Source organism: Oncorhynchus gorbuscha, linkage group LG06 (genome assembly GCF_021184085.1).
Source record: "Oncorhynchus gorbuscha isolate QuinsamMale2020 ecotype Even-year linkage group LG06, OgorEven_v1.0, whole genome shotgun sequence".
Classification (NCBI taxonomy): Eukaryota; Metazoa; Chordata; class Actinopteri; order Salmoniformes; family Salmonidae; genus Oncorhynchus; species Oncorhynchus gorbuscha.
Genome location: NC_060178.1, coordinates 96,876,558 through 96,948,646, shown reverse-complemented (window position 1 = coordinate 96,948,646; position 72,089 = coordinate 96,876,558). Strand labels below are relative to the sequence as shown.

Genomic DNA, 72,089 nt, shown 5'->3' with positions numbered 1-72,089 from the left:
GGTCAGGACAGACGGGAGTCTCTGGCAGCTCAGGACAGCCGGGAGTCTCTGGCAGCTCAGGACAGCCGGTAGTCTCTGGCAGCTCAGGACAGACGGGCGGCTCTGGCAGGTCAGGACAGACAGGAGTCTCTGGCAGCTCAGGACAGCCGGGAGTCTCTGGCAGCTCAGGACAGACGGGAGACTCTGGCAGCGCTGGGCAGGAGGAAGACTCTGGCAGCGCTGGACAGGCGGGAGAAGCTGTAGAGAGGAGATTGAGAGACAGCCTGGTGCGGGGGGCTGCCACCTAAGTATGATTCTCAATCAGACACAACTAACGACACCTGCCTCTGATTGAGAACCATACCAGGCCAAACGCAAACACAACATAGAAAAGGGAACATAGACAACTCACGCCCTGACCATACTAAAACAAAGACAAATCAAAGGAACTAAGGTCAGAACGTGACACAAATATGAAATATTTTATATGATGTATTCCCTATTCAACAAAACTGTATTAATTAAGCTTAAGCTTCCGGCGCCGACAGAGATGGCCGCCTCGCTTCGCGTTCCTAGGAAACTATGCAGTTTTTTGTTTTTTTTACATGTTATTTCTTACATTAGTACCCCAGGTCATCTTAGGTTTCATTACATACAGTCGAGAAGAACTACTGAATATAAGATCAGCGTCAACTCACCATCAGTACGACCAAGAATATGTTTTATCCTGTGTTCTGCCTTACAAACAGGACAACGGAATGGATCGCATGCAGCGACCCAAGAAAACGACTCCGAAAAAGAGGGAAACGAGGCGGTCTTCTGGTCAGACTCCGAACAAGGGCACATCGCGCACCACTCCCCAGCATTCTTCTTGCCAATGTCCAGTCTCTTGACAACAAGGTTGACGTAATCCAAGCAAGGGTGGCATTCCAGAGGGACATCAGAGACTGCAACGTTCTCTGCTTCACGGAAACATGGCTCACTGGGAAGACGCTATCCGATGCGGTGCAGCCAACGGGTTTCTCCACGCATCGCGCCGACAGAAACAAACATCTTTCTGGTAAGAAGAGTGGCGGGGAAATATGCCTCATGACTAACGAGACATGGTGTGATGAAGGAAACATACAGGAACTCAAATCCTTCTGTTCACCTGATTTAGAATTCCTCACAATCAAATGTAGACCGCATTATCTTCCAAGAGAATTCTCTTCGATTATAATCAGAGCCGTATATATCCACCCCCAAGCAGACACATCGATGGCTCTGAACGAACTTTATTTAACTCTTTGCAAACTGGAAACCATTTATCCGGAGGCTGCATTCATTGTAGCTGGGGATTTTAACAAAGCTAATCTGAAAACAAGACTTCCTAAATTTTATCAGCATATCGATTGCGCAACCAGGGGTGGTAAAACCTTGGATCATTGTTACTCTAACTTCCGCGACGCATATAAGGCCCTGCCCCGCCCCCCTTTCGGAAAAGCTGACCACGACTCAATTTTGCTGATCCCTGCCTACAGGCAGAAACTCAAACAAGAGGCTCCCACGCTGAGGTCTGTCCAACGCTGGTCAGACCAAGCTGACTCCACACTCCAAGACTGCTTCCATCACGTGGACTGGGACATGTTTCGTATTGCGTCAGATAAAAATATTGACGAATACGCTGATTTGGTGTGCGAGTTCATTAGAACGTGCGCCGAAGATGTCGTTCCCATAGCAATGATAAAAACATTCCCTAACCAGAAACCGTAGATTGATGGCAGCATTCGTGTGAAACTGAAAGCGCGAACCACTGCTTTTAATCAGGGCAAGGTGTCTGGCAACATGACCGAATACAAACAGTGCAGCTATTCCATCTGCAAGGCTATTAAACAAGCTAAGCGTCAGTACAGAGTCAAAGTGGAATCTCAATTCAATGGCTCAGACACAAGAGGCATGTGGCAGGGTCTACAGTCAATCACGGACTACAAGAAGAAACCCAGCCCAGTCACGGACCAGGATGTCTTGCTCCCAGGCAGACTAAATAACTTTTTTGCCCGCTTTGAAGACAATACAGTGCCACTGACACGGCCTGCAACGAAAACATGCGGTCTCTCCTTCACTGCAGCCGAGGTGAGTAAGACATTTAAACGTGTTAACCCTCGCAAGGCTGCAGGCCCAGCCGCTCCCTCAGAGCATGCGCAGACCAGCTGGCCGGTGTGTTTACGGACATATTCAATCAATCCCTATACCAGTCTGCTGTTCCCACATGCTTCAAGAGGGCCACCATTGTTCCTGTTCCCAAGAAAGCTAAGGTAACTGAGCTAAACGACTACCGCCCCGTAGCACTCACTTCCGTCATCATGACGTGCTTTGAGAGACTAGTCAAGGACCATATCACCTCCACCCTACCTGACACCCTAGACCCACTCCAATTTGCTTAACGCCCAAATAGGTCCACAGACGATGCAATCTCAACCACACTGCACACTGCCCTAACCCACCTGGACAAGAGGAATACCTATGTGAGAATGCTGTTCATCGACTACAGCTCGGCATTCAACACCATAGTACCCTCCAAGCTCGTCATCAAGCTCGAGACCCTGGGTCTCGACCCTGCCCTGTGCAACTGGGTACTGGACTTCCTGACGGGCCGCGCCCAGGTGGTGAGGGTAGGCAACAACATCTCCTCCCCGCTGATCCTCAACACGGGGGCCCCACAAGGGTGCGTTCTGAGCCCTCTCCTATACTCCCTGTTCACCCACGACTGCGTGGCCACGCACGCCTCCAACTCAATCATCAAGTTTGCGGACGACACAACAGTGGTAGGCTTGATTACCAACAACGACGAGACGGCCTACAGGGAGGAGGTGAGGGCCCTCGGAGTGTGGTGTCAGGAAAATAACCTCACACTCAACGTCAGCAAAACTAAGGAGATGTTTTTGGACTTCAGGAAACAGCAGAGGGAACACCCCCCTATCCACATCGATGGAACAGTAGTGGAGAGGGTAGCAAGTTTTAAGTTCCTCGGCATACACATCACAGACAAACTGAATTGGTCCACTCACACTGACAGCGTCGTGAAGAAGGCGCAGCAGTGCCTCTTCAACCTCAGGAGGCTGAAGAAATTCGGCTTGTCACCAAAAGCACTCACAAACTTCTACAGATACACAATCGAGAGCATCCTGGCGGGCTGTATCACCGCCTGGTACGGCAACTGCTCCGCCCTCAACCGTAAGGCTCTCCAGAGGGTAGTGAGGTCTGCACAACGCATCACCGGGGGCAAACTACCTGCCCTCCAGGACACCTACACCACCCGATGTTACAGGAAGGCCATAAAGATCATCAAGGACATCAACCACCCGAACCACTGCCTGTTCACCCCGCTATCATCCAGAAGGCGAGGTCAGTACAGGTGCATCAAAGCTGGGACCGAGAGACTGAAAAACAGCTTCTATCTCAAGGCCATCAGACTGTTAAACAGCCACCACTAACATTGAGTGGCTGCTGCCAACACACTGTCATTGACACTGACCCAACTCCAGCCACTTTAATAATGGGAATTGATGGGAAATGATGTAAATATATCACTAGCCACTTTAAACAATGCTACCTTATATAATGTTACTTACCCTACATTATTCATCTCATATGCATACGTATATACTGTACTCTACATCATCGACTGCATCCTTATGTAATACATGTATCACTAGCCACTTTAACTATGCCACTTTGTTTACTTTGTCTACATACTCATCTTATATGTATATACTGTACTCGATACCATCTACTGTATGCTGCTCTGTACCATCACTCATTCATATATCCTTATGTACATATTCTTTTTCCCATTACACTGTGTATAAGACAGTAGTTTTGGAATTGTTAGTTAGATTACTTGTTGGTTATCACTGCATTGTCGGAACTAGAAGCACAAGCATTTCGCTACACTCGCATTAACATCTGCTAACCATGTGTATGTGACAAATACAATTAGATTTGATTTGATTTTGCTTTCTAAGATATAGTATAATCAAATTAAAAAGTGACTAACAATAAGATTTCACCTTCATTAACTGTAAAATACGTATTTGTATGTTTAGTGTTAGAGAAAATGTATATGTATAAAATGTATATACGTATTTTCTAAAGGTCTCTCTTGATCAAAATGTCTGCCCCCATCGCTGTGAACGTCTTCGAGTTCTAGCTTACCTTCTTCAACTTGTTAGGAAAGCACCCGTCATCTCATATTCATCTTTTCAGACTATGACAAACAAAGTGTTTTAGATGAATGGCTATAAATCATTCTCTGAATGCAGGGGCACAACTTTCACAGGGGATAGGTGAGGACATGACCCCCCACATTTTGAAATTGCATCTTTTTCCCACTAGTTTTACCATTGCACTGTGATATAAAAGAGTGACACTAGTGTGCTTTAGGACCATGCAGATACCTCAAAGCGTTTCAGCTGGCTGGATTTAGGACCAGGCAGACAGACATGCGAACAGAGGCAACTGTTGTCTGTGTGTGTTGTGCTTTTTCTCTGAGTTTTATTAAAAGCAACCAGAGAATTGATGTAGCTGGCGAGGTAACTGCTGTTTGACTTGACAGAAAAAAATATTTATTCCCAGTGCTAAGCTAGTAGTGTAACTGACATATAACGTTAGCTAATGCTTCATCCCCTCTCGACTGAAGTTCTGTCTGAAGTGAATGAACTAGCTATCTAACGTTAGCTAGCTAGTAGTTACCACAGCCCGTTCAGCTCTAGCCTCTAGCTATCTGTCAGCTAGCAGTGTCTAACACCTGCTGTGTGTATAGAAATGTTTTGTAGCCTTTGTTTTGTCCCATTTCAACAGAAGTACATTTACTTGTTAGTTTTTGTAGCTACCATAAGAACTATCCAAAAGTTGGCTAACATTAGCTAGCTAGTTCACTAACTTTAGGTATAACATTTTTTTTGCTTCAATCAGACATTTTGTAACATGGCAATGTGAGTTTTTATAAGAGTCAGTATAGCAATGTAACATTTTCAATCTGTCAGTTTCCATAGGTAATTCCATGCTTTTCACACGGACATGGTATAATAGCTCTACAGGCTTCGCTGTCATGCTGCACGGTCAGTACAAAACACTAGTGGATGGTGACAGGTGTTCCAGCAGGGTCAGACAGCCAGGGAAGACCAGGCTATGGAGCACAGGTGAATTCTGCAGTACATTAAAACAATCAATGAATAGATACAGAGTTCCATCTTGAGTTGATGGGTAGGCTTCAGTCTGAGATCTGAGAATAATGGTCATTTCAATTATTGAACCATTGATTTTTTTCTTAGATAAGAATTTTCATTGGTAATTATTTGCCATGCCTCAGATGAGCAGGATCAGATGGTGACTGTTCTTAGCAGGATCAGATGGTGACTGTTTTCAGCAGGATCAGAAGGTGACTGTTCTCAGCAGGATCAGATGGTGACTGTTCTCAGCAGCATCAAAAATGTAATGCTCTGATCCAGTGAAAGCATCATAAAATATTGGATTACTTCTTGTCCCTTGCTCAAATAGCAGACAGTTGTGTCTGTCCCGAACTCACTGGCAGGGGAAACTCTGAGGGCCCAGAATATTTTATACAATGTTTCAAATTTGCAAGCACAAGTTTCTGGGCGACCCAGTTGATAGTTGATACAATGTTTCCAGTTTGTTGCAGACAAAACATGTGTAGCCAATGTAATTTATAGGATATGTATTTTGCTTAATTTATTTTCTTGAACACACACAACAATGGTGTATAGGTACTTTGTAGAAAAGACAAGAATGCAATTTTTATATAAACAGAAAAAAGCTGACAGAAACAGAAAATACCCAGATTTATAGATACAAAATAAATAATACAAAATAAGATATAAAGAACAAGGACAGGAAAACTGATATTACCTCCCACATCCATCCCTCATAGGATATGTGGGGATCAAATCAGCGGAAATTTCAAGAGCGCCACCTATAGTTTTTGATAAAACTCAAACTTTCATTAAAATACACATACAAGGTACTGAATTAAAGCTACACTCGTTGTGAATCTAGCTACCGAGTCAGATTTGTAAAATGCTTTTCGGCGAAAGCATGAGAAGCTATTATCTGATAGCATGCACCCCAGAGTACTGGAACTTCATCTAAAACGACAGATTTTGCGGTAGCCGGCGCTACTCAAAACGCAGAAATAAAATATAAAACATTCATTACCTTTGACCATCTTCTTTGTTGGCACTCCTAGATGTCCCATAAACATCACTATTGGGTCTTTTGTTCGATTAAATCGGTCCATATATAGCCTAGACTGTGTGATCAACGAAAAAAATAGCGTTTTATAACGAAACGTAATTTTTTAAATTAAAAAAGTTGACGATAAACTTTCACAAAACACTTCGAAATACTTTTATAATGCAACTTTAGGTATTAGTAAACGTTAATAAGCGATCAAATTGATCACGAGGCGATGTATATTCTATAGCTGTACGTCTGGAAATAATGTCCGGGTAAATCTCAACCAAAATATCCGGTCGGTGACCGGAAGAACTGCGCTGCCTTGTGTCTTTTTGACCAAGAAACAAATAGTAGGCAAATGACAAGACTGTTGACATCGTGTGGAAGCTGTAGGTATTGCAACCTCGGCCCCATTTAATGTGGTTCACGTTTAACAATTGGTTGAAGTGGCGCATGGATATATTTTCCCATTTTCAGTGATCAGATTTTCCTGCACTTTTCAATGAAACGCACGTTCTGTTATAGTCACAGCCGTGATTTAACCAGTTTTATAAACGTCTGAGTGTTTTCTAACCACAAATACTAATCATATGCATATACTATATTCCTGGCATGAGTAGCAGGGCGCTAAAATGTTGCGCGATTTTTAACAAAAAGCTGCGAAAATTCGCATGAGCCCTAACAGGTCAAACACCATGCTTAAAGCATCAGAAAAGGTCAGTACATATAGTTAATTTTAATAAAACACAGCAGGTGTTTCTATATATGGAAAAATAAATGTTTAAAAATGAGGGAGGACCCCCAGACTCCCTGCCAGGTTATGTCCCTCCCACTCCTAAAACCAAAGTTGCGCTCCTGTCTGAATGTGCTACCGTGATAAAACCACTCTCTCCTGCTGCTCTTCGATGTTTGCAGGCATGTCCTTTGTCAGTAGCTGTGACGTAGGGTTCAGTCAGGAATTGATGGACAGTTGGAACAGCAAATTAAATGGTAGGAGGTTGAAGTGATTTCAGATTTCACATCCGTCACACAGGCTCAGAATATATACTCTGTGTCCATTGGAACCAGGGCTATCCATTTTTATGTACGGTGTCCACAAATTGATTTCTATACGAAAATATTGATTGGAACTGGTACCAAAACCACGCAGGATGTGTGACAGTATGTAAGTACCTACCTTTTGACTGTATCATTACTTGTTGTAACAACAACACAACATCATAACAAACCTTCTGACATTAGACTACATGTGTCACGTTCTGACCATCGTTCGTGTGTGTTTTCCTTGTTTTAGTGTTGGTCAGGACGTGAGCTGGGTGGGCATTCTATGTTGTGTGTCTGGTTTGTCTATTTCTATGTTTGGCCTGATATGGTTCTCAATCAGAGGCAGGTGTTAGTCATTGTCTCTGATTGGGAACCATATTTAGGTAGCCTGTTTTGGGTTGGGTTTTGTGGGTGATTGTTCCTGTCTTTGTGGCACCAGATGGGACTGTTTTGGTGTTTTCCACATTTCTTGTTTTGTAGATTGTTGTACTCTCATCTTTATTAAAGATGTACAAAACTAACCACGCTGCATTTTGGTCTGCCTCTCTTTCCCCAGAAGAAAACCATTACAACATGGCCCAGTACCACTAAAACCACCCCCCCCCCAGAATGCTTTGTGATACTTCCATCCTCTCAATGGATACAGAATCCCCTGTTGTAAAATTGTCTGACAATGACTGCAGTGATGAACAGGGTACTCCATGGAGTATGCCCAGTCATAGTAGCCCACTGATTCAATGGATAAAGACAGAAAAGATCACTACATTCACTCGTCACCATGCATACTCTAATTTCTCTATGATGCCAACCAATTTGACCCCTATCACACCTCACAGTCATACCATACCATCATATCTCATTCCAGAGATGGGTTAGAGACCTATTGTACTGGAAATAGAATCAGGGTTGCACTTTTTGGAGACCCTTGTATCTGTCCTGTGGCCATGAAGGAACCTTCACGTGTAGCCATTCCTGCACTGTCTGCGTATCCAGAACCTGAACACTATGACCCTCTTGCAGTGGCTTGCGAAGGTATTTATCCCCCTAGGGAATTTTTCCTATTTTGTCGCCTTACAACCTGGAATTAACATGGATATTTGGGGGATTTTTGTATTTTGATTTACACAACATGACTACCAATTTGAAAATTAAAATATTATTTATTGTGAAACAAACAAAAAGTAAGACAAAAAAAATAACTTGAACGTGCATAACTATTCACCCCCCAACCCCCCTTTGCTTCATAGTGAATATATATGCACACGCCACTTTTCCATTTGAAAAAAAAAATAAAACATTGAAACGTGTTATTTTTTAAATTTCACTTCACCAATTTGGACTAGTATGTGTATGTCGATTACATGAAATCCAAATAAAAATCTATTTAAATTACAGGTTGTAATGCAACAAAATAGGAAAAACCCCAAAGGGGATGAATACTTTTGCAAAGCACTGTATCTCTGTCGCTACTGTGGCAGCCTGGAGAAAGGAACGTGAGGGGAGAGAAATTAGGTTTCTTCAGTGCACTCAATGTAAAATGTGCTACCTGACGCAAGGGGGCAGTAGATACTAAAACCAGCTCGTGATGGTGGATCAGCGTGATGACAGAGCAGAAGAGAGCTTACATCATGCAAGCCATTATTTATAGGGATTATATATGTGTGTCTCTTCATTGGCCTGGGCTATTGTTTACATTCAAGACCAGGTTGATTTTATTGCTCTCAGTTTGTCAGTGTCAGAGTAGCCACTCATTTCTGTCATGTGTGTGGTATAATGTCTGTTATAATGTAAATGACATAGAATTGCTAAAAGGCCAATTTTGTCTTTCCCAGACCCGGCTAAATAATGTTCCCCATGAGTGAAAATCCTAAAAATGTGTCTGGTCAACTGTATGCCAGTACACATATGCATTTATAGATGCATACAATACTATATTGTAAAGGGGATTTTTTTCACTCCCCTGGCAGCACCCCCAACAGGTGTCTGTGTCTGTCTAAACGCAGCCAAAGAGACTTTTGATATAACCCACGCATACACACGTTTAGTTGTCCTTCAAATAGTTTATCCTGATCCAATGCACAAACAACAATTGCAGACTACAAATACAGGGATACAGCAATTATAGAGCAAATAAGTAGCATTTTCCTATCTTCATCAGCCTAACTCACCTCATCTGGTTTGTGTCTTTCCAACCTCATAGCAATTGAGCTTTCCTGAGGTTTCAGTCCTTTCAGAAAGTATTCAGACCCCTCAAATTTTTCCACATTTTGTGTGGAAAGGCCTCCTCAGCCTTATTCTAAAATTGATTGAATAGTTTTTTTACTCATCAATTTACATGCAGGATATGTCATAATGACAAAGCAAAAAATAGTTTTGACAGTTTTGCTAATTTATATAAAAAGCATAAATAAACATTTAAATAAGTATTCAGACCCTTTACTAAGTACTTTTTTGAAGCACCTTTGACAGAAATTACAACCTCGAGTCTTCTTGGTTATGACGCTATAAGCTTGGCACACCTGTGTTTGGGTAGTTTCTCCCATTCTTCTCTGCAGATCCACTCAAGCTCTGTCATGTTGGATGGGGAGCGTTGCTACACAGCTACACTATTTTCAGGTCTTTCCAGAGATGTTCGAGTTCAAGTCCAGGCTCTGACTGGGCCCCTCAATGGCATTCGGAGACTTGTCCCGAAGTCACTACTGCGTTGTCCTGGCTGTGTGCTTAGGGTCGTTGTCCTGGCTGTGTGCATTGGTTCGTTGTCCTGGCTGTGTGCTTAGGGTCGTTGTCCTGGCTGTGTGCATTGGTTCGTTGTCTTGGCTGTGTGCTTAGGGTCGTTGTCCTGGCTGTGTGCTTAGGGTCGTTGTCCTGGCTGTGTGCTTAGGGTCGTTGACCTGGCTGTGTGCTTAGGGTCGTTGTCCTGGCTGTGTGCTTAGGGTCGTTGTCCTGGCTTTGTGCTTAGGGTCGTTGTCCTGTTGGAAGGTGAACCTTCGCCCCAGTCTGAGGTCCTGACTGCCCTGGAGTAGTTTTTCATCAAGGATTTCTGTACTTTGTCAATCTTTGCCCTCGATCCTAACTAGTCTCCCTGTCCCTGAAAAACATCCTCACAGGATGATGCTCCAACCACCATGCTTCAGCGTAGGTATGGTGGCAGGTTTCCTCCAGATGTGAAGCTTGGCATTCAGGCCAAATAATTTAATATTGGTTTCATCATGTGCCGTTTACTGAGGAGTGACTTCCGTCTGGCCACTCTACCATAAAGGCCTAATTGGTGGAGTGCTGCAGAAATGATAGTCCTTCTGGACGGTTCTCCCATCTTCACAGAGGAACTCTAGAGCTCTGTCAGAGTGACCATTGGTTTTCTTGGTCACATCTCTGACCAAGGCCCTTCTCTCCCCTTATTGCTCAGTTTGGCGTTTCCAAACTTCTTCCATTTAAGAATGATGGAGGTCACTGTGTTTTTGGGGACCTTCAATTCTGGCAAAAGGTTTTGGTACCCTTCCCCAGATCTGTGCCGCAACACAATCCTGTCTCGGAGCTCTATGGACAATTCACTCGACCTCATGGCTTGGTGAATGCCTTTCCAAATCATGTCCGATCAATTGAATTTACCACAGGTGGACTCCAATCAAGTTGTAGAAACATCTCAAGGATGATCAATGTAAACAGGATATATAGTTGAAGTTTACATACATTGTAGCCAAATACATTTAAACTCAGTTTTTCACAATTCCTAACATTTAATCCTAGTAAAACATTCCCTGTCTTAAGTCAGTTAGGATCACCACTGTAATGATCTTCCTCTTCATCGGATGAGGAGTAGGAAGGATCGGACCAAAATGCAGCGTGGTAAGTGTCCATGATTATTTATTATAACAGAACACGAAAATACAAAATAACAAAGTGAATGTAAGAAATGAAAATCGAAACAGTCCTGAAAGGTGAAAACACAAAACAACTACCCACAAACACCAGGTGGGAAAAGGCTACCTAAGTATGGGAAAAGACTACCTAAGTACAACGATAGTCAGCTGCCTCTGATTGGGAACTATACCAGGCCAAATGCATAGAAAATAAATCATAGAAAAACAACGTAGAATGCCCACCCCAACTCACGCCCCGACCAAACCAAAATAGAGACATAAAAAAGGAACTAAGGTCAGGGCGTGACAACCACTTTATTTTCAGAATGTGAAATGTCAGAGTAATACTAGAGAGAATGATTTATTTCAGCATTTATTTTGTTCATCACATTCCCAGTGGGTCAGAAGTTTACATACACTCAATTAGTATTTGGTAGCAATGCCTTTAAATTGTTTAACTTGGGTCAAACGGTAGCCTTCCACAAGCTTACCACAATAAGTTGGGTGAATTTTGGCCCTTTCCTCCTGACAGAGCTGGTGTAACTGAAATTTGTGACGTGTACCCGTCCCTACTGCAGCAAAGCACCCCACAACATGATGCTGCCACTACCGTGCTTCACGGTTGGGATAGTGTTCTTTGGCTTGCAAGTCTCCCCCTTTTCCCTCTAAACATAATGATGGTCATTATGGCCAAACAGTTCTATTTGAGTTTCATCAGACCAGAGGACATTTCTCCAAAAAGTACAATATTTTTCCCCATGTGCAGTTGCAAACCTTAGTATGTTTTTTTTATTGCAGTTTTGGAGCAGTGGCTTCTTGTTTACTGACAGATTAAACAGCATGATCATTACACAGGTGCACCTTGTGTTGGGGACAATAAAAGGCCACTCTATAATGTGCACACAACACAATGCCACAAATGTCTCAAGTTTTAAGTTAGCGTGCAATTGGCATGCTGATTGCAGGAATGTCCACCAGAGCTGTTGCCGGATAATTTCTTATTAATTTCTCTACCAAAAGCCATTGTCATTTTACAGATTTTGGCAGTACATCCAATCGGACTCAGATCCGCAGACCACGTGTATGGCGTTGTGTGGGCGAGCGGTTTGCTGATGTCATTATTGTAAACAGAATGCCCCGTGGTGGCGGTGGGGATATTGTATGGGCAGGCATAAGCTACGGACAACGAACACAATTGCATTTTGTTGATGGCAATATGAACGCACAAAAATACATGACGATAGATTAGGCCCTGATACATTTATTTTTAATTGTCTGATTTCTTCATATGGACTATAACTCAGTAAAATCTATGAAATTGTTTGTATGTGCATGTATATTTTTGCATGTGGCATATATATTTAAAATTAATGTTAAATCTTCCAGTACATTGTCATGATCCAAATGTAAAAGCATCTCAACACATGATTTCTTCAGCAGGCTGAATGTAGACCTATTGTCTCATTAATGGATGACATGTAGAACTATTGTGTAACTAATGGATGACCTGTAGACCTATCGTCTCATTAATTCACGGCATGTAGATCTATTGTCTCATTAATTTACAGCACATAGACCTATTGTCTCACTAATGGTGAGACAGGTGGTCGCCCCCAGGTGGTGAAGGTAGGAAACAACATCTCCACCCCGCTGATCCTCAACACTGTGGCTCCAGGGTGCGTTCTCAGCCCTCTCCTGTACTCCCTGTTCACCCATGACTGCGTTACCATGCACGCTTCCAACTCAATCATCAAGTTTGCAGACGATACTACAGTGGTAGGCCTGATTACCAACAACGACGAGACGGCATACAGGGAGGAGGTGATGACCCTTGGACTATGGTGTCAGGAAAATAACCTCTCACTCCTCGTCAACAAAACAAAGGAGATGATTGTGAACTACAGGAAACAGCAGAGGGAGCAGCCCCCATCCACATCGACGGGACAGTAATGGAGAAGGTGGAAAGTTTTAAGTTCCTCGGCGTACACATCACAGACAAACTGAAATTATCCACCAACACAGACAGCATGGTGAAGAAGGCGCAACAGCGCCTCTTCAACCTCAGGAGGCTGAAGAAATTTGTCTTGTCATCTAAATTTTTTACAGGTGCACAATCGAGAGCATCCTGTTGGGCTGTATCACCGCCTGGGGAGGGGGGGGGGTTCAATGTAAATAGTCCCGGTGGCCATTTGATTAGTTGTTCAGCAGTCTTATGGCTTGGGGGTAGAAACTGTTAAGGAGCCTTTTGGTCCTAGACTTGGCGAGAGAGAGTACAGGAGGGGACTAAGCAGGCACCCTGACAGGTCCCAGTGTTGAGGATCAGCATGGCAGATATGTTGTTGTCTACCCTTGGGGGCAGCCCGTCAGGAAGTCCAGGATCCAGTTGCAGAGGGAGTTGTTTAGTCCCAGGGTCCATAGCTTAGAGATAAGCTTTGTGAGCACAATGGTGTTGAACGCTGAGCTGTAGTCATTGAACAGCATTCTCACATAGGTGTTCCTTATGTCCAGGTGGGGAAGGGCATTGTGGAGTGGGATTGAGATTGCATCATCTCTGGATCTGTTGGGGCTGTATGTGAATTGGAGTGGGTCTAGGGTTTCTTGCATGATGGTGTTGATGTGAGTCATGCCCAGTCTTTCAAAGCACTTCATGGCTACCGATGTGAGTGCTACGGGGCTGTAATCATTTAGGCATGTTACCTTCTCTTTCTTGGCCACAGGGACTATGATGGTCATTTTGAAACATGTAGGTATTACAGACTCGGCAAAGGAGAGGTTGCTAATGTCAGTGAAGACTCTTGCCAGTTGGTCCGCGCATGCTTTGAGTACATGTCCTGGTAATCCATCTGGCCCCGCAGCTTTGTAAATGTTGACCTGTTTAATTGTCTTGCTCACATTGGCTAAGAAGAGCGTGATCACACAGTCGGCCGGAACAGCTGGTGCTCTCATGCATGCGTCAGTGTTTGTTGTCTCGTAGCGAGCATAAATGCATTTAGCTCATCTGGTAGGCTTATGTCACTAGGCAGCTCGCGGCTGGGTTTCCCTTTGTAGTCCGTGATAGTTTTCAAGCCCTGCCACATCCGACGAGCGTCAGGGACTGTGTAGTAGGATTCAATCTTAGTCCTGTATTGACGCTTTGCATGTTTGATGGTTTGTCTGGGGCATGGTGGGATTTCTAGTAAGCTTTTGAATTAGTGTCCCTCACCTTGAAAGCGGCAGCTCTAACCTTTATTTCGGTGCGGATGTTGCATGTAATCCATGTCTACTGGTTGTGAAATGTACCTACGGTCACTGTGCACTTATTGATGAAGCGGTGACTGAGGTGGTATACTCCTCAATGCCATTGGATGAATCCTGGATAAATCCCGGAACATATTTCAGTCTGTGCTAGTAAAACAGTCCTGCAGCATAGCATCCGTATCATCTGACCACTTCCGTATTGAGCAAGTCACTGGTACTTCCTAATTTAGTTTTTGCTTGTAAGCAGGAATCAGGAGGATAGAATAATGTTCAGATTTTCCAAATGGAGGGCGAGGAAAAGTTTTGTATACATCCCAGTGTGTTGAGTAAAGGTGGTCTAGAGTTGTTTTGTCCTCTGGTTAAACATGTGACTCGCTGGTAGAATTGTGGTGGTAAATAGAAGGCTATGAATAATATAGATGAGAACTCTCTTGGTAGATAATGTGGTTGACAGCTTATCATGAGGTATTCTACCTCAGGCGAACAATACCTCGAGACTTCTTCAATATTAGATATCGTGCACCAGCAGTTATTGACAAATATATACACACACACCCACCACTTGTCTCACCAGACGTAGCTGCTCTGTCCTGCCGAAACATGGAGAAGCGAACCAGCTCTATATTATTTGTGTCATCGTTCAGTCAAGTCTCGGTGAAACATAAGATATTACAGTTTTTACTGTCCCTTTGGTAGGATAGTCATAATCATAGGTCGTCCAGTTACAAGGCACCCCGCCCTCTGCCTCCTTTTTCTCTGTCTGTCTTTTCTTCATGCTGATGATGGGGATTTCGGCCTTGTGTCGACAAAGCAGTATGTCCTTTGCGTCGGACTCATTAAAGAAAAAATCTTTGTCCAGTTTGAGGTGAGTAAATCGCTGTTCTGATGTCCAGAAGCTCTTTTCGGCCATTAGAGACAGTAGCAGCAACATTATGTACAAATGAGTTGCAAACAATGTGAAAGAACAAACAAAATAGCAGTTGGTTAGGAGCCCGTAAAATGGCAGCTATCCCCTCCGGTACCATTATTACCTTAATGGACCTATTGTCTCATTAATGGACGACATGTTGGCCTAAATCAGAGTTGTTAAATATAAAAAGTCTGATGCTTCTAAACCATATATCCCAATCTGACTGTGTAGGTGCCTCATATTTATCCGTCTCAAAAAGAAAAAAAATAGGGCTTGACGATTTTCTGGGATTAACGATCTGTACTGTATCTGGCAGACAAAAAGCTAACACAATAGATTAGATTATACAATGCACTCCCTATCAATACAGCTATTCTAGCCTGTCTATGCTTAGAGAACATCCTTACCAATGATCTGTATAGCAGATATAATTTAAACTTGAGGTTTATTTGGTAAGAAACACAGATTGGCTGTATTTTTATGTCGAACTGTATGTGAAGTGTGTGGACTTGATGGAGAGGAGCATCTCTGGCAACACTGAGTGTGAATACCAGCGTCTTACACAAGTTCCACCTCAGCCCCTTATGCTGTTAACTGCATAAATAAAACGTGACCGGACTTGTTCAAGTGTTTTCTCTATGAAACAGGTTCCCATAGGGACAGATAGACAACATAACATAACACAGAATACAAAATGAGCCACAACACCGCTCCATATAAAGATGACCAACTTTCTTTTTATTGAAAAATATAGCTGGTATTTCAAAAGAGGAGGACGTGTGAGGGAGGTAAATACACTGAACGAAAACATAAACACAAAATGTAAAGTGTTGGTCCCATGTTTCATGAGCTGAAACAGAAGATCCCAGAAATGTTCCATACGCACAAAATTTCTCTCAATTTTGTGCAAAAATTTGTTAACATCCCTGTTAGTGAGCATTTCTCATTTGACAAGATAATCCATTCACCTGACAGGGGTGGCATATCAAGAAGCTGATTAAACAGCCTGAACAATACACAGATGCACCTTGTGCTGGGGAAAATTAAAGGCCACTGAAATGTGCACATAACACAATGCCACATATGTCTCAAGTTTTGAGGAAGCATGCAATTAGCATGCTGACTGCAGGAATGTTCACCAGAGCTGTTGCCAGATAATTTCATGTTAAACTGTTTACCATCAGACATCTCCAACATTGTTTTAGAGAATTGGGCAATATTTCCAACCGGCCTCACAACCGCATACCACGTGTATGGCGTTGTGTAGGCGAGCGGTTTGCTGATGTCAACGTTGTGAACATGAGTTCCCCATGGTGGTGGTGGGGTTATGGTATGGGCAGGCATAAGCTACAGTTGATTTAATTTCATTTTAAATCTATGGAAATTTTTAATGTACAGCGGTACTGAGGCCCGTTTTTTTAAGGTATCTTTGACCTCCGCAGTCATGAAATCAATAGATTAGGGCCTAATGAATTTATTTCAACTGACTGATTTCCTCATGAACTATAACTCAGTGAAATCTTTGAAATTGTTGCATGTTACATTTATATTTTTGTTCAGTATATATATGGTAGAATGAGAAAGAAAAAGAAAAGTAGCACATACCTGGCATAAAAATTAGCCACAGAGTAGAAAAAAAGGAAACACTCTCCAGCTGAACCTTTAAACCAGTTCTTTTTCACAATCCCTTTCTCTTGTATGACTCTTCCCCCCCCCATCATGGATGGCACCATTAGTATTTATCTACTTCACTTCAGTAGCAAAAAAATGGGGGTGGACAGGTATGAGTGCTTTGATAGAAAATTAAAAAGGTTCTTTATAAAGTGTCCCAGCATTGGTGAAGAACAGCTAAGTGATTGCAACAGTTTAACCCACTTTCCATAGACATATTCTACAACAATGGAACAAGCAACTGAGTTTAAAACAATAAGAACATAACAAAGAAATCCTAAATTTAGCCCGTAAATGTTTCCTTCAGACATCAAGACTCAATATGACATGTCAGAGGATGATTACATACATACTTGGCACATTTCCACCTGGTCATTTTAATCTCTGAACCGATCTCTCTTTAATACAGACATGTACACATGGAACTCTAACATACATAGCATGAACATATGGCTGAGTGATGTCACATCCTGCCTGGCAGTAGGTTCCTCCCCTGACCTAATACCATTGGATAATGTGTTCCCCCCTCCAAACAACCAACCAACACCATAACAGGGAACAAAAACAGTAATCCCCAGTGTCACATATGGCACAAATGTAATTTTCTCTCACTCAAGCATGAAGTCAATAGATTATGACAACTGGGAACTCTGAGGAAAAAACTAGGTCAAATCGCAACATCAATGATCTTCCGGTCGGAAAATAAAGTCAGTTTTAGAAAGATTCCCAAGTTTCCTACTTGGATGACTGTTCAAAATTATTTTCCCAATAAGACTTAGTTCAGAGATTCCCAGTTGTTTTGAACGCGACAATACTCAGGGATCCAGGAAGGCATGAGCAGGGACTTCCTTCTTTACTTTAACAGATTAGATTTTTATCTGACCAAATTAATGAGAGGGAGGGGGACCTATAGTCACACTTCATTCATCCTAAATGGCACCCTATTCCCAATATAGTTCACTACTTTTGTCCAGAGCCTTATGGGCCCTGGTCAAAAGTAGTGCGCTATATAGGGAATAGGGTGCCATTTGGGATGCAAATACTGTCAGAGGAATCTAAAGGGAAAGGGAACAGGCGCGCCTGTCTTTTCCTTTCCCAAACATATGACTCATGAATGGATGAGTCGTTGGTTTGGTTACCGACCGATCTGCCAACTAAGTTCATGAATGACAGGGTGGAGGGAAGCCAGAGGGTGTGCTGATTCAATCTGATCCTACAGTATGTTTATGAATGAGGGGGAAGTCAGAGGGTGTGCTGATTTAATCTACTCCTACAGTATGTTTATGAATGAGAGGGTGGGGGGAAGCCAGAGGGTGTGCTGATTTAATCTACTCCTACAGTATGTTTATGAATGAGAGGGTGGAGGGAAGCCAGAGGGTGTGCTGATTCAATCTGCTCCTACAGTATGTTTATGAATGAGAGGGAAGCCAGAGGGTGTGCTGATTCAATCTGCTCCTACAGTAGCCAGGTCTGCGTGTCACAATGGCGAGAGGAGGGTAATATTGTCACTTATAACTAGTGTTCTCCTATTACTGATACCCTCCCCCTTCAAACTCCTCTCTTTCTCCTGATCCTACAAGCCTGGGGTGTGTATGGGGGAAGAGATGACCACGTAGATATGACAGTCTACTTTACAGTCACTTCTCTTGTTCACAACCACCATCTCTGCTCCTGTGAGTTATGTATTTGTTTCCATCGGTTTCTAAACATTTGTACAATAAAAGCACTACTGGTCATGAAAGCTTCTACAGAAAGGCCATTTATTTTCAACATTTTCATTTTTTTGTATTTAATAATAAGTCAAGTTAATTTAAAACATTTACATGGTAACAAAACAAAGATTTGTTGTGTACAATAGTTAGTGTTTTAGGGAGTGAGCTGTTGCTACACCTTGGCAGTGCTTGCAGGGGATATATGACTGAGTCCATTGATCTAAGCTAAAGTGCCATGGACTCACAGCCAAAACCAAACCTAGCCTAATCAACTCCAAAGCTAAGGCTTAAGCTGGCTCACTGAGTAGGCTAGTACGTTAGGCTTTAGAACAACTAAAGATCACCAAAATCCAACCTTTAACTAAATTCCTCCAATCAACATGGTGACTTAAAACAGTGCACAATATGATCGACCCCTTATTAGAAGTAGTTATTAGATAACAAACGAAACAAGCTAACTGATCATTTAGGACTTCAGAGTGTGTTGGCTGTATAGAGTATGTCTAGTGAAGAGTACAATAAAGCAGACTAATGGTTGGAATAATGAACAACCAAGTTGTGCCATTGATTAAGAACCTGAAGACCAACTTATCAATTCTGTATGTAGTAAACATAGGAGAAGCGACCTTTATTTACCCCTTGTACATTAACAAAACCAATATTGTAACTGCATCTCACCTCACTCAATACACACATACACATACAATCCAGTCAATACCCCAAAGAATGCTGGGATACATTTCACTTCCTTTCTCCAAAGCAGTGTGGGAAATATACAGTTCAGTCCGTGACCTCACATGACTCTACACCCCACGTATTACACCTCCACCTGGGTGATCAACAGTTCATGCTTCAACCTCTGTGACCTCTGTCCATCTCCATATGTCCGCTTTGAAAGAATGTGACAATCAGTGTCATGACCGCTGGTAGGTTTTCCCTTACCTAATAATGGGCAATAAGGAATATGATAGTACTGTAGCCAGGACTGTAGCTATGGTAACCATGAAGGGAAATCCTCTGAATGGAAAGACAATGGTGGGATATGGTTCATGTTGAATATGAGTGGATATAAGGGTTGATCCCCTTATAAGGAGAAAAACACTTTAATGACATATTGGAACTGTGGGATTAGATCATCATAATGACAGATCATAGTTCTACAAAAAAGAATCCCTCAAACCAATAACTGGTGTCTCAGAGTTGCAGTGTGTGTGTGTGTGTGTGAGTTAGTGGTCGACACGGAATTCTGTAATGGGCTGGAGAAATGGACTCATGGGACAGGCATTTTCGTTTCCATTAACAGTTGGACACACACACACACACACACACACACACACACACACACACACACACACACACACACACACACACACACACACACACACACACACACACACACACACACACACACACACACACACACACACACACACACACACACACACACACGAGTAAATAAGGTTAAATAACAGATGGTGTATGGGTATTCCTGATCCAGGAGGTATAGCAGAACAGGATGTCCCCGTATAGAAGTTCTCAGGATAGATCCATTTGTGGGGATTTTTCCAGTCTTTATCGTGCTCCCAACCCCTCCCAGACTTATTATAGCATCAAAACTCATGAAAAATAATTGTCTCCTTCGGGGACTTCACAAACCACGTTCTGGTGTCCTTATTAACCACGTTCTGTGGTGGTGACATTAAAGCCCTGTTCTGTTTTACACCCTGATCTCATCATCATCCTCGTCCATGAAGGAGAAGTCTTTATCGTTCTCCCCTCCAGCCCCCCGAGAGCTGTACTTGGCGCTGTCCGTGTCCCCCTCCTGCAGGTGGTGGAGTGGTTTCTCCTCAAGAGCGGCAGAGCCAGAGGAGGACACGGAGCAGCTGTCCAGGTGGCTGTGGGGGTGGTAGTTCCTGCGAGGGGTGTAGAGGGGGTCGGCCATGACCTTCTGCTGAGGATAGGTGCGTGGGGGCCTGACTGGAGCCTTTAGATCCACCTGGTCCTCGATCTCATCCTCAGTGGTGGGAGGGCTAAAGGGGGGTGACCCGCGGCCCTCACTGCCCTTCCCCTCCTCGTACCCCAGGTCGTCTTCTTCCCAGCCCTTCTTTTCCATGACGCTGAGGATGTCCCCCAGCATGGAGGGTCCCAGGTCAATGTGGAATGACATGATGGACTCCGCGTGCTTCATCCCCCCACCCCGAGGATGTGATGGGGGCAGGTCAGTCAGTTCTCCAAAGTTACGCTCGTCAAACTCCAGATCCAGCATCGCCATGGCCGAGGCACCGTTGACTGGTTTGCTGATTCCATCGACCTCGGGCAGCTTCTTCAGAGGGCTGGAGGAGACGCTCTTGGGCATCTGCTGACCACCGCCCATCCTGACCACGTCCTCGTCATTGAGGTAGGGCAGGGAGATGGCGTTCTTCACAAAGTTTGGCGAGCCACCGTGGGGCGCCAACGAGTTATTCTTGTACATGTCACCCCGGTTCACTGACTGGGAGCGCTTGCTGCTCCTGAAGGTTCGGGACAGCAGGCCTGGTTTGGGTCCAGGGGAGCTCTGCTGGACCTCTGGAACTGGTTCTTTAGGGGGCTCCCCAGACCGGGTACTTAGGAAAGAGGTGTCCCCGAAGGCATCCCCGCCACGACCCACATGCATGGTGTGTCTGAAGTCCCCCAGAGGGGCGCTGATCATCTCCGCAGTCAGGTCGGCCCGGGAGCGACGCTTGGACTGGTTCAAGGTTAGCTGCTTGAGAATAGGCATGGTGATGTCTGATGAAGTCTGATTTAATTCGCAACAAGACCAGAAACACCTGATTGGTGCTGAGAGTTATGTGATGGTTGTGTCTTTCTCACATTTAATTGTAAACTGTGTTGTCAAGGCAAGGTTTGAACCAGGTCTCTAGAGTACCCAGCCATTGTGGTCCTTCAAACAGCTACGGTGAGTTCTGGTCCAGATAATCCACAAATCAACCTAAGGGAAAAACAGAAGAGAGGACACATTAAAATCATATTGCAAGAACCATGCAAACCAACTCAGATCCCCAAAGTTGGCATGGAAACTAACTATAACACAGAGTAGCTTTGTAATGTTATTCCTTCGGAGAATAAGCACATGACACATGACAGTGAACAATCTATTTCCAATAGCTGCTGGCTGCGTCTGCGGCCAGAATCAAGACAACTTTCTTCTTCTATGCCGCTCTGCCTCAAATGTGGAAACTTTTGTTGCCAGGCCGGGGCTTTGAAATTAAACCTCCAGTTGACTGGTTCCAAACTCTAGGGGGACAAAAGGTAGGTATTCTGGAATGAAGTAGAGGGTGTGGGGGGACTTAAGTTCTTTCTCACTTAACTGGAACTCTAACCTTTCTCTGCCTGAACTAAAAGTACTTCTTAAAAACAGGGTAAACATGTTTCAAGTAATCGGAACACATTTTTCATGCAAATACGTGTCTTTAATAGAACTTCCAAGTTCCCATAAGTGCTGAAATATTGTTTAAAAGCGGCAGCCGGAATATTAATCAGTTGGGCTTTTCAATTTTTAGGAGACGGCCGTCTGTTATCTGGGGTCCCTGCTTCCACTACAGTACTCTCTTCTACTGCCGCAGTTCTGCAATTCCAATTTGGGCCCGTGCCTGCCTCTCTCCCCCTCTCTGTGCCTACAGTCATAAAATACTGGGAGCTTGAGGGGGCTCCAGCTGCCAGGAATAAAGAGCAGATGAAAAAAAACTATGAAGACAGAAGGGTTGGAACAAAATGATACAGTTAGTTATTGACCGTCGATACATTTCTTCTGCAGCTTGGATTAATTTAGAGCAACAGATCAGAAGCATCGACTGTCAATAACTAAATGTATCGTTCTATTCCAACCCTTGTCACTGACTGACTGTATCATTCTGTTCTAACCCTTCTGTCAGTGACTGACTATTGTTCTGTTCCAACCCTTCTGTCACTGGCTGACTATCGTTCTGTTCCAACCCTTCTGTCACTGGCAGATTGAAACTCTCTCCGAGTCTCTCCTGCTTGATCTCGGATTTCTCGCTCTCAAGATTTCCAGACATCTTTAAGCCAAGGGGCCGTTTGAAGCTTGTACTCTTTTCACCCGGCCGTTCTTCTGCAGGTACTGGTTTGTGTGTAAATAATGACCTAAAGAATCTCACGCCCATCAGAGCCTTCTTACATCTACCCCATTAAGCTACATCCGGTCCATATGTCACCAGTCACTTGTATTATTGCAACACTCAAAGCATGCTGTGACTGATCACTGTGTTCAGAACAGTTGTGATTAGAGTCAGGGGCCCTGATAAGTCTACAGCCCTGCCACGAGGATATCATTTACTGCTTACATGCTCTGGATTTCACAGCAGACACTTTGATCTGCAACCTGGCAGCATTTTGACCTATGACTCAATAAGCCTGATGATATGGGTCATTTCAGAAGCTGATGATACAGGCCGTTTCAAGAGTGTCTGCTTACCTAGGCCAATCTGTCTTCGTGTCACCATTGACCCCGCAATGAAATAAGATCTCAAAACATAATGGTGTGGGGTGGACAGTAGCAAAGTTGGCAGCTTTTAATGGGATAAAAGTTACTGTCCCCAGATAGGCCAACAGCCAGCAATAAGGCCCAGTAGGCACATGAGTAGGCCTAGGTGACGTCAACAAGGGTTTCAATGTGGCTGCTAGGCGCCATCCAATCATTCTCATGTTTTAAAACCACAGCGCACGCGTGCACACACACAATGACACACCCTCTTGTCTCTGTGTATTCGTGTATTCATACCCTGTGGATGAATGGGGCCTCAGGCAAAAAGCAACGTCACCCTTGAAAACATTTACATCTCCGACAACAAAGGCCCATTCAACTGAAAAGGCAACTGTAGCAGCAGAGAGAACAGAGGGGGTTTTGAGAGATATGTTAACCTAGTTCTTCTCCTTTCAAAGGACAGAACGTCCCTAAGGACAATTCAATGATCTTCTTGTCTGCCTACTGTGGTTTAACCTCTTTATTCAGTACCTTCAGAAAATCTGTCCTCAGTCATAAGGATTGTTAGTGTGTGGGGAGAGGTTTTGCACCCTCAACAAAGAATTCCCCTTTAGACAAACACAAGGACAACTGTATTGACTAAGACTGAGCATGAATGACTGAACAAGGAGTTTGGAGAAGTAGAAAGTTTATAATGGAATTTCCCATCTTCACCTTTTCACCAAAAACTAAAACACTAGCCATTATGAAGAGCTAACTGCTCCAAAACAACCATGCAAATGAGCTCAGCCATCACCGCTTTCAAGGGTCACAAATGTGCAACCGCATATTGTGCTGTTGTGGCTAAGGAGGTCCCTTCAGGAGGACAAGCTTACTTTACTGCAGAGTGATCCATCACTACCTATTACATTATTACACAGCTCACTATGCATGGGACCACAATCCCCCAGTCAGTTTGATAGCCCGCCTGCCTCTCCTCTATGCGCCGGCCCGCCTGTCTCTCCTCTATGCGCCGGCCCGCCTGCCTCTCCTCTATGCGCCGGCCCGCCTGCCTCACCTCTATGCGCCGGCCCGCCTGCCTCTCCTCTATGCGCCGGCCCGCCTGCCTCTCCTCTATGCGCCGGCCCGCCTGCCTCTCCTCTATGCGCCGGCCCGCCTGCCTCTCCTCTATGCGCCGGCCCGCCTGCCTCTCCTCTATGCGCCGGCCCGCCTGCCTCTCCTCTATACGCCGGCCCGCCTGCCTCTCCTCTATGCGCCGGCCCGCCTGCCTCTCCTCTATGCGCCGGCCCGCCTGCCTCTCCTCTATGCGCCGGCCCGCCTGCCTCTCCTCTATACGCCGGCCCGCCTGCCTCTCCTCTATACGCCGGCCCGCCTGCCTCTCCTCTATACGCCGGCCCGCCTGCCTCTCCTCTATACGCCGGCCCGCCTGCCTCTCCTCTATACGCCGGCCCGCCTGCCTCTCTCCCTCATTCAATGTGCAGGCCGACAGTGCCTTCAGAGAGTATTCATATCCATTGACTTCAAGCCGGAATTCCATATTGATTAAAGGAATCTAAAAATCTCACACACACACACACACACACACACACACACACACACACACACACACACACACACACACACACACACACACACACACACACACACACACACACACAATGACAAATTAATTACAGAAATACACTATATATACACACACAAAAGGTATGTGGACACCCCTTCAAATTTGTGGATTTGGGTATTTCAGCCACACCCGTTGCTGACAGGTATATAAAATTGAGCACACTGCCATGCAATCTCCATAGACAAACATTGGCAGTAAAATGGCCTTGAAGAGATCAGTGACTTTCAACATGGCACAGTCATGGGATGCGAACTTTCCAACAAGTCAGTTCATCAAATGTCTGCCCTGCGAGAGCTGCCCTGGTCAACTGGTGAATCTGGGTTTTGCAGATGGTCTGGGGCTGTTTTTCATTGTTCAGGCTCGACCCCTTAGTTCCAGTGAGGGCAAATCTTAACGCTTCAGCATACAATGACATTCTAGACGATTCTGTGCTTCCAACTTTGTGGCCAAAGTTTGGAGGAAGGCCCTTTCCTGTTCCATCATGACAATGGTTTGTCAAATTCAGTGTGGAAGAACTTGAATGGCCTGCACAGAGCCCTGACCTCAACCCCATCAAACCCCTTTGGGGTGAATTGGAACGCAGACTGCGAGACAGGCCTAATCGCCCAACATCAGTGGCCGACCTCACTAATGCGGTTGTAGCTGAATGGATGCAAGTCCGAACAGCAATGTTCTAACATCTAGTGGAAATCCTTCCCAGAAGAGTGGTTGTCGTAACAGCAAAGGGGGGCACCAACTCCATATTAATGCCCATGATTTTGGAATGAGATGTTAAACGAGCAGGTGTCCACATACACTACCTAAAGTATCTCATTTACATAAGTATTCACACCCCTTTGACGTGACACTCCAAAATGAGCAGTACAGTACCAGTTTGGACACACCTACTCATTCCAGGGTTTTTCTTTCTTCTTACTATTTTATACATTGTAGAATAATAGTGAAGACATCAAAACCATGAAATAACACATATGGAATCATGTAGTCACCAAAAAAAGTGTTAAAACAAAATATATTTTATGAGATTCTTCAAAGTAGGCACCCTTTTCATTGGTGACATCTTTGCACACTCTTGGCATTCTCTCAACCAGCTTCATGAGGTAACCTGGAACGCATTTCAATTAACAGGTGTGCCTTGTTAAAAGTACATTGTGGAATTTATTCCCTTCTTAATGCGTTTGAGCCAATCAGTTGTGTTGTGACAAGGTAGTGGTGGTATACAGAAGATAGCCCTATTTGGTAAAAGACCAAGTCCATATTATGGCAAAAACAACTCAAATAAGCAAAGAGAAATGACAATGCATCATTACTTTAAAACATGAAGGTCAGCCAATCCAGAAAATCAAGAAATGTCAAGTACAGTCACAAAAACCATTCAACGCTGATGAAACTGGCTCTCATGAGGACTGATACAGGAAAGGAAGACCCAGAGTTACCTCTGCTGCAGAGAATAACTTCATTAGAGTTAACTGCACCTCAGATTGCTGCCAAAATAAATGGGTCAGAGTTCAAGAAACAGACATCTCAACATCAGCTGTTCAGAGGAGACTGCATGAAATCAGGCCATCACGGTTAAACTGCTGCAAAGAAACAACTACTAAAGGACACCAATAAGAAGAGACTTCCTTGGGCCAAGAAAGACGAGCAATCGAAACTGGACTGGTGGAAATCTGTCCTTTGGTCTGATGAGTCCAAATTTGAGATTTTTGATTCCACCTGCCATGTCTGTGTCAGACTCAGAGTAGGTGAAGGGATGATCTCCACATGTGTGGTTCCCACCATGAAGCATGGACGAGGTAGTGTGATGGTGCTTTGCTGGTGACACTGTCTGATTTATTTAGAATTCAAGGCACACTTAACCTGCATGGCTACTGCTGCATTCTGCAACGATACGCCATCCCATCTGGTCATCAAAATATATTTTGATTTGTTTAACACTTTTTGGTAACTACATGATTCCATATGTGTTATGTCATAGCTTTGATGTAAATCGTAAAAATAAAAAACAACTCTTGAATGAGTAGGTGTGTCCAAACTTAACTGGTACTGTATGTAAATTAGATATGAATTAATTAAATGTTCAATATATTTGCTAACATTTCTAAAAAAATAAGTTTTCCCTTTGTCATTATGGGGTATTGTGTGTAGATGGGTGAGAGAAAAACATAATTTAATACACTTTGAATTCAGGCTGTAACACAAAATGGAAGTGGAATAAGTCAAGAGCTATGCATACTTTCTGAAGTCACTGTATGTCCTTGGCTTTGCTCTCCTGCAGTATACCAACCCACTTATACAATCATAACACATTAAAACAACAAGTTACTTGTCCAATTCTACTGTTAATATTATATACGTTGACATTTTCAGTAAGGCTGACAAAAGCAAGGTATTACTACTAATGCATAATATCACTGTCAACAACAGCAGTTGAATGTACTACCTGGCAATAGCCTACACTGACACAGCACCCACAAGGCCAGGAGGCAGCAGCCAACCAGGGAGACTTGGCAGCATGGATCCACAACAGAGTGCCCTGTCCTGGACTACAGTCCAGAATTCTCACGTGTTCCTTCTTAGCTAGTTCTCTGGCCACGTCTCCATGGCGACTTCAGCACTGCCTGGCTGCCCAGCTAGCTAACTTCCTATCTGTCTGTAAGGTCCTAGGGTGACGTCTTTTACTAACGCATTCACCCTGGCTCCCTTAGAACTTTCTCTCCGTCCCAAATGGAGCCCTATTCACACTAATATATATATATATATATATATATATTAGTCCATTAGTTGTGACCAGTATTCATACACACAATAACCCATTACCAAAGACATGGCATTGAGTAAAGCCAGTGTGTCTATGTATGCGGATAACTCCACACTATCCACCTCAGCTACTACAGTGACTGAAATCACTGCAACACTTAACAAAGAGCTGCAGTTCGTTTCAGAATGGTTGGCAAGGAATAAGTTAGCCCTAAATGTTTCAAAAATTAAAAGCCTTGTATTTGGGACAAATCATTCACTAAACCCTAAACCTCAACTAAATCTTAGAATGAATAATGTGGAAATTGAGCAAGTTGACGTGACTAAACTGCTTGGAGTAACCCTGGATTGTAAACTGTCATGGTCAAAACATGTTGAAACAACAGTAGCAAAGTTTTTTTTTATTTCACCTTTATTTAACCAGGTAGGCTAGTTGAGAACAAGTTCTCATTTACAACTGTGACCTGGCCAAGATAAAGCATAGCAATTCGACAGATACAAAAACACAGAGTTACACATGGAATAAACAAAACATAGTCATTAATACAGTAGAACAAAAGAAAACAAATAGTCTACATACAGTGAGAGCAAATGAGGTAAGATAAGGGAGTTAATGCAATAAATAGGCCATGGTGGCGAAGTAATTACAATATAGCAATTAAACACTGGAATGGTAGATCAGCAGAAGATGAATGTGCAAGTAGGGATAGGAGCAAGATAAATAAATAAATACAGTATGGGGATGAGGTAGGTAGATAGCCCATCTGTAAACAGCCCATCCATGTACAGGTGCAGTGATCTGCTCTGACAGCCGGTGCTTAAAGCTAGTGAGGGAGATTTGAGTCTCCATCTTCAGAGATTTTTGCAGTTCATTCCAGTCATTGGCAGCAGAGAACTGGAAGGAAAGACGAACAAAGGAGAAATTGGCTTGGAGGTGACCAGTGCCTTTTTAACAACACTAATCAACAAGGCAGGTCCTTCAGGCCCTAGCTTTGTTGCACAGCTGGCCCTTAAACATACACATGAATAATATGCATGTCAATCTCTCCTGGCTCAAAGTGGGAGATATCGACTTCATCACTACTTGTTTGTGTAAGAAGTGTTGACAAGCTAAATGCACCAAGCAATCTGTTTAAACAACTAGCACACAGCTAAGACACCCATGCATACCCCACAAGACATGCCACCAAGGGTCTCTTCACAATCCAAGTCCAGAACAGACTATGGGAGGCGCACAGTACTACATAGAACCATGACTACATGGAACTCTATTCCACATCAGGTAACTAACTAACTGATGCAAGCAGTAGAATCAGATTTAAAAAAACAGATTAAAAATACACCTTATGGAAGAGTGGAGACTGAAGAGACACGCAGGAACAGACACATGCACTCTACACACATACATTGTAATATTGTTGTATGGTGGTATTATACATGTTGTATTGTAGATATGTAGTGGTGTAATATTGTTGTATTGTGGTATTATACATGTTGTATTGTATATATGTAGTGGTGTAATATTGTTGTATGGTGGTATTATACATGTTGTATTGTAGTGGTGTAATATTGTGGTATTATACATGTTGTATTGTAGTGGTGTAATATTGTTGTATGGTGGTATTATACATGTTGTACTGTAGATATGTAGTGGTGTAATATTGTTGTATGGTGGTATTATACATGTTGTATTGTATATATGTAATAGTGTAATAATGTTATATGATGTACTGTGTTATCTTTTGCTTTATATGTAATGTTAGTGCCTTAATGTGTTTGGACCCCAGGAAGAGTAATGGGGATCCCTAATACATAGAAAGAGGGCTGTCAAACAGGGCAAATACATAGAAAGAGGGCTGTCAAAAGTATTGCACCATGATTATCGAAAACTTCAATAAGCACTTCTCAACGGCTGGCCATGCCTTCCGCCTGGCTACTCCAACCTCGGCCAACAGCTCTGCCCCCCCCGCAGCTCCTCGCCCAAGCCTCTCCAGGTTCTCCTTTACCCAAATCCAGATAGCAGATGTTCTGAAAGAGCTGCAAAACCTGGACCCGTACAAATCAGCTGGGCTTGACAATCTGGACCCTCTATTTCTGAAACTATCTGCCGCCATTGTCGCAACCCCTATTACCAGCCTGTTCAACCTCTCTTTCATATCGTCTGAGATCCCCAAGGACTGGAAAGCTGCCGCAGTCATCCCCCTCTTCAAAGGGGGAGACACCCTGGACCCTAACTGTTATAGACCTATATCCATCCTGCCCTGCCTATCTAAGGTCTTCGAAAGCAAAGTCAACAAACAGGTCACTGACCATCTCGAATCCCACCGTACCTTCTCCGCTGTGCAATCTGGTTTCCGAGCCGGTCACGGGTGCACCTCAGCTACACTCAAGGTACTAAACGATATCATAACCGCCATCGATAAAAGACAGTACTGTGCAGCCGTCTTCATCGACCTCGCCAAGGCTTTCGACTCTGTCAATCACCATATTCTTATCGGCAGACTCAATAGCCTCGGTTTTTCGGATGACTGCCTTGCCTGGTTCACCAATTACTTTGCAGACAGAGTTCAGCGTGTCAAATCGGAGGGCATGCTGTCCGGTCCTCTGGCAGTCTCTATGGGGGTGCCACAGGGTTCAATTCTCGGGCCGACTCTTTTCTCTGTATATATCAATGATGTTGCTCTTGCTGCGGGCGATTCCCTGATCCACCTCTACTCAGGCGACACCATTCTATATACTTTTGGCCCGTCATTGGACACTGTGCTATCTAACCTCCAAACGAGCTTCAATGCCATACAACACTCCTTCCGTGGCCTCCAACTGCTCTTAAACGTGAGTAAAACCAAATGCATGCTTTTCAACCGATCGTTGCCTGCACCCGCATGCCCGACTAGCATCACCACCCTGGATGGTTCCGACCTTGAATATGTGGACACCTATAAGTACCTAGGTGTCTGGCTAGACTGCAAACTCTCCTTCCAGACTCACATCAAACATCTCCACTCGAAAATCAAATCAAGAGTCGGCTTTCTATTCCGCAACAAAGCCTCCTTCACTCACACCGCCAAGCTTACCCTAGTAAAACTGACTATCCTACCGATCCTCGACTTCGGCGATGTCATCTACAAAATGGCTTCCAACACTCTACTCAGCAAACTGGATGCAGTCTATCACAGTGCCATCAGTTTTGTCACTAAAGCACCTTATACCACCCACCACTGCGACTTGTATGCTCTAGTCGGCTGGCCCTCACTACATATTCGTCGCCAGACCCACTGGCTCCAGGTCATCTACAAGTCCATGCTAGGTAAAGCTCCGCCTTATCTCAGTTCACTGGTCACGATGGCAACACCCATCCGTAGCACGCGCTCCAGCAGGTGTATCTCACTGATCATCCCGAAAGCCAACACCTCATTTGGCCGCCTTTCGTTCCAGTACTCTGCTGCCTGTGACTGGAACGAACTGCAAAAAAAAATCGCTGAAGTTGGAGACTTTTATCTCCCTCACCAACTTCAAACATCAGCTATCCGAGCAGCTAACAGATCGCTGCAGCTGTACATAGTCTATTGGTAAATAGCCCACCCATTTTCACCTACCTCACTGTTTTTATACTGTTTTTTTTATTTATTTACTTTTCTGCTCTTTTGCACACCAATATCTCTACCTGTACATGACCATCTGATCATTTATCACTCCAGTGTTAATCTGCAAAATTGTATTATTCGCCTACCTCCTCATGCCTTTTGCACACATTGTGTATAGACTGCCCATTTTTTTTCTACTGTGTTATTGACTTGTTAATTGTTTACTCCATGTGTAACTCTGTTTTGTCTGTTCACACTGGTATGCTTTATCTTGGCCAGGTCTCAGTTGCAAATGAGAACTTGTTCTCAACTAGCTTACCTGGTTAAATAAAGGTGAAATAAAAAAAATAAAAAAGAGAATAGGGTGCCATTTGGCAGTGGTTCTCTTTGGGGAACCCCAAACAATTGTGTTGTAGCCTTGAACTAGTACACCTGTTTCACCTAGACACAGGCGTGATGATTAGTTGAATTTGGTCTGCTTGCTGTGGAATAGAACAAATACATGGAACGTCTGGGGCTCCCAGAGGAGAGGGTTCAGAACCAGTGCCATATGGGACACATGTCTCAGGCACCGCCTATTGGGCTCAGAGGGGAAAACAACACAACTGTTACACTAGAGGGGGAATGGAATACATTAGAAAACATACATTGGATGTGATGCATCATTAGAAAACATTCATACTCAGGAAAAAAAAACCTGTGTGTACTCCTTCAATAACAACTATCCCACTATCCATAGCCACAGTCAAAATTGTCTATCGTAAAAATTCATGAAAACAAATATTTATCTAAGTTTAGGGTTAGGCATAAAGGTTTGCAGTGTGGTTAAGGTTAGGTTTAAAATAAATCTTTAAGAGAAATTGGAGAAATAGGCAGGGTTTATGACTTTGTGGCTGTGGTAACTAGTGACGACCTTTCATTACAGATGTAGGATTTTAATTTGATCACTTTAGTTGCTGTGAATTTCCCTTACCGCAGGAAGGAGACTGGCTCAAATTACGATTCTAAATCTGTATGCGTTAACGTAAATATAAATCACGCAAGCTATACGAAGCTACAGTACATACACAATACACAAGCAATTCAAAACAACCTTACAAACTGCTTGCTTATTTGTAGCCCCTTCATTGGGGTGGCAGGTAGCCTAGTGGTTAGAGTGGTGGACTAGTAACTAAAAGGTTGCAAGATTGAATCCCCGAGCTGACATGGTAAAAATCGGTTGTTCTGCCCCTGAACGTGACACTTAAGCCACTAAATCTGTATGCCGTCATTGAAAATACGAATTTGTTCTTAACTGCCTAGTTAAATAAAAGGTTTTAAAAAAGCTGTGCATTTTACTAGGGCCGGGACGATATTTTTTCTATGGTAAAAAATAAAACACGAAGCAGACCAGACTCTTTGGCCATTAAAAACCTGCTGTATGTAAAATATTGTGTGATATAGGTTGACAAATAAATAAAATAAATAAACATAATTATATTTGTTTCCAACATAAGGGCTGCTTTAGATTTTTTCCCTTGTCGCGGCACTAATGAATATCACGATACTGGTATCGTCCCAGCCCTTCAGTTTACGTTGAGCATTAACAAGACATCAAGAAAAATACTAGTGAAAATGAAAGCCATTTGCTTCTTTGCCTGGGACGTCATGCATGGGTTTGAGTAGTCACTGGGGATTCCACTGAGCCCAGCTGTATGGCCTATAATATACTGTTCCACACACAAATACACAGTGGTTCTAAGAACACCGCTGGGGGCTGGATTATATCAAAGTGATCTTTCAAATGCTGCTCACAGCTGGACTCGTCAAGAAGGCCAGGCAGCCCATGCCAGCTAGCATTCCACAGCTACACTCCAGACTTAAACACACATGACATCACAAATCTGTGTTTAACTTCAAATATGGTCTCCAAATTAATTTCAGCAACTATTTAAATGAGAGAATTAATAGGATGTGCGCTCTATTTTGCCCTTCTTCAATCTGTGTTTTGAATCTGAGCATCATGCCAAAGCATTAGCCCAGCCAGCGATGGTGTCTTTATGTAACAAACTGCACTCAAAGCATCATGACACCATATCCAACTGGCAGTAAGGTCTATGAATGATTAACAGCATCTTATTTCGCCCTCAGCCCCAGGGCACCGACAGAGAGGATATTTTGTCCTCAGAGCATGTTTCCAAGGAACTGTCGTGGACATAACGTGCAGGGCCGGCTCTAGCCTTTTGCAGGACCCAAGAGAGACTTGGTGGGCAAAACATTTTAGTGCCCCCCCAGCCTTGATGGCGGAGAGAAAAACATATATTTTAAAGTGAATTTCCTGCAATTCTACTAATTTTGCCATGACTTAAGCCATGTTAATGATATTTGATGTTTCTTAGTGGGCTGGGTCCCTCAGTGACTGCTTATGCCAGGTGCCAGCTCTGGTAACGTGGCCAGCCCAGTACAACTAGGCGTGTCCCTGTACTGTGAATCAGGCACATCTCCATCGACCTCTTACTCTGCTAATCCTCCTGGTTCACAAGCCACAATCCTCAAACTATGTTCCACACATATTACTCTCTTCACACCTCTCTCTTCCTCAGAGTATGCACACACATAAGAGGTTTTGGAAATGTCATCCATGTAGCCAAGTCAAGTCAATCTTTCGTCGCTCCTTCCTTTCACAGCTAGACTACCTAGGAGAGAAAGAAGCACACACTGCAGTCCAAAACCATGCTAGTTTTATTTTGGGGTCCTTTTAATTTTTCAAAGGAAAGACAGAGAGAGAACATTACTTATTCACCAGGCCGGAAGGGAGGGAGGGTACTGGTTGTGTAATGTAAATAGAGTTAGTGGATCTTACACAACTGCAGAGTCACTAACATACTGTATGCCCAGTTAGATATTTAATTCTAACTGGGCATAGTCACATTTTAGTTTATATTAACAATATCATAAGAAAGAAATAAACAGCTGACATGCTTGCGCCATAAGTTGCTAGCTGTATATCACCACAAAAATCAAGTTTCCTTCCAGTGTTCCACAACCATCACTCATACCACATGTTCCCAATGTGTCAGACATATTTGTGCACTATTTCAAATCAAATTGTATTTGTCACATGCGCCGAATACAATTGTAGACCTTACCACGAAATGCTTACTTTACAAGCCCTTAACCAACAATGCAGTTAAGAATAATTTAAGAAAATATTTAAAAACTTTTTTTTTTACAGAAAAGTAAAATAGCAACAAAATAACAACAAGGCTTTATACAGGGCGTACCGGTACAGAGTCAACGTGCAGGGGAACACGTTAGTCCAGGTAATTGAGGTTAGTCCAGGTAACGTAGATGTAGAAAATGGTGGGGTAAAGTGACTATGCATAATAAACCGTAAAAAAGGGCGGGGGGGGTCAGTGCAAATTGTCCGGGTTCGCCATTTGATTACCTGTTCAGCAGTCTTATGGCTTGGGGGTAGAAGTTGTTGGGAAGCCTTTTAGACCCGTGCGTTATTACTGTTGATTTGGCAAAATATTTAAGGCTACGTGACAAAAAAAGTCTCTCTATATTCCAAAAGACATATCCATGTATTCTTACTACTAGAGTAAAACACTACAACTAGACTAATCCATTTTTTCAAAGATGGCGTAGCAGTGGAGACGTGTTTTGTTTGTCCTCTCGTGTACTTTTGTATTTTTTGTCTTTTTGCATATATTTCAATTTTATTTTCAATCTCTTCTCCATTTTAGTTCAATTATACCTTCTACTAACCTGCCTCACCCAATGTGATATGGAACCGCTATTATTTTAAATGTTTAGACCTTATAGCAAGAACCACCTAGCCATCAGAAGCTAACCAGCTAATTAGCCACAAGTTATTTATAGTAATTTTTAGCCACTGCTAGCGGCCTTTACCTTCTGCACAGATAACAGCCCTTTTTTATGTTATTATTTTTAATTAATTTTTTAGCCTGGATAATACTCGCCAGCCTACCAGTAAAGTACTGTCTCTCCACTACAACACCGGATTCCTGCCGTAATCCCTGGACCATTACTCCTGATCTTCACAGCGAGCTAGCACCCATGAGTTACCCAGTACCAAAGCTATCCCTGAGGCCCACCTTCCGGCCTACTCAGTTGTTCACCCGGACTCCACCCATACATGGCTAGGACACACTACTCCACCGGATCCTTGCCGTAAGCACTGGACCTTGGCACCAGATCACCGATGCTACCGAGTGGTTATAGTGGCTAATGCCCCTGCCCCGAAGCTAGCACCAGTTAGCCGTGAGCCAGGTGCATCTCCCGGCTAAAAAACTATATTACTACGACTACAATGCCTCTTTCACAATCTGGCTTGGATCCTTAGTCGACATGGCTCCCCGCCACACCACCACGACTGGTCTGCCGACGAATACTCCATCCGCTGTGCCTTCAACCGGCCTCCGTCGGACGTCAGAGCAGACGCTTCTACTAGCACGCCATGTCGCCCGCGTGCTAGTGACTACTCTGCGGCTTCCCTGTTCCATCTATTGCTGCCCCCTGGACCCTATGATCACTTAGCTACATAGCTGATGCCTGCTGGACTGTCCATTAATCACATTACTCCATTCTGTTTATTTGTTTGTTTATCTGTCGGCCCCAGCCGCGAACTCAGGCCCTGTGTCTAGTTAACCGACCCCCTCTGCGCATTCATCACCATTTTACCTGTTGTTGTTTTAGCTGATTAGCGGTCTCACCCGTTGTTGTCTTAGCTAGCTTTCCAAATCAACACCTTTGATTACTTTATCCCTCGCTGTATGTCTCTCTCATATGTCAATATGCCTATACTGTTGTTTAGGTTAGTTATCATTGTTTTAGTTTACAATGGAGCCCCTAGTTCCACTCATACCTCCTTTGTCCCACTTCCCACACATGCGGTGACCTCACCCATTATAACCAGCTTATCCAGAGATACAACCTCTAATAATAATAATAATAATAATAATATAATAATATATGCCATTTAGCAGATGCTTTTATCCAAAGCGACTTACAGTCATGTGTGCATACATTCTACGTATGGGTGGTCCCGGGGTATGGGTGGTCCCTTATCATCACTCAGTGCCTGGGCTTACCTCCACCCCACCATACCCCTCTCTGCACATTGTAACGGTTTTGACTTGAGGTTATTATTTATAGGGGTGCCAGGTAGGTTGTGCCTACCAGAGAAAACATTAGTTTCTCCTTTTAGTTTGGGTGGGAATGAGTCCCATCTGGTCCGTCAAGTCTACACCAATACAAAGGACGTATGTAAAAGTCAGGATGGAAATAAACTTTTCATAAACCCTTAAAACATTGAAAAGAACTTCAAAAACAATTATATTCTGTTGCGTGGGTTGTATTAGCAACAACAATGATTACACACATATATAATAATATCACAATGAGTTCTGGTTCCTCCAGAAATGTCCTGTACCTCGGGCCTAAAAAGAGTCCTGCCCGGTAAAGGAGTTCAGTGAACTCAAGTGACTTTTGTCACGCGATGTTTGTCCGTTCGTTCCGTGTAGCGTAAACCCAGTATTAAACATACAATCAATATAACAATTACTTTACCACAGAACCTTAAAGCGGATCAACTCTTAATTAAGTCCTCAACTACCACTAACTACACAAATCACAGTATACATCACATCCAAACAAATGAAATACCGTATACAAAAAGGTGGTAGTCAGTCGGTCAGTCAGACAATCCAATCCGCCAATAGATCTCCAGCGGAGAAAGGCCACGAAGAACGGAGGTGTAGTCCAGGGACGCAAAGAGTGGATCCGATCCTGGGTAAACTCTATTAGGCAACAAAACACACGTTTAACGGCAACAAAACAACGGAATAGAGAAGCTTCGGGAACTGAGGGTTGAACACATCCTCAGTCACGTCTCCATCACAAAAACCCCCACTTTTGCGCAGCTGATACTGGCTATTTAATTGGGAATTAAAGGGAAAGCGCCCTATTGGAAGGAGCTGCACTGAGACGGTTCAGAAAAATTCAGGGCCGTCACACACCCCCTCCCTGGAAAAAAGCCGACCATTGCCCTGGAAGGCACATCTTGGTCGGGGAAACCGAGAAAGGTCTCCTCATCGCTTTCCTCTACAAAAATATTCATTACTTTTTGGAGCTCACGCTCCTCAGCTGAGGGGCCACAGGCCTTAAGGTGCGAGACTTCTGGGTCTGGGAATCCGAGAAAAGTCTCCTCACTTTCCTCTTCAAAGATATCCAGGACCTTGCGGCGCTCAATCGCCTCCATTTCCTCAGCCGAGGGGTAACAGGCCTTAAGGCGTGAGACATGGACGATGCGCATATCTTCACCTGTGTCCTCTTTCACCACTCGGTAGTTCAAAGGGCCCATCTGCTCCACAATCCTATATGGTCCTTGCCATTTAGGAGCGAGCTTGGCCGAGAAGAATTGTTCAGCTTTCGAGTAAGGATGAGAGCAAAGCCACACCCGATCACGAAGCTGGAACTGCATGTCTCGTCTGTTCTTATCATAATTTCTCTTCTGCTTGAGTCGAGCCTGGATCATGTTCTTTGAGACAAGAGCTCTCAAGTCATGGAGATGGCCTACCTGGTCATAGCAAGCAGCGTCTGGAGTAAGCTGCTGGGGCTATAGCACCATATCCAAGGGTCCTCTGAGAGGAAGACTTAGGTTCAGCTCTGCAGGTGTGACTCCAGTGGACTCTTGCACAGCAGAATTCAGGGCAAATCGAAACTCGTGAAGGTGCTTGTCCCAGTGTTTGTGCTGCGTCCCTACATAGGAAGCAATCATTGTCTTCAAGGTTCGATTTACTCTCTCAGTGAGATTGGTCTGTGGGTGATAGGTCGTGGTCAACTTCTGTCTCAGGTTCCATCTTTGGCAGGTCTCCTCAAAGAGATGAGAGACAAATTGGGAACCTCGATCAGACAGGATGTAATCAGGCACTCCCCTTCTAAGCCAGGGATTGTGGGTTCGAGTCCCATCTGGGGTGCCATTTTTTATGTAACGGTTTTGACTTGAGGTTATTATTTATAGGGGTGCCAGGTAGGTTGTGCCTACCAGAGAAAACATTAGTTTCTCCTTTTAGTTTGGGTGGGAATGAGTCCCATCTGGTCCGTCAAGTCTACACCAATACAAAGGACGTATGTAAAAGTCAGGATGGAAATAAACTTTTCATAAACCCTTAAAACATTGAAAAGAACTTCAAAAACAATTATATTCTGTTGCGTGGGTTGTATTAGCAACAACAATGATTACACACATATATAATAATATCACAATGAGTTCTGGTTCCTCCAGAAATGTCCTGTACCTCGGGCCTAAAAAGAGTCCTGCCCGGTAAAGGAGTTCAGTGAACTCAAGTGACTTTTGTCACGCGATGTTTGTCCGTTCGTTCCGTGTAGCGTAAACCCAGTATTAAACATACAATCAATATAACAATTACTTTACCACAGAACCTTAAAGCGGATCAACTCTTAATTAAGTCCTCAACTACCACTAACTACACAAATCACAGTATACATCACATCCAAACAAATGAAATACCGTATACAAAAAGGTGGTAGTCAGTCGGTCAGTCAGACAATCCAATCCGCCAATAGATCTCCAGCGGAGAAAGGCCACGAAGAACGGAGGTGTAGTCCAGGGACGCAAAGAGTGGATCCGATCCTGGGTAAACTCTATTAGGCAACAAAACACACGTTTAACGGCAACAAAACAACGGAATAGAGAAGCTTCGGGAACTGAGGGTTGAACACATCCTCAGTCACGTCTCCATCACAAAAACCCCCACTTTTGCGCAGCTGATACTGGCTATTTAATTGGGAATTAAAGGGAAAGCGCCCTATTGGAAGGAGCTGCACTGAGACGGTTCAGAAAAATTCAGGGCCGTCACAACATGATGCCCTGAATCTATTCTACCACACCCAGAAATCTGCTCCTTTTGTTCTTTGTCCCCAACGCTCTAGGCAACCAGTTTTGATAGCCTTTAGCCGTACCCTCAACATATTCCTCCTCGGGTGATGTGGAGGTAAACCCAGGACTTGCGTGTCCCCAGGCACCCTCACCTGTTGACTTCTGTGATCGATAAAGCCTTGGTTTCATGCATGTCAACATCAGAAGCCTCCTCCCTAAGTTTGTTTAACTCACTGCTTCAGCATACTCCGCCAACCCTAATGTCCTTGCCGTGTCTGAATCCTGGCTTAGGAAGGCCACCAACAATTCTGAGATTTCCATACCCAACTACAACATTTCCCGTCAAGATAGAACTGCCAAAGGGGGAGGAGTTGCAGTCAACCGCAGAGATAGCCTGCAAAGTTCTGTAATACTTTCCAGGTCTATACCCAAACAGTTTGAACTTTTTTTTACCTCCCCAGAAATAAGTCTCTCACTGTTGCCGCCTGCTATCGACCTCCCTCCGCTCCCAGCTGTGCTATGGACACCATTTGTGAATTGATTGCCCCCATCTAGCTTCAGAATTTCGTTCTGTTAGGTGACCTAAACTGGGATATGCTTAACACCCCGGCAGTCCTACAATCTACGCTAGATGCCCTCAATCTCACACAAATCATCAAGGAACCCACCAGGTACAACCCTAAATCCATAAACATGGGCACCCTCATAGACATTATTTGACCAACTTGCCCTTCAAATACACCTCCGCTGTTTTCAATCAGGATCTCTGCCTCATTGCCTGTATCCGCGGTCAAGCGACCACCCCTCATCACTGTCAAACGCTCCCTAAAACACTTCTGCGAGCAGGCCTTTCTAATCGACCTGGCCCGGGTATCCTGGAAGGATATTGAACTCATTCAGTCAGTCGCAGATGCCTGGTTATTCTTTAAAAGTAATTTCCTCACCATCAAAGATAAGCATGCCCCATTCAAAAAATGCTGCCCACTGCACTGGGGCTAGGAAACATAAAACCATGATAATCGAAAATTTCAATAGGCATTTCTCAACAGCTAGACATGCCTTCTCCTGGCTGCTCCAACCCCGGCCAACAGCCCCCCCCCCCACCCCCACCCCGCAGCTACTCGCCCAAGCCTCCCCCAGCTTCTCCTTCATCTAAATCCAGACAGCAGATGTTCTGAAAGAGCTGTAACACATAGACCCATACAAATCAGCTGGGCTAGACAATCTGGACAATCTCTTTCTAAAACTATCCGCCGCCATTGTTGCAACCCCAATTACCAGCCTGTTCAACCTCTTTCGTATCGTCCGAGATCCCTAAAGATTGGAAAGCTGCCACGGTCACCCCCCCTCTTCAAAGGGGGTGACACCCTAGACCCAAACTGTTACAGACCTATATCCATCCTGCCCTGCCTATCTAAAGTCTTCGAAAGCCAAGTTAATAAACAGATCACAGACCATTTCGAAACCCACCGTACCTTCTCCGCTGTGCAATCTGGTTTCTGAGCCGGTCACGGGTGCACCTCAGCCACGCTCAAGGTACTAAACGATATCATAACCGCCATCGATAAAAGACAGTACTGTGCAGCAGTCTTCATCAACCTGGCCAAGGCTTTCGACTCTGTCAATCACTGTATTCTTATCGGCAGACTCAATTGCCTTGGTTTCTCTAATGACTGCCTCGCCTGGTTCACCAACTACTTTGCAGAGTTCAGCGTGTCAAATCGGAGGGCATGTTGTCCGGACCTCTTGCAGTCTATGGGGGTACCACAGGATTCAATTCTCAGGCCGACTCTTTTCTCTGTATATATCAATGATGTCGCTCTTGCTGGGGCGATTCCCTGATCCACCTCTACGCAGAGACACCATTTTGTATACATCTGGCCCTTCCTTGGACACTACTAACTAACCTCCAAACGAGCTTCAATTCCGTACAACACTCCTTCCGTGGCCTCCAACTGCTCTTAAACGCTAGTAAAAACCAAATGCATGCTTTTCAACCGTTCGCTGCCCGCACCCACCCGACCGACGAGCATCACCATCCTGGACGGTTCCCACCTAGAAAATGCGGACAACTATAAACACCTAGGTGTCTGGCTAGACTGTAAACTCTCCTTCCAGACTCATTAAACATATCCAATCTAAAATTAAATCTAGAATCGGCTTTCTATTTCACAACAAAGCCTCCTTCACTCACTCTGCCAATCTTACCCGACTAAAACTGACTATCCTACTGTTCCTCGACTTCGGCTATGTCATCTACGGCGGTGGCCCGTTCCTGTAGGTTCATGCTCTACAACATCCGCAGAGTACGACCCTGCCTCACACAGGAAGCGGCGAAAGGTCCTAATCCAGGCACTTGTCATCTCCTGTCTGGATTACTGCAACTCGCTGTTGGCTGGGCTCCCTGCCTGTGCCATTAAACCCCATACAACTCATCCAGAACGCCGCAGCCCATCTGGTGTTCAACCTTCCCAAGTTCTCTCACGTCACCCCGCTCCTCCGCTCTCTCCACTGGCTTCCAGTTGAAGCTCGATCCGCTACAAGACCATGGTGCTTGCCTACGGAGCTGTGAGGGGACCTCAGTACCTCCAGGCTCTGATCAGGCCCTACACCCAAACAAGGGCACTGCGTTCATCCACCTCTGGCCTGCTCGCCTCCCTACCACTGAGGAAGTACAGTTCCCGCTCAGCCCAGTCAAAACTGTTCGCTGCTCTGGCCCCCCAATGGTGGAACAAACTCCCTCACGATGCCAGGACAGCGGAGTCAATCACCACCTTCCGGAGACACCTGAAACCCCACCTCTTTAAGGAATACCTAGGATAGGATAACTAATCCTTCTCACCCCCCCCTTTAAGATTTAGATGCACTATTGTAAAGTGACTGTTCCACTGGATGTCATAAGGTGAATGCACCAATTTGTAAGTCGCTCTGGATAAGAGCGTCTGCTAAACGAATTAAATGTACTCTGTCCCAGATGCTAATATATGCATATTATTAGTAGTATTGGATACAAAACACTGACATTTCTACAACTGTTTGAATGATGTCTGTGAGTATAACATAACTCATATGGCAGGCGAAAACCTGAGGAAAATCCAACCAGGAAGTGGGAAATTTGTAGGAGGTTTGTAGTTTTTCAAAGCTTGGCCTACAGAATACACAGTGTCTTTGGAGTCAAGTTGTACTTCCTACGGCTTCCACTAGATGTCGACCGTATTTAGAAAATTGAATGAGGATTCTACTATAAAGCAGGGGCTCATGAGACCTGTTTGAGTTAGTTGTCTGGCAGAGTGTCTCAGGCTCGTGACGCGCGCTCCCGACAGAGTTAGCTCTCGTTCCAGTGGTTTTCTACAGACATAAGAATTCTCTGGTTGGAACATTATTGATGCTTTATGTTAAGAACATCCTAAAGATTATATATTCCATACATCGTTTGACTTGTTTCTACAACCTGTAACAGAACTTTGAGTTTTTGTCTGGACGAAGTGCTCACGCCTCATGAAGATGGATTCCTGGGCTGAACACGCTAACAACAAGTGCCTATTTGGACATAAATGATGGACTTTATGGAACAAATTATTTATTGTCAAACTGGGATTCCTGGGAGTGACTTCTGATGAAGTGAATATTTATGGTGTTATTTCTAACTTCAAAATGGCGGATATTTCTCTGGCTGGACCCCTACCGACCAAGCCCTCCCTAACCCGGGCGACGCTAGGCCAATTGTGCGTCGCCCCATGGACCTCCCGGTGGCGGCCGGTTACGACAGAGCCTGGGCGCGAACCCAGGGACTCTGATGGCACAGCTGGGAGGCCTATTATGAATAGGAATTTCTGCAAAATCACCGGATGTTTGGAATCAAAACATTACTGCACGTAACGCGCCAATGTAAACTGAGATTTTTGGATAGAAATATGCACATTATCGAACAAAACATACATGTATTGTGTAACATGATGTCCTATGAGTGTCATCTGATGAAGATCAAAGGTTAGTGATCAATTTTATCTATATTTCTGCTTTTTGTGACTCATGTCTTTGGCTGGAAAAATGGCTGTGGTTTTTTTGGACTTGGCGGTGATCTAACATAATCATGTTGTGCTTTCGCTGTAAAGCATTTTTGAAATTGGACATGGGTAGATTAACAAGAAGTTCTGTCATTTGCTGTATCGGACTTGTTAATGTGTGAAAGTTACATTTCTAAAAAAATATTTTTCAGTTTCACGCGCTGCGTTTTCAGCGGAATGTTGTCGAGGGGTTCTGCTAGCGAAGACCTGCGCTAGAAAGGTTAAACATCAACTATCTGAGCAGCTAACCGATTGCTGCGGCTGTTCATAGTCCATCTTTAAATAGCCCACCCAATCTACCTACCTCATCCCTATACTGTTTTTATTTGATTTACTTTCCTGCTCTTTTGTACACCAGTATCTCTACTTGCACATCATCATCTGCTCATTTATCACTCGTGTTAATCTGCCAAATTGTAATTATTTGCTCCTATGGCCTATTTATTGCCTACCTCCTCATGCCTTTTGCACACACTGTCCATAGACTTTATTTTTTCTACTGTGTCATTGGCTTGTTTAATGTTTACTCCATGTGTAATTCTGTGTTGTTGTCTGTGTCACACTGCCTTGCTTTATCTTGGCCAGGTAGCTGTTCTCAACTAGCCTACCTGGTTAAATAAAGGTGAAATAAATCAAATAAAACCAATGAGATTATCCCCGTTTTGTTTAACTTTGAACTGAAAAATCCCCCATCCCTCCCCCATCGTTCACACGCCTTGAGAAACCTCTCACTGTTAACTCAATCTCACAACACTGCATCCCTGTCTAACCTATTTACCCATCATCCTCTACTCTGAGCACAGTGTGAGCTCATGACCTCCTCCTCATCTCTTCACCAGGCCCTGGGCAAAAACCATGCAGCTTACACTACAGGTTAAGTATCTTCATGTTTTGATGCATAGACCTACTCCTTCCTGCAAGTTAAATACAAACCATCCAATTTCCAGGGAATGTCCAACCATATCCTATATATAGTGAATTCAGGGTGATGTACGTGGGCAGTGTTGTAGAATGATGTCAATATAATTTCAATTATATTCTGATAATGGCCATGTAAACAGAACAGTCATTCTGAACACAGGCAAACCCACTGCTTCAGTGTCACATGTACAGAAATAATTATCATCGTCACCATAACCCGTTGTTCCAGTTTCTCTTTATAACCAATGGGTTGGTATGTTATCTGATAGGGCGCCCTTCATATGACTAATGAGAGTGAGAAAGCGCTATGGAAGGAGACAGAAAGAAAAATGGAGAGATTCCCCACCGTATATTGTGAAATGCTGTTGTCAGATCCTGATCCACACTGAAGCGTCTAACTATCAGCAAACAGACTCTCCTGGAGGGAGGGAGGAGGGACGGTGGAAGGAGTGAGGGTGGCATGGTACTACTTTGCCGTCTTTCACTCCCTGCCCAGAAGGAGTGCATGCCAACGCTGTGAACCAACACAGGCTGTCCTCCAAGCCCTGCATGGAGCATTTCCAAACTGTCATTAGCCCCTACAGAGGCACAGAGGGGGATTGTGTGTGTGTGTTATTAATCAGTGAACCCCCCCTCCCCCCATCAGAGAGGACTGATGGGCTCTCCTCTATCCCAGCAGCAGCCAGGAGAATACAGGACAAGCTCAACAGGCTAACAGCTGCTCCACAATAGATTGAGAGAGCTTCTATTGAGGATCATTTTATATGAAAGGAGAGGCTGTGCCCCAAACCTCATTACATTGGAACAGATGCCCATACCATTGCTAGAATTAGGCTACAGTTTTCATTCACTCCTGTAGTAGGAAAAATGCTGTCATGACAATGTGCCATTTCCCTCAACCCTAGGTGTACTTTGTGCCTACAATATTACTGGACAATGGAACACTGATTGGAGCTAATTTATTTAAAAAATAAATAATTATTATTCCAGATGGGTGAGCCATTCGCAAACAGAGAGCTCACCCATGACGGCTCTGCCTGTCTGCACCCCAGGGTACTCACCCATGACGGCTCTGCCTGTCTGCACCCCAGGGTACTCACCCATGACGGCTCTGCCTGTCTGCACCCCAGAGTGCTCACCCATGACGACTCTTCCTGTCTGCACCCCAGGGTACTCACCCATGACGGCTCTGCCTGTCTGCACCCCAGGGTACTCACCCATGACAGCTCTGCCTGTCTGCACCCCAGCGTACTCACCCATGACGGCTCTGCCTGTCTGCACCCCAGAGTGCTCACGCATGACGGCTCTGCCTGTCTGCACCCCAGAGTGCTCACCCATGACGGCTCTGCCTGTCTGCACCCCAGCGTACTCACCCATGACGGCTCTGCCTGTCTGCACCCCAGAGTGCTCACCCATGACGGCTCTGCCTGTCTGCACCCCAGAGTGCTCACCCATGACGGCTCTGCCTGTCTGCAACCCAGAGTGCTCACCCATGACGACTCTGCCTGTCTGCACCCCAGGGTACTCACCCATGACGGCTCTGCCTGTCTGCACCCCAGAGAGCTCACCCATGACGACTCTGCCTGTCTGCACCCCACAGAGTGAGCAGTGGCAGCTGGAGAGAATGTGTCAAATCACCAGAAAGATTAGCAGATACCAGCGTAGCACAGGACAGAATCTGTTCAGCCAACGCAGCAGTTACTGCTGACAAACAAACACACACAGTTACAGTGGAACTCACAGGGTAGGGAGCTCTGACCAAGCAGATTTCTCTCTCGAATTGACAAGATAATAAACAGCAAGGTACTCGCTTTCACAACAGCATACCAACAGCATACCAACTAAGCAGCGTTGGTCCTGGTCGGTACCTACACAGCCTCTCAAACACCTCTTTACAGCCATAATACAAATTCACAAGCTGAAAAACACCACACTAAATATGCTGGTCTTATTTGTTTGAACCCTTATTTAACTAGGCAAGTCAGTTTAGAACAAATTCTTAATTATAATGACGGCCTACCCCGGCCAAACGCTACCCCGGCCAAACGCTACCCCGGCCAAACGCTACCCCGGCCAAACGCTACCCCGGACAATGCTGGGCCAATTGTGCACCGCTCTATGGGACTCCCAATCATGGACGGTTGTGATACAGCCTGGAATCTAACCAGTGTTTGTAGTGACGCCTCTAGCAATGAGATACAGTGTTTTAGACCGCTTTGTGGAGCGGTGATCCGAGTGGAACGTACACATCACAGTAAATATGTTGTCTGAGTGAGAGGCTGCACAAACACATCACAGTAAATATGTTGTCTGAGTGAGAGGCTGGCACAAACACATCACAGTAAATATGTTGTCTGAATGAGAGGCTGCATGAACATCACAGTAAATATGTTGTCTGAATGAGAGGCTGGCACAAACACATCACAGTAAATATGTTGTCTGAATGAGAGGCTGGCACAAACACATCACAGTAAATATGTTGTCTGAATGAGAGGCTGGCACAAACACATCACAGTAAATATGTTGTCTGAATGAGAGGCTGCACAAACACATCACAGTAAATATGTTGTCTGAATGAGAGGCTGCACAAACACATCACAGTAAATATGTTGTCTGAATGAGAGGCTGGCACAAATAATATATGCCATTTAGCAGACGCTTTTATCCAAAGCGACTTACAGTCATGTGTGCATACATTCTACATCACAGTAAATATGTTGTCTGAGTGAGAGTCTGGCACAAACACATCACAGTAAATATGTTGTCTGAATGAGAGGCTGCATAAACATCACAGTAAATATGTTGTCTGAATGAGAGGCTGCACAAACACATCACAGTAAATATGTTGTCTGAGTGAGAGGCTGGCACAAACACATCACAGTAAATATGTTGTCTGAGTGAGAGGCTGCACAAACACATCACAGTAAATATGTTGTCTGAATGAGAGGCTGGCACAAACACATCACAGTAAATATGTTGTCTGAATGAGAGGCTGCACAAACACATCACAGTAAATATGTTGTCTGAGTGAGAGTCTGGCACAAACACATCACAGTAAATATGTTGTCTGAGTGAGCGGCTGCACAAACACATCACAGTAAATATGTTGTCTGAATGAGAGGCTGGCACAAACACATCACAGTAAAAATGTTGTCTGAGTGAGAGTCTGGCACAAACATCACAGTAAATATGTTGTCTGAATGAGAGGCTGCACAAACACATCACAGTAAATATGTTGTCTGAATGAGAGGCTGCACAAACACATCACAGTAAATATGTTGTCTGAATGAGAAGCTGGCACAAACACATCACAGTAAATATGTTGTCTGAATGAGAGGCTGCACAAACACATCACAGTAAATATGTTGTCTGAATGAGAGGCTGCACAAACACATCACAGTAAATATGTTGTCTGAGTGAGAGGCTGGCACAAACACATCACAGTAAATATGTTGTCTGAATGAGAGGCTGGCACAAACACATCACAGTAAATATGTTGTCTGAATGAGAGTCTGGCACAAACACATCACAGTAAATATGTTGTCTGAATGAGAGGCTGGCACAAACACATCACAGTAAATATGTTGTCTGAGTGAGAGGCTGGCACAAACACATCACAGTAAATATGTTGTCTGAGTGAGAGGCTGGCACAAACACATCACAGTAAATATGTTGTCTGAATGAGAGGCTGGCACAAACACATCACAGTAAATATGTTGTCTGAATGAGAGGCTGGCACAAACACATCACAGTAAATATGTTGTCTGAATGAGAGGCTGCACAAACACATCACAGTAAATATGTTGTCTGAATGAGAAGCTGGCACAAACACATCACAGTAAATATGTTGTCTGAATGAGAGGCTGCACAAACACATCACAGTAAATATGTTGTCTGAATGAGAGGCTGCACAAACACATCACAGTAAATATGTTGTCTGAGTGAGAGGCTGGCACAAACACATCACAGTAAATATGTTGTCTGAATGAGAGGCTGGCACAAACACATCACAGTAAATATGTTGTCTGAATGAGAGGCTGGCACAAACACATCACAGTAAATATGTTGTCTGAATGAGAGGCTGGCACAAACACATCACAGTAAATATGTTGTCTGAGTGAGAGGCTGGCACAAACACATCACAGTAAATATGTTGTCTGAGTGAGAGGCTGGCACAAACACATCACAGTAAATATGTTGTCTGAATGAGAGGCTGGCACAAACACATCACAGTAAATATGTTGTCTGAATGAGAGGCTGGCACAAACACATCACAGTAAATATGTTGTCTGAATGAGAGGCTGCACAAACACATCACAGTAAATATGTTGTCTGAGTGAGAGGCTGGCACAAACACATCACAGTAAATATGTTGTCTGAATGAGAAGCTGGCACAAACACATCACAGTAAATATGTTGTCTGAATAAGAGGCTGGCACAAACATCACAGTAAATATGTTGTCTGAATGAGAGGCTGCACAAACACATCACAGTAAATATGTTGTCTGAATAAGAGGCTGGCACAAACATCACAGTAAATATGTTGTCTGAATGAGAGGCTGCACAAACACATCACAGTAAATATGTTGTCTGAGTGAGAGTCTGGCACAAACACATCACAGTAAATATGTTGTCTGAGTGAGAGTCTGGCACAAACACATCACAGTAAATATGTTGTCTGAGTGAGAGTCTGGCACAAACATCACAGTAAAAATGTCTGAGTGAGAGGCTGGCACAAACACATCACAGTAAATATGTTGTCTGAATGAGAGGCTGGCACAAAGAGAGAGACAGAGAGACAGAGAGACAGAGAATCAACTATTAAAGACTACCAGAACCCACTGGATTCTCCAATTACATTGAATGAGTTACAGGACAAAATAAAAACCCTTCAACCCAAAAAGGCCTGTGGTGTCGATGGTATCCTCAATGAAATGATCAAATATACAGACAACAAATTCCAATTGGCTATACTAAAACTCTTTAACATCATACTTAGCTCTGGCATCTTCCCCAATATTTGGAACCAAGGACTGATCACCCCAATCCACAAAAGTGGAGACAAATTTGACCCCAATAACTACCGTGGAATATGTGTCAACAGTAACCTTGGGAAAATCCTCTGCATTATTATTAACAGCAGACTCGTACATTTCCTCAATGAAAACAATGTACTGAGCAAATGTCCAATTGGCTTTTTACCAAATTACCGTACAACAGACCATGTATTCACCCTACACACCCTAATTGACAACCAAACAAACCAAAACAAAGGCAAAGTCTTCTCATGCTTTGTTGATTTCAAAAAAGCCTTCGACTCAATCTGGCATGAGGGTCTGCTATACAAACTGATGGAAAGTGGTGTTGGGGGTAAAACATACGACATTATAAAATACATGTACACAAACAACAAGTGTGCGGTTAAAATTGGCAAAAAACACACATTTCTTCACACAGGGTCGTGGGGTTAGACAGGGATGCAGCTTAAGCCCCACCCTCTTCAACATATATATCAACGAATTGGCGCGGGCACTAGAAAAGTCTGCAGCACCCGGCCTCCCCCTGCTAGAATACGAAGTCAAATGTCTGCTGCTTGCTGATGATCTGGTGCTTCTGTCACCAACCAAGGAGGGCCTACAGCAGCACCTAGATCTTATGCACAGATTCTGTCAGACCTGGGCCCTGACAGTAAATCTCAGTAAGACCAAAATAATGGTGTTCCAAAAAAGGTCCAGTCACCAGGACCACAAATACAAATTCCTTCTAGACACTGTTGCCCTAGAGCACACAAAAAACTATACATACAATAATAACAATAAATAATATATGCCATTTAGCAGACGCTTTTATCCAAAGCGACTTACAGTCATGTGTGCATACATTCTACGTATGGGTGGTCCCGGGAATCGAACCCACTACCCTGGCGTTACAAGCGCCATGCTCTACCAACTGAGCTACAGAAGGACCACATACCTTGGCCTAAACATCAGCGCCACAGGTAACTTCCACAAAGCTGTGAACGATCTGAGAGACAAGGCAAGAAGGGCATTCTATGCCATCAAAAGAAACATAAATTTCAACATACCAATTAGGATTTGGCTAAAAATACTTGAATGAGTCATAGAGCCCATTGCCCTTTATGGTTGTGAGGTCTGGGGTCCGCTCACCAACCAAGACTACACAAAATGGGACAAACACCAAATTGAGACTCTGCATGCAAAAATATCCTCTGTGTATAACGTAAAACACCAAATAATGCATGCAGAGCAGAATTAGGCCGATACCCACTAATTATCAAAATCCAGAAAAGAGCCGTTAAATTCTACAACCACCTAAAAGGAAGTGATTCACAAACCTTCCATAACAAAGCCATCACCTACAGAGAGATGAACCTGGAGAAGAGTCCCCTAAGCAAGCTGGTCCTGGGGCTCTGTTCACAAACACAAAAACACCCTACAGAGCCCCAGGACAACAGCACAATTAGACCCAACCAAATCATGAGAAAACAAAAAGATAATTACTTAACACATTGGAAATATATATATATTTTTTTTAATTTTCACCTTTATTTAACCAGGTAGGCTAGTTGAGAACAGGTTCTCATTTGCAACTGCGACCTGGCCAAGATAAAGCATAGCAGTGTGAACAGACAACAGATTTACACATGGAGTAAACAATTAACAAGTCAATAACACAGAGAAAGAAAGGGGAGTCTATATACAATGTGTGCAAAAGGCATGAGGAGGTAGGCGAATAATTACAATATTGCAGATTAACACTGGAGTGATAAATGATCATGTACAGGTAGAGATATTGGTGTGCAAAAGAGCAGAAAAGTAAATAAATAAAAACTGTGGGGATGAGGTAGGTGAAAATGGGTGTGATATTTACCAATAGATTATGTACAGCTGCAGCGATCGGTTAGCTGCTCAGCCAGCTGATGTTTGAAGTTGGTGAGGGAGATAAAAGTCTCCAACTTCAGCGATTTTTGCAATTCGTTCCAGTCACAGGCAGTAGAGTACTGGAACGAAAGGCGGCCGAATGAGGTGTTGGCTTTAGGGATGATCAATGAGATACACCTGCTGGAGCGCGTGCTACGGATGGGTATTGCCATCGTGACCAGTGAGCTGAGATAAGGCGGAGCTTTGCCTAGCATGGCCTTGTAGATGACCTGAATCCAGTGGGTCTGGCGACGAATATGTAGCGAGGGCCAGCCGACTAGAGCATACAAGTCGCAGTGGTGGGTAGTATAAGGTGCTTTAGTGACAAAACGGATGGCACTGTGATAAACTGCATCCAGTTTGCTGAGTAGAGTGTTGGAAGCAATTTTGTAGATGACGTCGCCGAAGTCGAGGATCGGTAGGATAGTCAGTTTTACTAGGGTAAGCTTGGCAGCGTGAGTGAAGGAGGCTTTGTTGCGGAATAGAAAGTCGATTCTTGATTTGATTTTCGATTGGAGATGTTTGATATGGGTCTGGAAGGAGAGTTTGCAGTCTAGCCAGACACCTAGGTACTTATAGGTGTCCACATATTCAAGGTCGGAGCCATCCAGTGTGGTGATGCTAATCGGGCATGCGGGTGCAGGCAGCGATCGGTTGAAAAGCATGCATTTGGTTTTACTAGCGTTTAAGAGCAGTTGGAGGCCACGGAAGGAGTGTTGTATGGCATTGAAGCTCGTTTGGAGGTTAGATAGCACAGTGTCCAATGACGGGCCGAAAGTGTATACAATGGTGTCGTCTGCGTAGAGGTGGTTCAGGGAATCGCCCGCAGCAAGAGCAACATCATTGATATATACAGAGAAAAGTATATATATACAGAAAAATTAACAAAAAAACAGAGCAAACTAGAATGCTATTTGGCCCTACACAGAGAGTACACAGCGGCAGAATACCTGACCACTGCGACTGACCCAAAATTAAGGAAAGCTTTGACTATGTACAGACTCAGTGAGCATAGCCTTGCTATTGAGAAAGGCCGCCGTAGGCAGACATGGCTCTCAAGAGAAGACAGGCTATGTGCTCACTGCCCACAAAATGAGGTGGAAACTGAGCTGCACTTCCTAACCTCCTGCCAAATGTATGACCATATTAGAGAGACATATTTCCCCCAGATTACACAGATCCACAAAGTATTCGAAAACAAATCCAATTTTGAAAAACTCCCATATCTTTTGGGTGAAATTCCACAGTGTGCCATCACAGCAGCAAGATTTGTGACCTGTTGCCATGAGAAAAGGGCAACCAGTTTCCCATGCCAATAAAGCCCTTGAATTAGATAAAGCCCTTGAATTAGAGAGAGAGAGAGAGAGAGAGAGAGAGAGAGAGAGAGAGAGAGAGAGAGAGAGAGAGAGAGAGAGAGAGAGAGAGAGAGAGAGAGAGAGAGAGAGAGAGAGAGAGAGAGAGAGAGAGAGAGAGAGAGAGAGAGAGAGAGAGAGAGAGAGAGAGAGAGAGAGAGAGAGAGAGAGACTCTTTCCCTAGAGGAGGACGGGGAATAGGACACATTTGCTAGGGGAGGACGGGAGAATAGGACACATTTGATAAAGGAGGACGGGGGAATAGGACACATTTGCTAAAGGAGGACGGGGGAATAGGACACATTTGCTAAAGGAGGACGGGGGAATAGGACACATTTGCTAAAGGAGGACGGGGGAGTAGGACACATTTGCTAAAGGAGGACGGGGGAATAGAACACATTTGCTGGAGGACGATGGGGGAATAGAACACATTTAATAATAATAATATAACATTTGCTGGAGGACGATGGGGGAATAGAACACATTTGCTGGAGGACGATGGGGGAATAGAACACATTTGCTGGAGGACGATGGGGAATAGAACACATTTGCTGGAGGACGATGGGGGAATAGAACACATTTGCTAGAGGACGATGGGGGAATAGAACACATTTGCTGGAGGACGATGGGGGAATAGAACACATTTGCTAGAGGACGATGGGGGAATAGAACACATTTGCTGGAGGACGATGGGGGAATAGAACACATTTGCTGGAGGACGATGGGGGAATAGAACACATTTGCTAGAGGACGATGGGGGAATAGAACACATTTGCTGGAGGACGATGGGGGAATAGAACACATTTGCTGGAGGACGATGGGGGAATAGAACACATTTGCTGGAGGACGATGGGGGAATAGAACACATTTGCTGGAGGACGATGGGGGAATAGAACACATTTGCTGGAGGACGATGGGGGAATAGAACACATTTGCTGGAGGACGATGGGGGAATAGAACACATTTGCTGGAGGACGATGGGGGAATAGAACACATTTGCTGGAGGACGATGGGGGAATAGGATCCATATGAGCCAGTGGCCTTGGTCAAGCCAGACCCTGCTGAACAAATACATTGTACACTCAGACACAGTGTCACCTCTAATTGATAGAGACAAATACTGAGTCTGCAGCTGTTCAGAGAGCACTGTGGTAGTTAATACCAAATCTATGCCAGCCATGATATTGCAACCCTCGTCTACCTGCATACCTCTCTCACCACTGTCTCTTTCTGTTTCCCTGTCACCATCCCCCTGTCTTTCTCTATGGGGGTTTGGCATTCAACTAAGGAGCAGGTCTGATTTCTCAGAAATAATGACCGGTTTATTTTTTACTTAAGACAGCGAGTTTCCATGCAGAAGAGCCTTGGGAGAATGTCTTCATGTGCGTTCACAAATATGTATGCCAGGGCTATTCTAGTATATTCTTATGGGGGACAGACTTAACATTTTATTTACAGGAAGGACAAACATTTTCTACATGGGATAACTTTTCCAAAGACCGTTATAAAAAGCAATGCACAAAAACACAACTATAATCTTCCGAAGCCCTTTTATTCTATTAAAATGTAATGTTGCTAAAAGTTCAATTTTAAGTGCTTTAAGATTAGCTTAATTCAGGGCATCAAATGGTTTAAATAATGGAACATATTTGTACTTAGAACACAGTTGACCTGCATCACATTAATTAATTCCTACTTCCCTGTCTGTTTTACATGAATCTTTTGTTTTTATTTAAACATAGGAAACCTTTTATGGATGGCATATCTCAGTTGACCAGCATCGCATTCTGTTCTGTTTTCTATTTCTTTATTTTCTGTCTTTTTTTAAAAACACATAGAAACCTTTTATGCATGACATCTCTGCAAAAGTTGGTCAACTGAGATAAGTCTCCCCTTCCCCCCATCAGTAGAGAATGGGTCCCTATAACAAACTGCACCCTCCCCAAGGGGACTTCAACTCATCAAATCTCATTGCAAATCTAGCTTTCAGTTTATCTAAAAACTCAGACATCTTGGGAATGATCTGTACTGATGACTGAATATAGTTGCACAGTCTAGGGAAATGGAGCACTTTGTTTTGGCTCTAATCAGGAGGAGAAAAGAACATCTATTTAGAAAATAAGTACATTTTTCTATTGTGTCAAAAACTGTTTTATCCCTCCCCCGTAGTCCCAAATTAAGTCCATTCAATTGACTGAAGATGTCACTAAAAACCATCATCTGATATGAACTCCTAATTAAGCATTTTTGCTAGATGTGTTGGCTTTCTTGTGGCGGCAGTCGAGGAGCAGAGCAACTATCCCCTCCCTAAGCCCACCATAAGCTGCTGCTCTAGAGAGCACGATTATCCTTGCTTAGCCACCGAGCATCAGTGTGTAAAAGTAGATCATGCCGCTCAGCAGACTACGAAACATATATAGGCCCTGACGTAGGCTATAGGAGAGCAATAAAGGCTTGGCAAAGTCCCTCCCTGACAGTAGCGAACACACACAGCACTGAGTGCGAGTGTGTTTGAGCAAAGCGAGAGCCAGAATCGCTAATCTTGATCACATAATACAGTCTGACGTTTACATACACCTTAGCCAAATACATTTAAACTCAGTATTTCAAGTATTTCCTGACATTTAATAGTAAAAATTCCCTATTTTAGGTCAGTTAGGATCAACACTTCATTTTAAGAATGTGAAATGTCAGAATAATAGTAGAGATACTGGTGTATTTCAGCATTAATTTATTTCATCACATCCCCAGTGGGTCAGAAGTTTACATACATTCAATTAGTATTTGGTAGGATTGCTTTTAAATAGTTTAACTTTGGTCAAATGTTTTGGGTAGCCTTCCACAAGCTTCCCACAATAAGCTGGGTGAATTTTGGCCCATTCCTCCTGATAGAGCTGGTGTAACTGAGTCAGGTTTGTAGGCCTCCTTGCTCGCACACGCTTTTTCAGTTCTGCCCACTAATTCTCTATGTGATTGAGGTCAGGGCTTTGTGATGGCCACTCTAATACCTTGACTTTGTTGTCCTTAAGCCATTTTGCCACAACTTTGGAAGTTTGCTTGGTGTCATTGTCCATTTGGAAGAGCCATTTGCGACCAAGCTATAACTTCTTGACTTCTTGTCTTGAGATGTTGCTTCAATATATCCACATCATTTTCCACCCTCGTGATGCCATCTATTTTATCAAGTGCACCAGTCCCTCCTTCAGCAAAGTACCCCCACAACATGATGCTGCCACACCAGTGCTTCACGGTTGGGATGGTGTTCTTCAGCTTGCAAGTCTCCCCCTTTTTCCTCCAAACATAACAATGATCATTATGGCCAAACAGTTATATTTTTGTTTCATCAGACTAGAGGATATTTCTCCAAAAAGTATCATAATGTGCAGTTGCAAACCATTGTCTGGCTATTTTATGGAGGTTTTGGAGCAGTGGCTTCTTCCTTGCTGAGGTTAGGTTGACATAGGACTCGTTTTACTGTGGATAGAGATACTTTTGTACCCTTTTCCTCCAGCATCTTCACAAGGTCCTTTGCTATTGTTCTGGGATTGATTTGCACTTTTCGCATGATCATCTCCAAGAGACAGAACACGCCTCCTTCCTGAGCTGTATGACAGCTGCGTGGTCCCATGGTGTTTATACTTGTGTACTATTGTTTGTACAGGTGAGCTTGGTACCTTCAGGCATTTGGAAATTGCGCCCAAGGATGAACCAGACTTGTGGAGGTCTACAATTTTTTTCCTGAGGTCTTGGCTGATTTCTTTTGATTTTTCATGGTGTCAAGCAAAAAGGCACAGAGTTTGAAGGTAGGCCTTGAAATACATCCATGGGTACACCTCCAATTGACTCTAATTATGTCAATTAGCCAATCAGAAGCTTCGAAAGCCATGACATGGATTTTTCCAAGCTGTTTAAAGGCACAGTCTATGTATGATCAACTTTTTTTGTCAACTTTTGACCCACTGGAATTGTGATACCGTGAATTATAAGTTAAATAATATGTCTGTAAACAATTGTTGGAAATATTATCTTGTGTCACGCACAAAGTAGATGTCCTAACCGACCAAAGAATTTGTGGAGTGGTTGAAAAACTAGCTTTAACGACTCCAATCTAAGTGTATGTAAACTTCCGATTTCAACAAAAAATATCTAGTTAACAGAAGAAAGGAAGACAAAATAAGGACAAAATAAGGACAGAAGAAAAAGGAAAAGAAAGAGGACAACATAGTGAAACAGTCAGCACTTCTATTGCAACTTGTATTTCGTCGTCCTAACGTAGTCTACACTGCTATCTGCCCAGCAGCTAGCCAGCTAGCATACGTCCACCGTCTACCGAATAGCAGCACTGTAGAAACTATTACACTCAACTGAACGACTTGATTAGTGTAGTGTTAGCTAGCTACATAGTTGTCTTTGCTGTCTTCGTATCCAAGATAATTGTGTAGTTTAGAGCGTGTAGTCTTAGAGTGATTATCTTAATTTACTGAGGTTAGCTAGCCAGCTATTTGTCGTCCTTAACGTAGGAGACACTGCTAGCTAGCCAACAGCTAGCCAACGTCTACTGAATAGAACTTCCGCACTCAACAACCCGGTCGCATTCCGCTTCGCTCCACAGGTAGTATCACATTTTTCATTTCATTTCATTACAGCACAACGGTTTGATTTGTTTGATCGTAGCTAGCTACATAGCTAGCTACATAGCCGTCTGTGTAAAAGATAATTGTTGTCGTTCTTTTAACAACGTAACGTAATCAACACTGCTAGCTAGCCAGCTTAGCAGCACTGTAGAAACTATTACACTCAACGGAACAACTTGATTAGTGTAGTGTCAACAACGCAGCCACTGCCAGCTAGCCTACAAAGTCAACAACGCAGCCACTGCCAGCTAGCCTACTTCAGCAGTACTGTATCATTTTAATCATTTTAGTCAATAAGATTCTTGCTACGTAAGCTTAACTTTCTGAACATTTGAGACGTGTAGTCCACTTGTCATTCCAATCTCCTTGCATTAGCGTAGCCTCTTCTGTAGCCTGTCAACTATGTGTCTGTCTATCCCTGTTCTCTCCTCTCTGCACAGACCATACAAACGCTCCACACCGCGCTGCCACCCTAATCTGGTGATCCCAGCGCGCACGACCCACGTGGAGTTCCAGGTCTCCGGTAGCCTCTGGAACTGCCGATCTGCAGCCAACAAGGCAGAGTTCATCTCAGCCTATGCCTCCCTCCAGTCCCTCGACTTCTTGGCACTGACAGAAACATGGATCACCACAGATAACACTGCTACTCCTACTGCTCTCTCTTCGTCCGCCCACGTGTTCTCGCACACCCCGAGAGCTTCTGGTCAGCGGGGTGGTGGCATCGGGATCCTTATCTCTCCCAAGTGGTCATTCTCTCTTTCTCCCCTTACCCATCTGTCTATCGCCTCCTTTGAATTTCATGCTGTCACAGTTACCAGCCCTTTCAAGCTTAACATCCTTATCATTTATCGCCCTCCAGGTCCCCTCGGAGAGTTCATCAATGAGCTTGATGCCTTGATAAGCTCCTTTCCTGAGGATGGCTCACCTCTCACAGTTCTGGGCGACTTTAACCTCCCCACGTCTACCTTTGACTCATTCCTCTCTGCCTCCTTCTTTCCACTCCTCTCCTCTTTTGACCTCACCCTCTCACCTTCCCCCTACTCACAAGGCAGGCAATACGCTCGACCTCATCTTTACTAGATGCTGTTTTTCCACTAACCTCATTGCAACTCCCCTCCAAGTCTCCGACCACTACCTTGTATCCTTTTCCCTCTCGCTCTCATCCAACACTTCCCACACTGCCCCTACTCGGATGGTATCGCGCCGTCCCAACCTTTCGCTCTCTCTCCCCCCGCTAATCCTATCATCTCTTCCCTCTGCTCAAACCTTCTCCAACCTATCTCCTGATTCTGCCTCCTCAACCCTCCTCTCCTCCCTTTCTGCATCCTTTGACTCTCTATGTCCCCTATCTTCCAGGCCGGCTCGGTCCTCCCCTCCCGCTCCGTGGCTTGACGACTCATTGCGAGCTCACAGAACAGGGCTCCGGGCAGCCGAGCGGAAATGGAGGAAAACTCGCCTCCCTGCGGACCTGGCATCCTTTCACTCCCTCCTCTCTACATTTTCCTCCTCTGTCTCTGCTGCTAAAGCCACTTTCTACCACTCTAAATTCCAAGCATCTGCCTCTAACCCTTCTTTGCCACCTTCTCCTCCCTCCTGAATCCTCCTCCCCCCCCCCCTCCTCCCTCTCTGCAGATGACTTCGTCAACCATTTTGAAAAGAAGGTCGACGACATCCGATCCTCGTTTGCTAAGTCAAACGACACCGCTGGTTCTGCTCACAGTGCCCTACCCTGTGCTCTGACCTCTTTCTCCCCTCTCTCTCCAGATGAAATCTCGCGTCTTGTGACGGCCGGCCGCCCAACAACCTGCCCGCTTGACCCTATCCCCTCCTCTCTTCTCCAGACCATTTCCGGAGACCTTCTCCCTTACCTCACCTCGCTCATCAACTTATCCATGACCGCTGGCTACGTCCCTTCCGTCTTCAAGAGAGCGAGAGTTGCACCCCTTCTGAAAAAAAAACCTACACTCGATCCCTCCGATGTCAACAACTACAGACCAGTATCCCTTCTTTCTTTTCTCTCCAAAACTCTTGAACGTGCCGTCCTTGGTCAGCTCTCCCGCTATCTCTCTCAGAATGACCTTCTTGATCCAAATCAGTCAGGTTTCAAGACTAGTCATTCAACTGAGACTGCTCTTCTCTGTATCACGGAGGCGCTCCGCACCGCTAAAGCTAACTCTCTCCTCTGCTCTCATCCTTCTAGACCTATCGGCTGCCTTCGATACTGTGAACCATCAGATCCTCCTCTCCACCCTCTCCGAGTTGGGCATCTCCGGCGTGGCCCACGCTTGGATTGCGTCCTACCTGACAGGTCGCTCCTACCAGGTGGCGTGGCGAGAATCTGTCTCCTCACCATGCGCTCTCACCACTGGTGTCCCCCAGGGCTCTGTTCTAGGCCCTCTCCTATTCTCGCTATACACCAAGTCACTTGGCTCTGTCATAACCTCACATGGTCTCTCCTATCATTGCTATGCAGACGACACACAATTAATCTTCTCCTTTCCCCTTCTGATGACCAGGTGGCGAATCGCATCTCTGCATGTCTGGCAGACATATCAGTGTGGATGACGGATCACCACCTCAAGCTGAACCGGCAAGACGGGCTGCTCTTCCTCCCGGGGAAGGACTGCCCGTTCCATGATCTCGCCATCACGGTTGACAACTCCATTGTGTCCTCCTCCCAGAGCGCTAAGAACCTTGGCGTGATCCTGGACAACACCCTGTCGTTCTCAACTAACATCAAGGCGGTGGCCCGTTCCTGTAGGTTCATGCTCTACAACATCCGCAGAGTACGACCCTGCCTCACACAGGAAGCGGCACAGGTCCTAATCCAGGCACTTGTCATCTCCCGTCTGGATTACTGCAACTCGCTGTTGGCTGGGCTCCCTGCCTGTGCCATTAAACCCCTACAACTCATCCAGAACGCCGCAGCCCGTCTGGTGTTCAACCTTCCCAAGTTCTCTCACGTCACCCCGCTCCTCCACTCTCTCCACTGGCTTCCAGTTGAAGCTCGCATCCGCTACAAGACCATGGTGCTTGCCTACGGAGCTGTGAGGGGAACGGCACCTCAGTACCTCCAGGCTCTGATCAGGCCCTACACCCAAATAAGGGCACTGCGTTCATCCACCTCTGGCCTGCTCGCCTCCCTACCACTGAGGAAGTACAGTTCCCGCTCAGCCCAGTCAAAACTGTTCGCTGCTCTGGCTCCCCAATGGTGGAACAAACTCCCTCACGACGCCAGGACAGCGGAATCAATCACCACCTTCCGGAGACACCTGAAACCCCACCTCTTTAAGGAATACCTAGGATAGGATAAAGTAATCCTTCTCACCCCCCCCCTTAAAATATGTAGATGCACTATTGTAAAGTGGCTGTTCCACTGGATGTCATAAGGTGAATGCACCAATTTGTAAGTCGCTCTGGATAAGAGCGTCTGCTAAATGACTTAAATGTAAATGTAAATGTAAATGTAGTTACAGAAAGTAGTCACACCCCTTTACCTTTTCAAAATGTTGTAGTGTTACAAGGTGGGATTAAAATCGATTTAAGTTTGTCACCAATCTACACAAAACACACCAAAAAATCTAACATTTGTAAAAAAATATATATATGAAAAATAAAACACTAATATATCTTGATTACATAAGTATTCAATCCCCTGTGTTAATACATGTTAGAATCACCTTTGGCAGTGATTACAGCTGTGAGTTTTTCTGGGTAAATCTCAGAACTTTGCACACGTGGATTGTACAATATTTGCACATTTTTCTTTTTAAAAAGTCTTCAAGCTCTATCAAGTTGGTAGTTGACCATTGCTAGACAGCCATTTTTAAGTCTTGCCATAGATTATCAAGCCAATTTAAGTCAAAACTGGAACTAGGCCACTAAGGAACATTCAATATCGCCTTGGTAAGTAACTCCAGTGTATAGTTGGCCTTGTGTTTTAGGTTATTGTCCTGCTGAAAGGTGAATGTCTACCAGTGTCTGTTGGAAAGCAGAATGAACCAGGTTTTCCTCTAGGATTTTGCCTGTGCTAAGCACTATTCTGTTACTTTCTGTCCTAAAAAACTCCCTATTCCTTACCGATGACAAGCGTAACATTGTGTTGGACTTACCCCAAACATATTGCTTTGTATTCAGGACATAAAGTTAATTCCCTTGCCACATTTTTTGCAGTTTTACTTTAATGCCTTATTGCAAACATGATGCATGTTTTGGAATATTTTTATTCTGTCAAGGCTTCCTTCTTTTCACTATGTCATTTAAGTTAGTATTGTGGAGTAACTCCAATGTTGTTGATCCATTCTCAGTTTCCTCCCATAACAACCATTAAACTCTGTAACCATTGGACTCATGATGAAATCCCTGAGCTGTTTCCTTCCTCTGGGACAAATCACTCACTCAATGGTAAACCTGGTTTAGATCTATAGCAAGCTGTCAAAGTTAAAACAGACTCAATCATTGCTAAAATGGAAATAGGTCTGTCCATGATAGGTTGTTGCTCTGCCTTCTTGACACATCAGTCGACCAGACAGGTCCTACAGGCCCTAGTTTTGTCACCCCTGGTCTACTGCCCAGATGTGTGGTCATGTGCAGGAAAAGAAGGATATAGGTAAATTGCAGTTGATCCCGAACAAAGCAGCACGTATCACACTTAGATGTACACTGAGGGAAAGTGTCAGTAACGTGCGTGTCAGTCTCTCATGGCTCAAAGTTGAGGAGAGATCGACTGCATCGCTATTGGTCTTTGTGCGAGTGTGTTGAATGTACAGTACTGAACTGTCTGTTCATGCAGATGGCACACAGTTCAGACACTCATCGGTACAACACAAGACATGCAACCAGAGGTCTCTTCACAGTCTCCAGGTCAGAGGCTGGGAAGCATAGTATTAAAATAGAACCATGACTACATGGAACTCTGCCAACCCAGGTAACTCAAGCTAGCAATACAACCAGATTTTTAAAAACAGATAAAATAACACCTTACTGCACAAAGGTGCCTTGTATTATATATATTGTATTGTCATTTGCACTATACTATGTATTAGACCTAGATATTGTGTGTATGTACTGATATGTAGGCTGTGTGAGACATTTTAAATTGATGGATTTCAGTCCTTGACTAATAATGTTCAGTACTTTGTTTTATGACATGTTTCATGTGGACCCCAGGAAGAGTAGCTGATGCGTTTGCAGCGGCTAATGGGGATCCTAATAAACACCAATACCAATTCAAAAAGCACACGGAGTGAGTCCATGCAACTTATGATGGACTTATTTAGGCTTGCCATAACAAAGGGATTTAATACTGATTGACTAAATACATTTCAGCTTATCATTTTTCCATTTGGAAAACGTTTCAAATGAACATAATTCCACTTTGACATTATGAGGGATTGTGTTCAGGCCAGAGACACAAAATAATTTAAAATTCATACTGTAACACAACAAAATGTGGAAAAAGGGGTGTGAATATACTTTCAGAAGGCACTGTATTTGTAGATGAGTGATTCATCAGTCAGACTAAAATGTAAACACACACTTTCTCTCACAGTTCACACGCACACACATCCAGTCTGTCCCTATAGACTTAGACCAGCACAAAGCCAGCAGAACTGAAGAACCAACAACGCCACATAGCACAATGGACCCAGATCAACAAGAAACAAAGCAGTGCTTTCAGTGTAAAGGAAGACGGAAGCCAAACCCTAAAAGGGTTCCACACACACAGCGCTTTGGGCCATCTCCTGAGAACTGACCCAGTAGACATGGCAGGCCAGTCCAGAACACCCTCTACTCACCCAGAGTAAAAAGGACTGCATGGCCAGGATACTGCTAACAGACAAAGGACTAGAGGTATGACTCTCAGGGTATTATCTTACTTCTATAGACCAGACCAGTGGTCTAGGAGGCACAGGATGGTTCGGCCCTCTAATGGAGTGGCCAAGGTTAACACAGAGGAGGCCACTGAAAAGACAAAGAAGGAATGCCGTCATCTCTCCCCAGTGGCCGTAGGCTTGAGAGATAGAGAACGGAGGGAGAGAACAATGGAGATCCACTGAACTGTGAACAGGCCAGAGCATTTCTCTTTCTGACAGACCAGCTGCACATCACTCAGCACAATGTGTTTTGAATACATAGGACTCCTCTAGTGAGTAGTCTACAGTATTGCCCAACTACTTGGCCAGTCAGAGCAGTGGTGGTGTGTCAGAGCCAGAGGTGAAGGGAATGAATGCAATCAGGGTTAATGGTTAATCATGTCTGCATTGAAACCTTTATCAAAGCAGACGAGGGACAATCAGACAGGAGGGACAATTCAACTCGCAATCCAGTATCTATGAAGTGTAAACACTGCAACTTAATTTACATATTGTAAACAAAAACACCCCCCTAAAACATTGTTCGATTTGGTTGAAGAGAAAAGCGTCTGAAGATGACCTCAGATTGTATCTTGGGAATGTGACTCACAATGAGAAAATGACATGATTTCTAGTCATTTCTTTTGAGTTCAGACATGCTAATTAGGTACTTCTCCACGTCCATTGTCTAAACGCTAGTCTCTAAACGCTTGTCATTTAAACCCAGGCTTCTGGGTAAAAACTGTACTGTAGAAGCTATTTGTGCAAAATGATACAAGATTGAAAGTGCTTCAGTGGGGTTGGGCGATTTTTGGGGAGACTTCTACAATATGCTACTCCAAATATTGTGATATCCAATATAATCGTTTTACTCTGGTACTGACTAGATCATCCTAGACTGTGCCATTTTTGTTTTTAATTAATATATCAGTTGCATTCTCATTAAATAATCATAGTATGGAGAGAAAAAAGGCTTAGTTAATTCAATTAGACTTGATAAAACTGCACAGTTTGGATTCATAGAGTTTAAATAGAGTTCAGTCTCACACTTCACGATATATCATCAATGTCAAATATCACAATATTCAACTGAGTTCTATAAAATCGGCCCAACCCTATGCTACAGTACAACCAGTAGAACAAATCCATCTTGTCAAGCAGAAGCTGAACATATCAGCCTGGAGTGTTGTTGAACCACAGATGCATATGTTTACAAGGCCCCCGAGTGGCAGAGCTGTCTAAGGCACTGCATCTCAGTGCTAGAGGCGTCACTACAGACCTTGGTTCAAGTCCAGGCTGTATCACAACTGGCTGAGATTGGGAGTCCCATAGGGTGGCGCACAATTGGCTCAGCATCGCTGGGGTAGGCCGTCATTGGAAAGAAGACTTTGTTCTTAATTGACTTGTCTATTTAAATAAAAAATACAAAAATTGACAGCCAAACCAGTTATTTATCTCTGCATTTGTCAAATTGTATGGAAAGCAACCAACACAGGGGTGTTTTTGTAATGCACAGTACAGTATCAGATGCATATCAACAAAGCAAGAACTAGCTTTTACGGAGTATCAGCCTACTTATCTCTGGCTAAACGCTGTCCTTTAAGGCATGGCCCAAGCCATTTGATGGGGTTGTAACCCACTCCACTAGGGTTACAGATCAACACGAGAACCCTGAAGGTAGCTCAGAGGACGCTCATAGGATTACAACCTAGCGACGACAAGAGCTGAAATGCTGACGCCTTTCAGAGTTAGGTAGCTACAATATCAGCTAACAGGGTCCAGGCAACTTCAGAAACATTTGAAACACTCATTCCAATTCTGGCAGGTGAAGTCAGCTAAGGCCTATAAAACAAAGTTCAACAGGAAAAGTTCAAACCTCAAGAAAGTATAAAGACGTCAATTTTCAAGTTCAACTGATTCTTACTTCCATGTTGAAAAGGGTTCGGATAAGTGAATGTCCTTAGCAAGACGTGTCTAACTTAAACGGCATCTGCTTCCCGTTCAGGAGAAAGGTAGTTCCTGTAATTTTGCCAGACACAATATCCCTTCTCTGGGACTCCAGTACTATCCAAGATCAACAGGAGGGAAAATAACCAAGACGAGTAACCTGCTATCAACCACAAGAATGTGCACACACACACACTAAGGGATACAGCAGGGGTATTCAACACTTCCCCAAGGAGGTCCTCCTGAGTACGGCTGGGTTTTTGTTCTACCTGATCATTAAGATGCACGCACCTTGTGTCCCAGGTCTAAATCAGTCATTGATTAGAGGGGAAAGAATATAAAAAGCAGTGGAACTGACTTCAAGGTCCAGATTTATATTTGAGGGGCCGATAACCGAAACTGGCTACTCAAGTCACACAAGGTTTCAACAGTTTAAAAAGTTTGAATAATTCATATTGAATTACCGAAGAGAGTTTAGACCTCATCACCCACTGACACCTAATCCAGCCAACGTGTGTATAAAAATATCTTTAGATCTGTGTGTCTTGAGTTCTGCGTGGCCATAAAGGTCACTGGGTTGAATGTCCACGCAAAGGTCCACACAAGAACATTACATGGTCCACACAAGAACACTACATGGTCCACACAAGTAGGAAACCTTCAGTCAAATTGGGCATATGAGGTAGCTAATGATTATGGGCTATGGGTGTACAGCCCTAGAAATCATCCTGAGGACTTGCCACTTTAACTGAACTCCCTGTTGAATCGCTGGGGAATTTTTTCGGCACCTCTAGAAATTTGACACGATCTGACTGTGAAATACGCCTGAAGTCAGCTGTTTTTACAAGAAGCAGCCTCTCGTCAATGTGTCTGAATACACCCTCCCTCCAATGCTGCAGACTGTAGGGAGATCGTGACCTCAGAGTAGTGCAGAGCAGAACTGGGCAGGTAGCCAGCAGGAGGCTCTGCCTTCACAACACCCAGGCAGCAGTCACCACCAATCACACAGCTTCAATTAAAATACAATCAGAGTCCCAAAATCTGAGGGCTGTCTGCTCTGCAGTGCAACCCAACACAGAGCCAAGCTCATGTCACCATGTCTCAATAATTTTGTTTAGAATAACAGTTGCTATAAGAAGGGGGGTATAATCACTGAACTTTGAGAAAAGTATTGACAAAATAAATGGAAACCCTAGCAGAAGTTAGGGGCTTTACTAGTGGTTGATGCTGTTTACAGTACTTGGCCTACACATGATGACTCAATTGCCGAGATGCAACACAATACCATGTCCTGTAATTATCCATCAGGTCCAATCAAAATCACTCGGGTGATGCGATACAGTGACACCCATCTACTGAGGAACGAGTGGCATGCCAAATATGATAACAGGCTCAGGGCACAGAGGTAATGAACTGGAAAATAAACAAATTGGCAAGGAAAGGGGAGGAAGGGGGTGAGAGAGTGAGAGAGATATGAGGGAAGGGGGTGGGATAGAGAGAGAGGGGGATAGAGAGACAGAGAGAGGGGGAGAGAGAGAGAGAGAGAGAAGAGAAGCGAGAGATGGGAGGGAAGAGAGAATGAGAGGGGGAAGAGAGATGGGGGAAAGAAAGAGAGAGTTGGGGAAGCAAAAGAGGGGGAAGAGTAAGAGGGGGAGAGAAAGGGAGAGGGGGAAGAGAAAGAGGAGGAGAGAGGGAGGAAGAGAGAGAGGGGGGAAGAGAAAGGGAGAGGGGGAGAGAAAGGGAGTGTGGGGGGAAGAGAAAGAGGAGGAGAGAGGGAGGAAGAGAGAGAGGGGGAAGAGAACGGGAGAGGGGGAAGAGAAAGAGGAGGAGAGAGGGAGGAAGAGAGAGAGGGGGAAGAGAAAGGGAGAGAGAAAGGGAGAGGGGGTGGGGAGAGAGAAAGGGAGAGGGGGAGAGAGAAAGGGAGAGGGGGAGAGAGAAAGGGAGAGGGGGAGAGAGAAAGGGAGAGGGGGAGAGAGAAAGGGAGAGGGGGAGAGAGAAAGGGAGAGGGGGAGAGAGAAAGGGAGAGGGGGGAGAAAGAGGAGGAAGAGAGAGAGGGGGAAAGAGATAATCTGGGAAAGTTTTTAATAGTAAACACAAGCATCAACTCAGTAGTCAGACAGAATAACTCCAGGCTAGTTTGTTGGCTTCGGTAAAATTGTAATCATGCTAAAATGCCATGGGATGGATGATGATGCTCAAGATTTTCCCATGTGAGTAATGTTAAAATAACCTGTCTTCCTATTGGAGCACTGACACATTACACCCCATCTGCCATTTCTAAGTCCTACAGGACATTCTATCTACTGCTTTAGGGAACTATTTGGAGCATGTATGCCCCCCCCCCCCAGTAAACCACTTCATAATCGAAAATAATTATTGCATTTAAGCCTATTTTATGCTCAATTAAAGTCCATAAAAAATTATGACTCGAAAAGAGGAGGAATGTCCCTCAAATTTCTTCTCTCTCGCTCGGGATGGCAGAACTCACAACAATAACTTTTTACTAGTCACATATTTCCAGCTTCAATGAATGCAGCCAGTACACGCTACAATAGAAGTAACTAAGATGAGCCTGAGCAATACATTAACCCTGTAGGTCATTGATTTAAAGTGACAGGCAACAACTTCCAGACAGGCAGATCACCTAAGGTGATGTTCAATTGTTGTAATGATGGGAGTCTTATCAAAACTAACCCAGTTGATAAGACCGTTTTAAACACAATGCATATATCTTCATCGGCGGTGGGTTGTGTTACAGACACGATAAACAAAAATGGGAAGACTAGGCTGTATGGTTGAGTTAACGCACAATAGACTGCGCTCTCCTATATTGAGGACCCAGCCAACTAACTGCCCCTACACAACGAGTGCAAGGCGCAGAGATAGTTCCACAAACATATTTTATATTCAAATGAGATGTAAATTCTTATTTTTCCTTCTACTAATGTTGTTCACCGATTCAAAGGTATTTGAACGTTGTACGAAATATGTTTAAGCATCAATAACAATTCTCTCTCTCATATATTTTTTTTTTTATATAATCAAGACAAATGTAATCAAGCCAATACTCAGCAGTTCAAATCACTCAATTACAAATATGTCCAAAATGTTACCTTGATTTCTGGTAGTCCAGACTGGGAAATTGAATAGGAGAAAGTTGAATTTCAAAATTGAGTTCCGAACAGAGCAGGATTAGTCTAAATATACAACCGCTTTTAAAGGACAAAGGATACCGTCCTTTTACAGAATACGATATTGCTAAAATCGTTTTTGAATCTGACTACTTCATCTCCAAAGTGTTATGAATTTTCCACGAGTCCAACAATAAGGTAGGCTATGATATCGGTCCACAGTCCCAATGAAGCCTACGTCCGTCAAATTTGCAGTGCCGTGGCGCACAAAACACTGAACAGTCAGAGAGAAAGAGGCGAAGCGAGAGCGATAAGGTTAACTTCTCCCAAAAAAAAAATTCTCCGGGAGGTGGCGTTTTTTCCCGCTCACCAATCCTAGAGTTTTAGTATGGAGGTTAACGTGTATTTCGAATTTGGTCAACACAAATATAATAGTTTATTTGATCAGTGTGTCTTATTTAATATAATATAAGTTTCGCAATGGGTAGGTTGTTACGAGTGTACTGATATAAGTAGCACACGTAACATCCCGGCAACTTTTTAGAAAAAAACAAAACATTTTATCGTAGTGGCCGTTGTTCACACGCGTAACTGCCCTCTCATTGGCTAAAATAGTCCCACCTGATCTTGCCTCCGCCAGACCGCCTTGCATTTTTGAAGACATTTCTTTCCATCCATTATTAGAGCGGACACTAGAGAATCTTGCCAATATAATGGATAATCTGTGGCATAGTCCTTTCCACTACTTCCTCTGAGCTCACCACCCTCCCATCCCATGTCGCGGTTTAAAGGGCCAGTACACAATTTCCTGACTGTCACAAAGGAATATATGTGTATCAAGTTACCATGGGTATTCAACCTGAGGTGAAATACTGCAGCAGGTCCGTGAAAATATCTAGGAAAAAAATTAACAAAAGAGGAAAAATAAGTATTTTATTTCAAGGTTCTTATGAATACTGCTAGCAGCAACATTATTATAATTCCATGCCTACAGTACAAAAGAGGAGAATTACTAATACCTAATACCAGTGCCACCGGCTGCAGCTAAGTTTTCTTGACTTGGAAGTACATTTTTGCCAACACATGGCAAACCTTTGTTTAATTAACCAGCTAAACGGCTACTATTAGCAGAAATCACAGTAGGTTGGTGTAACCTTAATTGGGGAGGATGGGTCCCTGTAGCAACAAAAGGTTAGTCATCTTCATATTAACCAACATCACCATCACCATTATTATCACCATCATCATCATCGTCTTCATACTCATCATATTCACCACCATCACCATCCTCATACGGGTCGGCAGGTGGCCTAGTGGTTAGAGCGTTGGCCCAGTAACCGAAAGGTTGCTGGATCGAGTTGACAAGGTAAAAAATACGTCATTCTACACCTGAGCAAGGCATTTCCCCAGGCTCCAGAGATATGGATGTCAATAAGGCAGCCACCTGGCACCTCTCTGATTTAGAGGGGTTGGGTTAAATGCGGAAGACACATTTCAGTTGAAGGCATAATCATTGCCATATTACATAAAGTAGGCGACCAGAAAAATGATTTTATTTTTTAATTTAGAAAATAATGTATTTTGATCATCATCACATCAGGTCAACTGACCACGTGGTGCAAGGACAACAACCTCTCCCTCAATGTGGTCAATGTGATCAAGACAACGGAGATGATTGTTGAAAAGGTTGACCGAGTACGCCCCCATTCTCATCAACGGGGCTGTAGTGGAGCAGGTTGAGAGCTTCAAGTTCCTTGGCGTCCACATCACCAACAAACTGACATGGTCCAAGGACATCAAGACAGGCGTTGTCATGTTTTGTCTTATATTGTCTTGTCATTATGCTTTCCCTTCTGTTCGTTTCCCCCTGCTGGTCTTATTAGGTTCGTTCCCTTTTTCTATCCCTCTCTCTCCCCCTCCCTCTCTCTCCTCTCTCTATCGTTCCGTTCCTGCTCCCAGCTGTTCCTATTCTCCTACTCACTCATTTAGTCTTTCCACACCTGTTCCCTATCTTGTCCTCTGATTAGAGTCCCTATTTCTCCCCTTGTCTTCCGTTTCTGTCCTGTCGGATCCTTGTATATTGTTCGCCGTGCTGTGTCTTGTTTCCCTCAGATGCTGCGTGTGAGCAGGTGTCTGAGTCTGCTACGGTCGGTGCCTTCCCGAGGCAACCTACAGTTTATGGTCGAGTCTCCAGTCTGTCCTCGTCACTACGAGTGGAATTAGTTTTTTATGCTTTGTTTACCGCTCCGATTTGTCTAGGAGTATTGCATATTTCCTTTACTGGAATAAAGACTCTGTTTTCGCCAAGTCGCTTTTGGGTCCTCATTCACCTGCATAACAGAAGGATCCGACCAAGAATGGACCCAGCGACTATGGATTCTCTCTACTCTACTCTCGAGTTCCAGGGAGCGATGCTCGGCAGACACGAGCAGGAATTGTCTGCTGCTCGGCATGCCGTTGAGACCCTGGCCGCTCAGGTCTCCGACCTCTCAGGACAGTATCAGAGTCTTCGTCTCGTGCCACCAGCTACTTCCGGGTCTTCCGAGCCTCCGGAACCTAGGGTTAATAACCCACCATGTTATTCTGGGCAGCCCACTGAGTGCCGCTCCTTTCTCACCCAGTGTGATATAGTGTTCTCTCTCCAACCCAACACATACTCAAGAGAGAGAGCTCGGATTGCCTACGTCATATCACTCCTTACTGGTCGGGCTCGGCAGTGGGGCACAGCTATCTGGGAGGCAAGCGCTGAGTGTACTAACAATTATCTGAACTTTAAAGAGGAGATGATAAGAGTTTTTGATCGTTCAGTTTTTGGGAAAGAAGCTTCCTGGTCCCTGTCTTCCCTATGTCAAGGTAATCCATCCATAACGGATTACTCTATAGAGTTTCGCACTCTTGCTGCCTCCAGTAACTGGAACGAGCAGGCGTTGCTCGCTCGTTTTCTGGAGGGACTCCACGCTAAGGTTAAGGATGAGATTCTCTCTCGGGAGGTTCCATCCAGCGTGGATTCTTTGATTGAACTCGCTATTCGCATTGAACGACGGGTAGATCTTCGTCACCGAGCTCATAGAAGAGAGCTCGCGTTAACTGTGTCTCCCCTCTCTCCGACACTACCATCTTTCCCCACTGACTCAGGTGTTGAGCCCATGCAGCTGGGGGGTATTCGCATTTCGACTAAGGAGAGGGAACGGAGAATCACCAACCGCCTCTGTCTCTATTGCGGTTCCGCTGGTCATTTTGTCATTTCATGTCCAGTTAAAGGCCAGAGCTCATCAGTAAGCGGAGGGCGACTGATAAGCGCTACTAGACGGTCCTCTCCGTCAAGTACCTGTACTACCTTACCGGTCCATCTATGCTGGACCGGATCGGCAGCTTCCTGCAGTGCATTAATAGACTCTGGGGCGGAGGGCTGTTTTATGGACGAAGCCTGGGCTCGGGAACATGACATTCCTCTCAGACAGTTAGGGGAGCCCACGGTCAGGTTTGCCTTGGATGGTAGTCCTCTCCCCAGTATATTATGTGAAACACTACCTTTAACCCTCACTGTATCTGGTAACCATAGTGAGACCATTTCTTTTTTGATTTTTTGTTCACCTTTTACACCTGTTGTTTTGGGTCATCCCTGGCTTGTGTGTCATAATCCTTCTTTTGATTGGTCTAGTAATTCTATCCTTTCCTGGAACATTTCTTGTCATGTGAAGTGTTTAATGTCTGCTATTTCTCCTGTTTGTTCTGCTCCCTCTTCACAGGAGGAACCTGGTGATTTGACAGGAGTGCCGGAGGAATATCATGGTCTGCGCACGGTCTTCAGTCGGTCCAGAACCAACTCCCTTCCTCCTCACCGGTCGTATGATTGTTGTTCTGATCTCCTCAAGAAGCGTTTTGCATCCGCTCCTATCCTTGTTGCACCTGACGTCACTAAACAGTTTATTGTCGAGGTTGACACGTCGGGGGTGGGCGTGGGAGCCATTCTGTCCCAGCGCTCCGATACTGACGATGGGGTCCACCCTTGCGCGTATTTTTCTCATCGCCTGTCACCGTCGGAACGTAACTATGATGTGGTTAACCGTGAACTGCTCGCCATCCGTTTAGCCCTAGGCAAATGGCGACAGTGGTTGGAGGGGGCGACCGTTCCTTTTGTCGTTTGGACTGACCAAAGGAACCTTGAGTACATAAGTTCTGCCAAACGACTGAATGCGCGTCATGCTCGTTGGGCGTTGTTTTTCGCTCGTTTCGAGTT

General features: G+C 44.3%; 2 protein-coding genes across 3 annotated transcripts; both read right to left on the bottom strand.

Moving 5' to 3' along the window:
* Nucleotides 1-15,981: 15,981 nt before the first annotated feature.
* Nucleotides 15,982-68,613, bottom strand: LOC124038596 (cdc42 effector protein 4-like). Of its 2 annotated transcripts, none has more exons than XM_046354649.1 (2): nt 68,471-68,613; nt 15,982-21,615 (listed from the first exon to the last, which is right to left on the bottom strand). In XM_046354649.1, exon 2 carries the CDS (start codon nt 21,403-21,405, stop codon nt 20,365-20,367), a length of 1,041 nt encoding a protein of 346 aa, XP_046210605.1. In that variant the 5' UTR covers nt 21,406-21,615; nt 68,471-68,613; the 3' UTR covers nt 15,982-20,364. The 2 variants fall into 2 exon arrangements, with proteins under 2 accessions (XP_046210605.1, XP_046210604.1); XM_046354648.1 differs by lacking the exon at nt 68,471-68,613 and adding an exon at nt 67,832-68,389.
* On the bottom strand, nt 24,032-24,664 carry LOC124038778 (octapeptide-repeat protein T2-like). Its single transcript, XM_046354845.1, has one exon. The coding sequence runs from the start codon at nt 24,662-24,664 to the stop codon at nt 24,032-24,034; it is 633 nt and encodes a 210-aa protein (XP_046210801.1).
* Nucleotides 68,614-72,089: the final 3,476 nt, after the last annotated feature.

Excerpts from the sequence above, each read along its gene's own strand:
- LOC124038596 (XM_046354649.1), bottom strand. The coding sequence starts at position 21,405 with ATGCCTATTCTCAAGCAGCTAACCTTGAACCAGTCCAAGCGTCGCTCC.
- LOC124038778 (XM_046354845.1), bottom strand. The coding sequence starts at position 24,664 with ATGGAATTCCGGCTTGAAGTCAATGGATATGAATACTCTCTGAAGGCA.